Source organism: Colius striatus, chromosome 16 (genome assembly GCF_028858725.1).
Source record: "Colius striatus isolate bColStr4 chromosome 16, bColStr4.1.hap1, whole genome shotgun sequence".
NCBI lineage: Eukaryota > Metazoa > Chordata > Aves > Coliiformes > Coliidae > Colius > Colius striatus.
Genome location: NC_084774.1, coordinates 10,838,607 through 10,910,028, shown reverse-complemented (window position 1 = coordinate 10,910,028; position 71,422 = coordinate 10,838,607). Strand labels below are relative to the sequence as shown.

General features: G+C 48.1%; 1 protein-coding gene across 1 annotated transcript; it reads right to left on the bottom strand.

Annotated features, from left to right (window-relative positions):
* Positions 1-35,091: 35,091 nt before the first annotated feature.
* Positions 35,092-47,465, bottom strand: GATA5 (GATA binding protein 5). The gene is made up of 7 exons (XM_062008953.1): positions 47,156-47,465; positions 45,886-46,479; positions 43,657-43,823; positions 38,121-38,246; positions 37,220-37,307; positions 36,519-36,643; positions 35,092-35,971 (listed from the first exon to the last, which is right to left on the bottom strand). The coding sequence occupies exons 2-7, from the start codon at positions 46,403-46,405 to the stop codon at positions 35,816-35,818; spliced, it is 1,182 nt and encodes a 393-aa protein (XP_061864937.1). The 5' UTR covers positions 46,406-46,479; positions 47,156-47,465; the 3' UTR covers positions 35,092-35,815.
* Positions 47,466-71,422: the final 23,957 nt, after the last annotated feature.

Below are 71,422 nucleotides of genomic sequence, written 5' to 3'. Positions count from 1 at the left end.
GCTCCCCGTGCTGAAATGTGCTCAGGAACACAAGGTGTGTGAGAAGGAGGGGTTGCAAAGCCTGGTGTGCTGGGCAGGCTGGGTATCTGGGCACCACACCAGCTGGGTCCCTGCAAGCCAACACCACTGATCCCCCCAGGGTTTGCCTGAGAGATTTTCTCTTTGGGTACAGGAGACCTGGGAGCTGACACATACATGCACATTTCCTCTTTTGCCCCACAAAAGGGAGCGAAGTGCCCAGATTTTGGGGGGGTTATGTGTGTGTCCATCCAAGGTAGTCAGTTGGCAGCTCCGAGCACAGTCTCTGGCTTCATATTTTGGGGCAGGAGGGGGATGTTACAAATGAGGTGCTTCTGGAGCAAGGCTTGGCATCTCCCTGCAGAGAGCCAGCAGTGCTTGCCAGGACTGCAGATTGATGGGGCAGCCATGGGCAGAAGCATGGAAACAGCCAGGGCTCTGTGCACAGTGTCCTCTCTGCCAGCTGGCCTGAGGGCTGTTGGGCTTCCTCATAACAACAGCATGTGCCAGAGACCCTGGATCCATCCCCTGCTTGGGAACACACACACTGGGAGACATGGGTACATGCAGCCCTGGCACTGATGATGGTCTATTCTTTTTAAGCCCTGTTGTGCCTGTGCAGTGACACTCCCATCCTGTGGCCAGTGGGACTTTTAGAGCCATACAGCACCAACAGCATTTTCATTGCATGTTTCTGAGCTTAGCACAGTTTGCTTGTGTCTTTGCTAAGGGCACAGCATCCACAAGAAGGCTTGGATGGTTGCAAAGGGGATGCCATCCCTCAGTACACTCTGACAGCATGAACATGACCCACTCCAGCCACAGATGAGACTTCTTGCCATTCCCTTATACCTCAACACCCCTCCAGCAATCTCACCCCAGCTGAATTTTTCAGCTCTTGCAGCAAAGCAGCCCCTCAAGTTTTATCTATCTCACAAAAGATGGAAAGTGCTTTACAATTTTCCCCAGAGGTTATCTGATAACCCTGTCAGGCTTAATTGTGCCAATAATCAAGTTCCCTCTGGCAGGGGCAGGAGGAATCAGTCGTGAGCCAGCACTGCTGACAGACCCCACCAACATGAAAGGTGTGAGCTCACCAAGAATTCATTACAAATATGTGTGATGGAGAGGATTCGTTTTCATTTCCTAAAAAAACACCCCCAAAATGATGTCTTGGCAGCAAAGGAGAAAGGAAGAGAGGTGGGGAGAGGCATTCAAACTGCAATGAATCAGGGAGGGAGGACAGGTGGGGATGCAGGAGGACAGGCTATGCTGTCTCCACCATGGGCACTCAGCATGGTGTTGTGCTCAGGATCCTGGGGACCCTTTGGCCCTCAGGGGTGGCTGGAGGGAACGTGGCCATGCTGAGGGCTGGGCCAACTCCTCTGATACACAGGAAAGAGGACACTGGGTTTTTTCAGCTACTCCCTCTCCACCCAACAGTTCCTGAGTTTGGGCCATGGTGTCCTGCCTGCTCTCCCCAGTGCAGGGCTTTGCCTATACTTTTTCAGGATGGTTAATTATCTAAACAAAGTAGCTTCTTGACATGAAGTTCAGCACAAACATGCCTGGCTTGCTCCTATTTATCCAAGAGGAGCTGTCTCTGTTACCTTCAATGCACTGGATGATGGATCAGTGATGGAAACCTGTAACTACTCCCTGACTCTCTTTACTGGGATGCCCAGAACCCTTTTCCCCAGTCCAGAGGCATAAACCACCCATAAAGCCATCACAATCTGACCTCCTGGGGATCTGCTGTCAGGCAGACACATAGAGCTGGGGGAACCACGGGGCTGCTCCTTTCCAGGGATCACATTGTGCTCCAGAGACTTTGCTGTGATGCTGCCTGTGTGACCAGGATTACAGAGACTCAATTGGAAGTAAGATTTTAGAGCAGTATTGGTCTTGCCTGGGAAAATCCACAGCCTCTTGAATTTTCCAACAAAATAGACTACTCTCTCAAAAAAAAACCCTGATGAAATGACACATATGAACAGGATTTGAGTAATAAAAGTGATGTGTTTTGCATCCCTTGACTAACTTTTGATTGGCATCACTGGCAAGAGAAAAAGCACATGTGAAAACCTGAATTTTCCCTCCACCTGAGGCTGTTTTCCCTGGGGAGATTCAGGATCCTCCCCATGAATGTTCCACTCTCTACAAAACCAGATCTTGCTTCTCCTGAGTGACAACTCTCTGTGTCTTTGCTTACAGCCAGTCTGAGAGGTAATGCTGATCCTGAGCCAGCATCCAGCATCACTTGGATGATTCTTCCAGGGATGCAGATGCAGGTTCCCTGGGTAGGACCCATGGCTCACAATCTTTAGTTCTGGATTAGTTCTTCCTAATCTCCAGTCTAAACCTCCCTGGCACAATTCAAGGCTGTTTCCTCTTGTCCTGTAACTTGTTACTTGGGAGAAGAGACCAACACTCACCTCACTACAACCCCCTGTCAGGTAGTTGTAGAGATTGAACGTGTCTCCCCTCAGCCTCCTCTTATCCAGACCAAACAGCCTCAATTCCTTCAGTCATTCCTCATCAGAATTCTTCTCTCAGTTCCCTTGCCCATCTCTGGACACTCTGCAGCACCTCAATGTCTCTTTTGTGAGGGGCCAAAAACTGAACACAGCACTTGAGGTGCAGCCTCACCAGAGCTGAGAACAGAGGGACAATTGCTGCCCTGATCCTGCTGGCCACACTATTGCTGATACAAGCCAGTATGCCATTGGTTTTCTTGGCCACCTGGGCACACTGCTGGCTGCTGTGGATCCACACCCTCAAATCCTTTCACTCCAAACAGCTTTCCAGCTCCTCTTCCCCAGCCTGGAGCATTACCTAGGGTGGTTGTGCTTTCCAAGCCAACAAGGATTCCACAATTAACATCCCTACTAATCAACCTTCAAGGAACTGATTTCCAAAAGGAAAATAATAGATTATAAACAGATTTTTTAGTAGTCATCCTCAGCATGAACCAAAGCCACCAGCCACTCTCTACTCCCTCAGCCCATGATGATAACCATAATACCACCAGTGACCATAACAACACCAAGCCGAGGCTATTGTTTTCCCATACAACTATCACAGAAGGGCTGCCTGACTGACCTCATTTCCTATGAGGTGGGAGAGGCCTGCAGATGCAGCTGACATTAAATATGGGAAATGACTGCCACCTCCAGCCCTTGGCCTGCTACTGGAGCCAGCAGCTCCCAGCCCTCCTTGGGGAACCTCGAAACTTGTTTTACCGCTTGCTTGTCCTGAAGATATAAACAGTGGGGCTGGGAGAGCAGAAACACGAGATGGCAATTAGCCCAGAGCTATTAGCTGTGCCTGAATATCATATACTCCAAGCTTCCTTGATCCACTGGAATTTATATGACTGTTAATGGGGACTGTAAATTGCTGTCAGCAGGGATAAACTCCATCCATGTTTTTTTCTGAGAGGTGGGGGGATGGAGGGAGTGGGGAGGCAGAGGGGAAGGTGCCCTGAGATGGACATGAGAGGCTGTGCAACAGCTTTAAGGCACTGCTGTGTGCTGGCATATAACAGATAATAAAAATATGGTTTAATTTAGAATGTAAGGGTATGGTGTCAAAATAAAATGTCTCAAGGACAAGAAGGGAACATAAAAAAGTCACAGCCCATGCTGTGAGCATCAGCTGCACGTCATAAAGATACATTAATGGTATATTTCCTTAAAAGAAATTGTCATACTTGGGAGTTTTATGAGAAATAAGAGTTTAAAATATTAAAAGTAGAAATTTTATGATCAGAGTGGAAAAAAGATATTCAGATGAAGAACAGTCAGAGCACAGAAATAAAGTGCTGGTACCTTTGGTGACAGTGATCCTGCCATGCTGAGCCATGTCCCCATCAATCCAACATGTCAGATTCTGCTTCTACCCCTTCTGCATCCACAGATGACATTGAAAGTCTTTGTTAATAGGGAGCAGAATCAGGCCCAGAGGTCAGAGGTACAGGCACAAAGTAATGTCATATTTTAAAACAACAGGCAAGGAAAGCTTCTTAAACTAGATCCACTAGTTTGCCCATGGTCAAAAGTAAAGTCAATGAAAGAAATGAGGCTTTGCTGCCAAATTCAAATGTGAGAGACAAAAGCAATTAATGTGAGTGCAGATCATTCCTGTTTGATTCTGGGCTTGGAAAAACATCCTAGGAAGAGCTCCCAGCATCAGAAATCTTTGCAGAGCTGATGGCTTAAAGCCACAGAATAAACACCTCTGAGTCTGTGGCTGGTGTTCCGTGTTCATCTGGGCTCAGGAATAACAGACACTCATGAGTTCATTTGTATCAGGGGGGAAAAAAGGCATTTTAACCCAATGGTTAAAATATCCCTTCCTATTGTTCCACTTCTCTGTCAGCCACTGGGAAGAACAACCCAACATTTCCTTCCCCTGTCCCGCTGCTGACCTGCTGGTTTCACGGGAAAGCTCCCAAAAATGGGTATTTCTAGAGCCTGATTTCCCATACACAACCATCAGCTGCTGGTGGTCACTGCCTGCAGGGATATATCTCACTGACATTAACACTCCAGGAGTCCTAAATGGAATTGGGGTACTGGGATGCTCCTGAACATCCTTGTGATCATTTACTGATTTAATACTTGTCTTCCTAGATCTTTACCTGCAATTCTGATTCCTTAAAGGTGAAGAGATTTTGCTGCAGAGCAGTAGGGTTGAACAGGATGGGCATTGCCTGCACAGACTGTTTGGAGGATGCTGCATGTCCAGCCCCAGTTGCACACAAAGGAATATGTAAAGACAGTTTGGCAGCAAAGTCAGCTGCCATCTAGAGAAAGAAAGACTGAAATTTCATCCAAACCTATTAGGAAGACATCTTTTTCTCCCAAATATGAACCCTAATTTTCAGTATCTTGGACACCATGAGTATTAATGCAGAGTACAGTCTGCTGGTGTAGTGTAACTACTGTCACTCAGGGCACTCGGTGCCCATCAGCAAACTGTTGTGACTAGAAGAGATCCCTCTCTCCCTCCCTGGATACAAAACTTGTGCTCAATCCACTTGTGCAAAAAATTTAACTGTTGAGTATCACTCTATTAATTTTTAGGAAGAATGACCTCAAAATAAACCAGCCCCCTGGTCTCCTGATGCCACAGCAGCATCCCTAGAAACCGTTCTCATCTCTATGAGGTTGAAGGTGGCATCTCTCTTGCCCACGGTCCATAAACTGTGGCTACCATCCGTGGGCTGCTCAGAGCCTTGTGTGGTCCATTATATTTTATGCTGGTTTCCTAAACATTCACAGTTAAATAAACCATGATAACACTTCATAAACATTTTTCTAACATGGGGAATGTTTGACATGAATTTCAGCTATTTTAAAACTAATAAACAATTGTCAATTGGACGTTGGAGACTAAGCAGAAGCCACAACTGTTCTTATGGAACATCAAAGGCATCATAAATAGCTGATTTTCTCTTTTTGGGCTCTTTTTTTCAAGTGAGGCTTTTGTACTTTTGCATATGAGCCTCTGTCAGGGCATGGAGGGATGGCTGCTGGGGTTGTGTGTTATTGTCTGCCATGCTTCAGGTTTCAAGCCAGAAATAAAAGGTGTTACACTCCATAGGATCAGACTGCACCGAAGAAACCTCCTGGTATTTGGGAAAAAAAAAGCCAAGCAGACATCAGGCCCCTGCTCTGCCTGCTCCAGACTTTTCTCCCAGGTGAAAGGCACCTTGAAGAGCTGTTTGCAGCCTCTCTCCCCTTGCCAACCCTCCCGGGCTGAGTGTGTCCCACAGACCTGTCCTGTCCCCACTAGCATGAAGTCAGGCAGCCTGGGGCTGAGGAGCTGGTGGGACATGGCTCCCTGGGGAGCCATGCAGCAAGTCTGGCCCAATTTACAGGCAAGTGGTGGTGGCCCAAAGGGTGCAACCTCCTTCCTGCACCAGCTCCCCCACAGCACTGCAAAACAAAAGTAGGATAGGGGATCAATGACATGGAGATGGCCACACAACCCTCTCCCCAAAGAGCATCTCCAGAGGACTTTGCATTGCTCCAATATCAGAGCCTTTGGGGCTGTGCCCACAGGCAGAGATGGGAGCACAGGACCAGGGTCCCACGGCCACCCCGAGCACTTGCTGCTCGTCCCCAGCACAGGATCGGCTCTTTGATCGTGCCCTGCTGGGTGGGAAGGGGACACAGCTCAGAAAAACGTTTGTCAAGAGAAATACAATGCCAATGGAATATTATTTTTTTTGAGGAGTGCCCTGGGACAAAAAAAAAAAGCGGCTAATTTAGAACAACAGCTCATTTGGCAAAAGATAGTCTGTCTCCTTTAATCTATTGTTCATGACATCCCAATCGGTTAAAGCTTTCCCAGCCCGACAACAAGAGCTTGTGAGCTTTGGAGAGGAAACTACCACTGCTTAATATTTATCTCTGGGCACATACATCAGGAAGGAGTCACCAGCAGGAGCAAAGTTATCAGGCCCGTGCTCATCTCTCCCGTGCCATGAAGGATGTGCTATTCCAGGAGAGATGAAAGTTGTTCCTCTGTTTGGGATGACGAATGGTGGCTGGTGTAGGGGGAGGACTGCTGGGATAATCACACTTCTTTGTAAAACTAGAGACTTTTGGAAATGAATCGAAGGGAAAGTTGTAGAGTCTCAGGGCCAGATGCATGAAAAGCTCCAGGTTTTGTCATGACACAAGACAGAAGCACTGGGTAAGTTCTGTAAAGCCACCCATGAGGCTCACAGGGGTTTGGGATGCTCTTGCCAAGCTTTTATGGAGCCAGAAGTCCCCAGTGTTGGGCTGTTCCTGTGTCCTGAACAGCTCTGCCTTCCTGGAGTTCCTCTGCTCTTACAAACCCTCACTCAATAAAACCCCAGATGCCCATAAAATAAAAACCCAAGAGAGTATGAAGCTGTTGAGCAGATCCCTCCCCCTGCCTCAGCGCTTTCTGCAGGCTCCCAGGTGTGGTTCCTGGGGAAACCACAGCAAGGACCAGCCACAGCCTCGGCCAGATTGATACTGCTCTGCTCCACCCAGCAAAATCCTTTCTAAATTCACACCTCAGGCTTTGCTTTAGTCCCTTCTGTCCTGAGGTGTCACTTCTTGCCAGAACAGCCGTGCCTCTCACAGCCCTGCTGCTGTCATCCGCCTGCACTGGAGCTGCAGGACGGCTTCGGGCTGCCCCCTTCGCCCCTCCTGCCCCAGCTCCCTGGGATGGGGACAGCACCCAGTTTTTCCCACTGGCAGGAAAAGGCTGGTGAGCCCCACTGGAGCCAGTCTGGCTGCTTTTGGCTGTGCTGGGCGCTGGGGCAGATAAGTAAACACTTGCAGCTCTGGCATAAATTACTTTAGTCCTTGACAGCAGGACACTGACCAGGGTCGCCTGATAAGGGAGGGAAAGCCTTGCATGTCTCTCAGTCCCACTCAGATATTTCACAATAAATGTCACTGGGAAAGAATAGACACTTCTGTACCCATTAGGCAGCTGCATGTTCCTGTCACCTTGAGAAGAAGGGACGCATTGTCAGAGCTGTCGGAGCAGGCAGGAACCAGCTGTTAATCTGCTCTGACATCCTTTTTCACAGAGCAAGTGTGAACAGGGCGTTGCAAAAAGCCAGTGGAAAGGTGATTAAAAATAGGTCCTCAGTGAACACCCAACGGGGTCCATCCCTGCAGTGGGGAGTGTCAGCCAGAGGACCAGGATGCAGGTAACACCTCCTGGTTTCAGGTCTGTCCCTCTGCAGTCCCCTTCTGCCTGTGTCTCCCTTTCCCCTCTGCAGGGGTCACATCTGCTGGTGACTGAAGTACATCATGCTTTGAAAGGACTGTGGATAACCCAGGTTCTCCTTCAGGGCTGAGCATTTTGGACTAAGGCTGGTTGCAAAGTTGTCAAAAGAGGAGTGGGATGGACCAACACTGCTTCATCTGAATGGGTGCTGGCAGATGTACCAGCCATTGCCACCAGCTCCAAGTGGACACCTTGCTCCTCTGCTGGATATCATCCATAGAAACCTGCCTGTGCCTTCAGCATCAGTGCTCAGCTCCCTCCACCACCCTGGCTGAGGGGCTCCTGCTCCTTCCAGGCCCTCTTACACTGCAGCTCTCATTACAGGGGCTGCCCACACTGATGTAAGTGATGTGGTACAGAGATGCTGGTAAAGGGTAGTCAAAAGTGCCTGATGGACAGTTCCAAACTGGAGTTGCTGGTGTGTCCACCTAGGACAGGACCTGGGAATCACTGTGGCTCTGTTACAGGCAGGAGAGAGACCTGGAGCCTGTGCAGGCAGCAGTTTGCCTGCTCTTCCACAGATGCCCTGGAGAAAGTGGGATGTGGGGATGAGGATGCATTACATGCTCATTCTAGTCTCTGAATTATTTCACAACTGAAAGATCTCTACCTCCATACCCTCTCCTTTTCTTTCTGACATTATTGACCAATGTACAGATTTCTGTTGTGGGAATGGGTTTGATTTTGGTCTTGATGGGTCAGATCACTGCAGGCCCATTCCTGGTCTTTTAGCTTCCTGCTTACAGTGAGACTTTGCTGCCCAGCTTTCACTCCTTGTAAATCATCTGCATGCACTCCCTGCCAGATCCTTCATCTACTCTTGGATCTTTGTGTCCTGCAGATCTTCAGGGCTTAACTGCACAGTCTTTTAGCTATAGAACCCTTTTATTGTTTAAGATATTTGGAAATCTTGGGTGGAAGGCATCTGCATAGTGTCTCATGCATTTAGGATACTCATTAAAGCGATATCTCCCCCTCCTATCTCACGCTTGATCTCTGGAGCAGGATGATGGTTGCTGTGGCCTCAGGCTGCCACATCTTGCCAGGGCCCTGCTGTGGCACAGGCTGTGCACTCCAAGCCCCACACAGCCCTGGGGACCTGGTCTTGGCTCCTGCCTGGTAGGACAGGTCTGGCCAGCTCTGTGAGCTGAAAGCTCCCTTGCAGCCCTGTGTTCAAGATTTGATTTTGTTCTACTGTTTAGCCTTTTAATGTGGTTCTGCTTATTTTTACAGGTTTCCCAATCTGCCCCCTCCCCAGATTGTTTATATTTTTGGAAAGCCTTCTGTTTAGTGCCTGTAATACCCCTGACGTCCTTTAGCTGCAGCAGTCATCCTTTACCCGCTCCTCTGCTGAGCCTTAACTGGGATTTATTTCAATACTAATCTCTCAAACTGTTTATCAAACCACCTCCCCATTTATCTGCAAAAGATTTTTTCTTTAAGTTATAAAATTTCAATCAAAATTCCTTTGGGCATTTTGCATTTCCCCCTCTGGTGATCTCTAAATCCTATTTGTTCTCGGCGTGACCGCCCTGGCTCGCAGCCCAGGCTCAGCCAGCTCCTCCAATTGCCCCCCTGCCCCTGCAGCCTCCCACCTCCAGACAAGGAGACTTCTAGAGTTGCTCTGCTGAAACCATTTCTTTCCTTTTTGCCTTCAGACTCCAGACACTAGCAAGGCTTCCCCATCAACAGGGCTGAGTTTGCCTAGTTGTTTCATCCCCTCGCACCTAGTTCCAAGCCTGTAACATGCTAAATAATTCCTCTTCCACCTTGGTGTTTACATTCTTCAGATACTTTCCTCTGCTTTTCATGTCCCGACTCTTTTGGCCCTTTACTGGGTTATACCCAGCTCCTTTCATCTTTGCCCAGCAGAGCAGCCTCCTGTCCCTCTCTCCCTCCGGCCCACCCAGCTCAGCAGCAACAGCAGCACTAGCCAGGCTGCTCTCTTCCCCAAAAAAGACTCATCCACTCATTCCAGCCTTTCCAGGATGAGGTTGACCCACAGGATGAGCTTGTTCCCTGTGATCCAGCAGCTTTCCCAGACAGCTCACTCCTCTTGTTGTAAATCAGGTGTAGGCTGGACCAGGCAGCATTTTATACCCATTTCTCACTCCATAGGCAATACAACTGTCTAAAATCCTGATTTGAGCAGCCCATGAGTGCACATGACAAAGCTTCACTCTTCCAGACCTGACTGCTCTACTCTATTTCCCACATCACCACCACAGCTTTTCCCAGTGCCCAGGGCAGTTTATGGCCAGAGAAGAGGACAGAAAATGTTGCACCTCTGGAAAAAAAACCCCCAGAACAACCCCATCTGGCATTCAGCCCCTCAAACAGCTTTTGGACTTTATTTACAGGAGGAAGAAAACCCTTTAATGGTCTGCATCCCTGATAATGGCATGTCAGGGGTTCAAATCCTTCTGAAGTTTTTACTCTTGATGCCATTTGGTTATATATTTACTATAGCAGAGAAATGGCAAGTCAGTAATTGGAATAATACTGCTCCATGGAGGAGAAAACCACCTTATAAGTTTAATACAGACAATTTCCCCCAAAATACAGCTCCTGACTGAAGTTAGCCAAACAAAACAGTCCACCTTCTGTATGCAGAACACTTCAAAGAGAAAATTAAAAGGGACAAAAGCGATATGAGAGGATGAGGAATCCCAGAGGGTCCTTATCAGGCTCCTTTTCAGTGGATGTTCCCATGTTTTAGTGGGAAAAGAGGGGGGGAAAAAAGGCAACAACAACAAAAAAGACCCGGGAGTGTGAGTCTCTGTGGCTGATAGAGGATTTTCCTCTGGCTAGACATAGAGTCTTTAAAAAAGCTGCGGCAGAGTGTGGGATCATTAAACACCTTCAGATTCCTTCCCCGCTGCCAATCACGGCATCAGCAACCGCCCTCTCCGTGGCGTCTGCTGATCCCACTTTGAAAACCTCCCCATTTATCACTGCTGGGACAGATCCTGCTGAGACCGCTGGAGCCTGCTGCTTGTCAACAGGGCACCTTATCTTCTCCAAACATTTACTTAACCCTTTGTCTGGCAGGCCAGGAACAATGGGAGCCCGGCCGCGGCCCCACACCGGGGATCCCAATTCCAGCCCAGCCTCGGGCAGGCGCTGCCGGTCCCGGTGCTGGTCCCTGCCTGGTCACGGGCACCGGCGGGGGGCTGAGACGCGGGAGGATGCTGCAGACCACCACCAGCCTCCACCTCCATGTAAAAGGTCTCTTGCAACATGGTAGGGCAGGGAATTATTTTTTCAAGGGTTTTCTACCAGGAGTTTTTCTAGCTCTAAGCGGGCAATGAAATACATCATCAGTCATTCAGATAGTCCCCTAAAATCAACTACACCAGCCCTGAGTTGGTGCATCTCCACTGGAAGGAAGACCTTCACCATCAGAAGATGCAGCTCTTGCTGTGTCCTGCTCTAAAGATAACTTCAGTTTACTCTATAAGCATTCTCAGTGTAAGATGATTTCAGATGTGTCTTCCTTGAACAACTTATTCCAGAACAGGCTTTCTAACGAGAGCTGGCTTTTTGGAGAACTTTCCTATGATGTAGCATGTGAACCAGAGTTGTAGGTCCCCAGTGGAGATGGGTCAGATGCTTGCAACAGGAAAATGAGATCTTAATCTTTGATGCAACAGGAGAGAAACCCATGGGCCAGATCCTGGTCCCAGCAGCACAAAGCCTCTGATGTGCACCCATCTCTCCTGTGCCCAGCATTTAAAAGTCAAATGGCAGTGATGAGGTAGCCACTGCCAGGAGGGATGGCCATGAGGCCACAGCTGAGAAAGTCTGGCATTTTTGGTGTGAACAATCTCAGGAATACACATCCTTCATATCATCAGCTCCGCAGCAGCTGATGGTTGGTACAGAAGTACAGTAATACCTAAGGATAAAAACCCTTAAGGACACAGAGATGAGCTCTCACAGCCCAGCTCTCCCCTTGTGAGCAACCTGCAGCAGCCTGGCTCAGCAGCTGCCCTGAGGACAGTAACAAATGGCTGTGTGTCTGAAGCAGAGTGTTCAGTCTTTGTGTTGTGGTGTTAATGCTTTGTGCCGTTATCTGTGACAAGAGCGGGGAGTTCACATCTTTATCTAGGAATAAAGACTCACAGATCGTGGCAGTGTTTGATGCTATAACAGCCTTGGGAAATCTGGAATATCTTTAGCAACAAGCAGCCCTCCAGCACAACTGTAGTGGCAGACTGATGCTCCTTTCTTATTCCCAGTCTGGATTACTAGATTCTCTGAAGTGTTTTATTTAACTGTCCTTCATGCACTTGCTCAGGGAGTTGGGATTGAGCTTGCTAAACACTTAGGTGCTTCTTAATACTTCAGCAAGTCACACTATCCAAGTCGACTCCCTAAGCTGCTTAGAGTGAATATAAGAAGGGATAAAGAAGTCATATATATGTTATATTCATACTGTCATTCAGTTACATAATTAAGCCCTGGAGACAGTTTCTTGTGTTCTTAACTCATATGCAACCTGATGAAGCTTAGGACCCTTTCTAAGGGAGAGGTTATTTATTCTTCAGCAGTGAGTATTTATATGGAGTGTTATTGCTGGCCAATGACTCAGGCTGGGTTTGTGTGATGTTTGGCAGGCCAGCGTGGCCTTGTGGACACCACACTATTGTTACTGAGATGCAGGCAAGGACCTTCAGTAAAGGAAGGGATTCCTTCAAATATAGCTTAGGATGCATCTGTGAAATCTGCATTCTCCCAGCCTGTGGGAACAAGGGAAGAACAAAAGTTGACGTTACCAACCACTCCAGAGCAGAACTGAGCTCGAATACCTAAAGGTGTCCAGTCAGTAAGAACTGGCAACACAAACACAGTGTGCAGAAATCTTCAGGATTTGTGAGGGCACAAGCAGAAAGAGTTCTGATCTCCTTGAGGGCACCAGCACTTACTCTTCAAGCACTGATTACAACACAGCAGAGTCCTGGATGGAGTTTGACTGTGTCCTGCATTTAATCAAGTGCTTAGGTTAGTCTAAATTTCACTGAACTCAAGGAAAAGCCTGCAGTGGGAGTTAGATGGGAAAATATGCATTGACCTTCTTCCAGTGAGAATTAAGTTCCTCTGCATAAAGAGGATCTCTTTTCAGAGCTATGCAGTTACTCAGAAAGCTAAGTAGTTGGTCTTATATCCATAGGAGAGTTTAATGATGCTTCCATATTACTTTCCATCTGTTTTTTGGACCGTGGAACTTGCTCCAACCACTGGCTTATTTTTTCCAATGACCTATGACCAAGGGCTCTTTGTTTCTTCAGTGCCTCTCCATTTCACACCTCCTTGCCCCCATCCATAGGCTTGTATTGTGATTTTGGACAGGGAATGCACAAGCCTTCTACTGATAAATTAGAGACAAGATTCTCTTGCCTTATGTCATGTTTTTTAAAGGATTTTGTGACAGGGAGAGAAGTACATAGAAGTAGGTCAGATGAATGGTGCTATATTTGAAGTGATGTCTGAGAAACGAGCACCCATCTTTATTCATTTGCTAGAAAACCCCAAAGCAAAGCAGAAGAAATCCAGGATGTGAGTGGCTCAGGATTGGATCTAGAAGAAGCATTTGATGAAGAAGGAAAGCAGATTTTGTACATTGCTTGTACAACATTTATCCAAAAAAGAGCTACAGAAATGTGACATATATTTAACCAACGTGCCTTGAACTATAGAGGACACTGCTGTGTAACTCATGACTCCCACTTCCTCATGTTTTTGTTGAGAAAGACTCCCTGAAATTGCCAGACATCTGATCTATTTCACTGTGAGTGAAGATAGTTCTTCTGGCACGGAGCAAGCAACCTTTTGTTTTTACAGAGCGTTGCTGGACTGACTGGTGAAGTGGCTGTCACCCTGCAATGATGTGCCTTCCCCAAGTGAAGTGACATTCCTGTACCCTTGGCAGCAGAAGACACATTACCCCTGCAGTGGAAGCGTTGGGAAAAAAGCCCCCACATGCTTTGGCAAGGCCAGAGGGGCACCTGGCAAAGATCACTCAACACCACCTGCCCTTGCTCCGTCCCATATTGCCTCCACCAAGATAATGGGAGCCTGCAAGCATGCTTCTCTAATCCCCACAAGGAAAAATGGAATCACATCAATCTTAAGGGAAGAGAAAGACATCACTTTCCAGCTGAAAGAGTTACAGTATCTCCTGCCTGATTTAGGACAGAGTAGGTAAACCACAGTCCCAGAACAACAGCACAAACAGTGTTGTACAACCATGATGCACAAGTTTCAACATGAGCAGGAGGGATTAGACACATTGAAGACAATGAAGCTGCCATTACACATTGAGTTATCACACAGTGGTCCCATGGGTGCAAACAAGATTTTAACAGCAGCAGTTAAAGGTGGGGTTTTTGTTTCCCCAGCCCAGCACATCGTCTGCCAAATGCAGACATTTAGTGTACACCCAGACCTTTGCTACTGATCAGCAGATACTGCAGTAGCTTGTTTAGGTGTCATGATTCAGCCTCACATCTGAGGTAGTAGATAAGGAAAATCCCTTTGGGATCATGAGAAGTACTCACAGGATTTTTGGAGCGTGGGTGTCAAAGCTGTAGGTCCATGCTGAGCTCTCCTGACTTTCCCTGGAGCTGGCTCTGCTGGAGCAACCTGCCTGCACAGAGACCAAAATGTTACTGGGCATGTGGTGGCTGAAAGATAAACTTTTACTTCTCCAGAGGAGACATCGAGACAACTAGTCTGAAAATGCCTTCTTGTGTTCATCTTCCAGGCACTGAACAGAATAAGGTCTTTTTTCCCCCACCTGATCTATTCTTAACTTAAAAAAGAAAGATGACTATCAGGAGGAAAAAAATCATAGCAGTGAGGGGCTTTTTCTGCAGTTTATATCTCATCATTTCAAAGTATCTGTACCAAAACCACCCAACTCAAAACTGGGTTTGAGTCTCCCTCTTCAGACTCCTTTTGCCCCAGGATTACACAGAGCAGCAAACTGTTCTCATGGCACCAATGCCAGGTAAGAAGCCAAGTGTTGGATCCAAGACATTAATGGAGTTGAAGAAGAGACATTAAGCCTATGAAACATCAGTTGGGCACTGTGGGACTTTTCCAACCAGTAATTAACTGTCTGTCAAAGACCAGATGCATTAGGTTATACCCATGAGTGCTGGCTTCCTCATTATCTTCTACCTGGCCATTAACTAGACTTGGAGAACTGATGAGAGCCCTCTGATTAAGTTTTACCCACCAAAAAACTCCCACATTATGAACTTAATTTAATGGAAGGTGATTATGAAGCAAGAGGAAACAAAATGAGATACCTACAGCTGTCATCAGAAGCCATGGGAAGGGTTAGAATGGAAATAACCCCTTGAAAGTGTTCAGCTGTTACCACAACAAAGCTGGTTTTCAGATAATAAAGCAGCCAGGACTGGCTGCTTTGCCCCAGTAATCCCACATACAAAAAGCTGCAGGTGAAGCTGAGTAGATGGGCTACTCTGGCCATGTCCTGCCAAACTTGAGCAGAGAAACCCTGTAAGTGGCACGTCATCATCATCATCAGTTTGGGAACAGGAGCAGGGAGGTCTCAGACCCAATCCTCATTGGGGGAGGAAGAGGATTTCACACCTTTCCACTGATGGATGAAGCACCTCTGGCAGAATCCAGGATTCCTTCAGACCCTGAAGCTGCATCCCTGTACAATTTAACACAGATGGTGTCTGCAGGGGCCCCAGGAAGGAGCAGGTCCATGACCCTCCCTTCTCCTGAGCTTGCTTAGGCTTTGAGCCTTGGTTGCTGCAGACAAGAGCAGAAAGTACTCACAGGGGAGTAAAGGCTGCATCATCAAGGAGGAGGCTGCTGCTGACCTGAGACCAGCAGCACCTTCTTTCTCTACCAACACACAGAGCAACCCAATAACCTCCTTTATATAGCCCAGCCCCTCCAACCTCAGCTGCAGAACACCCTTCTTGCTCTTAAAGAGGTACTATCTGGATCTGTACCATTCTCATTGAAACAGGCTTTGTTAGAGGGAGATGATCACAAAGGAAAGCCTTGGGCAGTGGTTGCTGGATGTGCTACAGCTGGGAGTGGAGGGGGGGTAATTCCCACCTCCCATTTGAGCCACACGGCATTGTGTAACAGAGCTGCTTCTGCTCCATGTAGGGAAGCATGGAATGAATATTTTATGCACACTGAGTCATTTTTCCTTCATTGTCACTTCTATGAAGTGGCTCTGATCTGCAGAGAATTTACCTGGAAGAGGATAAGAAGATATTTCAAGTTCCCTCACTTTCATGTGTTTAACATTTTTCCAGGTACTCTTCCCAGTCCTTGCTCATGTTGTTCCTCTACCTGTCATAGCCTTCTTTTAGGCACAATGTTGTTATCTACTACTTTAATCCTAAACCAGTGAGGGAGTGCTACATGGAAAAAAAAATAATGGGAAATAGGCTTGGCAAATGGAGTTAAGGAGAGATAGGAAGGAGCCAGGGTCTGTCAGCTCCCTGGGGCCCTGTAGGATGCCTGCAAAGGACAGACAGCATTTCCCAAGTATCAGACCAGGCCAAACACATTTCTTGATAAACTAATTAAGCAAATGTGTTGAAACAATGTGAGTGTGCCTGAGTGCTTGCTCTTCTGTGTGAGCTGGCTGGGGCTGATCCCAGGGCAGGAGGCAGCCCTAGGTCTGGTTTGGAGGTGCAATGGGAGAGTAAAGCATCCTTCCAGGGAGAAAGGAGCAAATAAAGTGCAATTTGGGAGTGGGCTGTGACCATATTGCCCGTTGTCATTGCTCAGTGGGGGATCTCCAGTACCTGCTTGAGAGAAGCTCAGTGGATGCCCATCTCTGGGGTCATTGTCCCAGTGACTTTATGGGGTTTGCCAAAAATAATATGGGGATGCCCAGGGGGGCTGTGGTATGCCCCTGTCACTGTTAGCTGGGGTAGCACATGGGAACAGCTGTGTAGTGAGGGCTCAGCCCCAGGGCAATGCTCCCAACCCATGAGGGAGACAGGACATTTTGGGAGACCGGCAGCTGAATAAGGGTTGCCAGCCTCGATTAGCTGACCATTGCTACTGGGAGTACTGGGGGAGCTTTGGGCAATAGCTCTGAGTCAAGCCAGCTGCAGGAATTGCTTAGTTACAGAACTGGTCTGCTGGGTTTGCTGGTGAGAGTGAAGAGGAAGATGGTGCTGGTACCCTGGAGAGGAAGGAAGCCCAAGGCATCCATCATCTGCTTTATAGTGTGAGCTGGGAGGCAGCTGCCCTGGGGCACCCTGAGCTCATGCCTGTGCCCATCAGTTCAATGCCATGCATACAAGCCCTCCTTCTGAGCTCATGCTGGATCATGATGCATTTGTGCCTTTAGATCTTCCCTTTCTTCATCCACACAAGAAGCACCATGGAGTTCAGCATCATGTCCCAGACATTTTCCCTTTACATTTTTCCTGCAGCCAGAAATCAGGAGCAGATTCTCCAGAGAGTGGAGCCAGGGATGTGGAAGCAGCGGGTGCTCTCTGCCCAGCCTGGGGACTCCCTTCCTCCACCTCCCTGAGGCCAGACCCCTGGAAGCAGCAATAAGAAATCTTCCCATCCCACGTACTTGTTCACAGGGTGAAAGATTACATCCTACCCTTCCTTCTCCTCCCTCTCTGTCCTCCGCTGCTTGCCCAACGTGACGTCGGCCTGTGCGTATCCTGAGCAGCGTTTGCTGAGACACGACAACCTGGACTTGACCCCTGAGGTTCTGGCTCCACTGAGTCTTCCTGGCTGTTTCGGGCAGCAGGAACCTCTGTCAGCACTGGTGATGGATGGCTTCAGTGGGACAGAGGCCTACAGACAAAAAGTCTCACAAACACAGCGACAGGCAAAAACAAAATAGACCCCAAGCAGCAGCAGGAGCAGCTTGCTATGAGCAGAGCTCCTGGTTCACAGCCACAAAGAGCTGTCCATCCTCAGGGCTGCTTGTTTATCACCACCTTCTCCACAGCCCATGCTGTAGATGGGAATTTCTCTTGCCCAGGCATAGGTTGGCTTTCAGGTTTTCCCACTCTCCATCTTAACCATCAGCTGCAAATAAATCAACTAACAGAAAACATTTGTCTGGTGTGTCAAGAAACACCATGTGGGCTCTCCAGGTGGAGGGAGTGACATCAGAGACACAATAAATGCCTGAGGCCATGTCTCTATGCACAACTGAACTGCCAGGAAAGTAGATGGTCCACAATGGTATCTTTAACTAAATGTTGTCACCAGCCTGCATGGCCAGATGACTTCATTACATTATGTAGGGTCAGGACAATTTCTGGACCTTCGACACCTCCTCAGGACCATACTACCTGTAAGGTGTTACCAAACTAGAGCATCTCTGCCCAGCGCCCACCTCTCGTTGCTGCTGGTACCCTGGATTGGGGTGGGAGCTCACACTGTAGGAATCCCTGGAAAGATGCATCCTGGAGATTGAGCTCAGAGACATCAGCCTCTTGACTCTTCTGTGTTGTCTAGGCAGGCAGTGTGGCCAGAAGAGGAAATGAGGGCAGAGGAGAGAGGATCTGACCTCGTGTTTCTGCCTCCTTTTCCAGATTAAGCCATTTCCTTATAAGAGATACACGCCCTGCAGTCCAAATATTAGCTGAGTTTCCACTTCAGTCAATGCCATGATCAGTAAGTTTAATCCCAGCTTGCTTTTGCACCCACTCTCTATTTCATGACATTTTAACACTGAAACTCAATCCCATTTTAAGACTAGTCTTCCATTTGCATATCCAGCACAGAAGGCAAAGTCACTTGAAGGACCAGTGACCTGTGAGAGCTGGACTGGGGTGGACCTGCCTGGATATGTTCCTGTGTGACCTGATCTAGGTGAGACCTGCTTCTGCAGGGGGGTTGGACTGGATGAGCTCTAAAGGTCCCTTCCTTCCAACCCCCACCATTCTATGATTCTGTGATTCTATGATGCCAAACCAGAGGGACAAGTCACAGCAAGCCATTGCTGCTGTCCTGCCCCACGTGTGAGGACATGAACAAAGCAACACTGCTTCTAAGGGCAGCTCAATTTATATCCCTCCTTATTCCACCCCCCTGATTCCACAGGAGGTGCATTGTGCAAAGCTTTTCCTTCAAGCAGGGGATCGAAGCTGAGGACCAACCCTTTGGGAATACTGTCTCTTGCCAAGGAATAGGGGTTGCTGTAGGGCAGTGACTGTGTGTGCTTGGAACCCTTGCCCTTATTGCCCATGTCCCTCGTTCACCTGGTGCTTTATGATGGGTCATGTTAACTTACATGAAATTTAATTTCCGGTTATTAACCCCCAGCAAGGGATTGCTGTTTTCAGGCAAATCACATCGCTTCCAATTAGTGTTGCCCTTTGGTTTATGGTATGTTGTTTTTCTTGAAAACCTTTGAACCAGGCTGTGCACCAGCTGAAGGGCATGCTGGGGCTGTTAATAAAGGTTAACTCTTTTGAGCAAATACATGCTCTGATTCCTTTGTGAGGATTGTGTTGTGGCAAAGGAAGGGGATCTCGGGAAATGTTACATGGCTCCTTGCTTTCCCTTCCATTTTCTCCATCTATCTTTTAAAGCTTTCTTAAGTTCCTGGGCTCCCATTTTGCAGCCTTGCCAAAGGCAATGTCTTTCCTTCCATCTCCACAGCAGAACGGTCTCGAGTTGCCTTTGGAAGATGAGCATTTAGCACCTGCCCTGCTTCTGCCTGAGAAAGGCTTTGGGATGGCTTTGTCTCTCTTGCAGAGACAAGAGGAAACTGGGGACACCAACATGAGGGAAATGAGATTTATTGTCACTTAGAAACAGTGTCATACAGATCTATTTGATGTCTTGCTCAATCTTGACTCTCACTGCTTGTCTTTCTCCACGCTACCACAGAATTTTTTGGTTCTGAGTCAGCTTTAGTCTTTCTGCTTGTCTGGTGTAATCACTCACCCCCTTACCTTCAGACTCACAATGTACAGTACAAATACAAAGCCAAAAGTGTTCTCAGTGTATGTATTTTCACCCTGACTGTCTTTCAGCTTACTTGCATTACCACATTACACTTCTATCATGCTGCCAAAGGCTGGAGTCTCCCATGCTCATTTATTTTGTCCTTTTATTGGACCTTCCCCAGTCTAAATATTTCAAACCAAAGAAAAAAAAAGGAAACTTACCTTAGGAAATTTAGCTTTCATTCCTGACTTTCAGCCAAGCCCTTCTCTGGACTGTGCAGCTCCCACAGGAGAAAGGTGGTTTTGCAGTGTGGGTACTTGGGCTATACCTCTGCAAGGCAAGGTGATGAGGTTCTGTCTGAAAAGGATGACACTTCCAACTGTTTCAATTTTCCTTTAATGAGACTATTTGTATGATCAACACTTGAATTTTGTGCTTATTTAAACGAGGCACACAGCCTGTCCTGTTGTTCTGCACGTAACAACAGTGCATAGCTCTCACTTTTCTAGCGAGATCTCTTGAAGAGGAGATCATTAGTATTTCTGCGTAGTTGATGGAAACTTTTCTCTTAGGGCATGATACCAGTTGAAGAAGATGTCAAAGGTGATTCCACACCTAACAACTGTCACTGCTGCAACCTCTCAAAATGGTGCTGGTTGTTTATTAGCTCTTTACCACCCAGGCTATGACCTGATGCTAAGCAATATACAAGAGCTGGTGGATTTGAGCCACACACCAATGTGTCTTGCATCTAAACTCTTAGGATTACCCTGTCTCCATTTTTCCCCCTTTTCCCCCTCCTATTGTGTTTGAGTGGTGTGAGGTGTAATTTCACACTTATAGGTGCTTCCAGCATTGGTGCTGAGATCCTGATCCCTGTGTTACCCCATGGATGCACGAGTCCCCAGCCTGGAGTTTCAGGACAGACTGCAGCAATCCCACCTTCATTCTCGTGCTCCAAGGAGACACAGACGTGTCCCATCTCTGAAAACTTACTGCTGAGTTCTTGGAGTGCCAATGTGTAGATAAGTCCATTATCTTTAATTGCAGGCAAAGAAAGTGTGAATTAGCCTCGTTTGTGAACAAGTCTGGCAGTGTCTACATGGATTTCATCACCATTTGGGAGCATCTCATCCTTTTGCCAGATGCAAACCCAAGAGAAGATCCATGTGCCAGATAGAAATGGGTCAATATATTCCTTGGCTATACTCATTCCTTCTGAAAGCAGATGCTTCATTCTCCAGCTCTTTGAACAGGTTTGTTTAATCTACTGTCCTGGGCTAGTGCTTCTCCCGAAGACTGATCTATAAAGCAACGAGCCTAAGATCCTGGGTGGGAAATACATTGCACTTCTGTTTTCAGTATGGCTATATATCTACAAGGACATGTGGTGAGCAAAACGGCTGCAACCTTGGTAGGTCTGTGGACATTTATTGTGGAAAGCAGCTGGGGAACAATCAAAGTAATTGCTCTGGGCCAATGTATGTGTTTCTAATGAGTCTCGTTGCAGAGGGACTTATTCTGTGTGTCTGCATTATTTACACAGGACATCACTATCAGTAAAAGGCCTTATCTTCTCTGTATTTGTTTCTGTATCTTTTGGTTTAGCAACTCTCAAATTCAGTGTGGGTTTTTTTATTTTTATAGCTTGTTTCCTCTTTAGTGATATTATCATGGAGCCAATAAAAGTGCTTTCCTTCTACATCTGGTCAAGCAAAGATTTTGCTGGGTACACGAGTCATATTTCTGAAAATGCCTCCAAGTGAATATAAAAAGCTGTTGGAAGCAATTGAGTTTACTGTTGCCTTATGTACCATCATTAATTAGGAAATAAAGCAAACTGCATTTTATATCACTTGTAATCAAAATGTTACAGTCTTAATGTGAAGTCTTCCAAGTGCAGAGCCTGAAAACAGACTGTTCTTGTAGAGAGGAGCAGAGAGAAAAAATGATGTGGATCTTCTTTAAATATTGAAAGTCATGGTCCAGCTTTTGGGAGTGACAGTGTAAGAGAAGCTGTTGTGCAGCATGGCAAGCGGAGGGCAGCTGCCCCACGGGACAGGCAGGATAACTGCACATTGGAGCTGCCCACATACCCAGGTGGCCACTGTGACTTATTCCACCACTGCAGCATCACAGTAACTCTGGTAACTGGCTGAGCTGGAGCTAGTAGTCTGGCTTCCATTCTTGGATACAACAAGACATTGATCTTCAGCTATCACTCTTGCCTCTGCTTCAGATTAAAAAGACATTTTTGCCCCCTAATTCTGTTTTCACAGAGTTCAGCGTTTTCCTGATCCCCGTTACTGCCTCGCAGCTCAAAACACTGAGCAGGGTAAAATATAAATAATAAAAGAAATGCAAACAAAATCACTTTAAAAGGAAAAAGAAAAAAGAAAAGCATTTCATCAGCAACCCCTTTTTTTCCACAACCTTTAACATCAGGTGCCTTTGTCAAGTCCATTAGGACCATATCTGCACCTTCCGGAGTTTGAATGCTTTCATATATTTGGCTCCATATGAACAAACTGGTGGAGCAAACATATTAGTAGATCATTTGCCATGTACATGATTCAGATACTCAGACATGTACAAAACCCAGGCAGGGATTAACCAAGTCTGACAGAGCTGAAGTGACTCCAGTTCTGTGTATGTATAAGCGATAATGAACCAAAGGCCCTGTTTGCCTTCAAATAACACACAAAATGATTAATTAGATGGAGGGCATGAGTAATAATCACAATATTATATGCTCCACCATAATGGAACGCTGCTCTCTTCTTGCTTTGTTCCTCTAATCTCTGAGAGGCAAATATCCACAGGGTGTTACCAACAGAGCTGGAAGCAGATTGCAGTTGCTCACAGTTTATAAGCAGCACTTCTTTCCCATTGTGATTTTATACCCCTGGGACAGACAGAAAACCTCTTTAGAAAATACACATAGTTGCTAAAGGATTAAAGGGATCTGCAGGGGCGGGGGGGGGGAAGGCAAAGAGCTCTAGTTGCAGATTACAGACTTGAACACGTTTCCAATAAATTCAATGGCAAAGTTTTCTTTGATTCAAGGTTGGATCCTGACTGAATGTTTTATCATCAAGATATTCTTTGGTTAAAATCATATACTTTGTCACAGAAATACATTTAAAAACAAAGCAGTTGCTCAACACCCTATTTCCTGTTCTTTCATCTACTTCTGATGTAAATTGAAACTGCTCTTTCAAATATTTACCCAAAACATCTCATCTGGCAGGGGGGTTTCCACCCTCAGAGATGCTGTGGGGTTGTGCATTGGCACCAGCTGGGACACGGGCACAGGCACTAGCCCAGGGATGAGCCTCCTCTCAGCCAGAGTCAGCAGAGGGAGCAGCAGCCTTGACTTGTCCCTCTTGTCACTGTGAGGAGCAGCATAGAGAGCAGCTTTCCAGTGCAAACTGGAGAGCAAAAGGTGAAGTCAGGAGCTGCCTCACATGTTGATCCATGGCCAAGAGACCCATTGCCATGATCCCGCTTCCACACTGCCCCTGCAATCAGAGCCCCATCCTCCACCCCTCCCTCTGTTCAATTAAACAGCAAACAGGAGAAGGGGGTAAAATCCCCTCTGTGCTTTTACAATATGACCTGTGCTTGCCCCCAGTTTCCCAGGAAGCCTTCACACAACCCTGGGGCAAGTGCAGAAAGGTGCATTGCCCAACAAGGGTTATTGGTTTTGAAATTACAGCTACATCAAGCCAGCTATCCAGCTAAAAAGTCACACTTTTTGTTTTCCTATTTTAAGCAACAAACTCCAGTTTTCTGTGTTGGTTATATATAGCTTTGCCATGCTTCAAGTTTAAAAATATTATAGGCAAATTCCTGTCTTTCCTATTTTTAGTTGCTATTGTCCACTTTGACATTTTGGTGTACAGTATTGACTTGGATGCATATGGATCTGGCAGAGGTTTTGAAGAGGTTTTTCAGTAGGAAATGACCAGAGAACACAAGCTGGTGATGCATTTCTCCATTTTAATTCATCAATTCAAGCTCAGCCCAAGGGAAGCCAGTGCACTTCCTCAAGTACCACTTTATCTTCTCCCCCAGGGACCTTTGGGTTTGGAGGGAGTGAGTAGGTGATCACATAGTCTGTGTGGGAACCAGCCCTAGACAATGGAGTTTCCCAATGCATATTTGCTTTCTGAAACCATATTTTTCTCCTTCAAATGACTCCCACCTCTCCTTCCTCAAAGGTGACTTGGTTTGGGTGGCACACATTGCAAGCAAGCCTTGCTCAAGTGGAAGCAGCAGAAAGTTTTTCAGCTGCCAGGCTGTTTCTGTCTCTGCAACATCCATTCCTGATGGAAAATTTTGTCTAGGATTGCAAAAGGGCTCTCTGACTCGTTCAGCAACATAAGCTGCTTCCACCACGATGTCTTGGTCCATCTCTGCCTTTGGAGCTCCTCATGTTGGCCACTGGTGTAAATGTACTCTCACAGGCTGTGCCAAGCTCTTGCTTGTGTCAGAAGGACCTGAGCAAGTAGGACTGATAGTGTTCTTCTAGCTTGCTCTGGAAACTAGCTGGATGAGCTTGGAGAGACTGGTAACTATTCATGATTTAACTGTCCTTGCAATAACCTCTGAAACAGAGTTGGTGAGGCTGGTGAACACCAGAATTTCCTTCACTTCTTGACCCACAGCATCACACAGCTGCTCACCCAGCACCTTCCCTTCCCCACAGCCTCTGAAGCACTCTGTACCCCACAACTGTAGCCCTTGCCAGCTCTGACATTTACAAACACATTCCTCTGACCGATCTCGGCAAAGTTGGAGTCTGATGCAGAAGGGAAAATATTCCCTTCACTTGACATACCTACGTGTTAAAATGAAACAGGCTCATACAGGGGAAAAACCTCGCCCTTATCAGTGTGACATTGTGGAGTCTCACGATCATAATCCAATATTAGTGTGTGATAGGGATCCTACTGGTGGTGCAGCCTGTGCCAAGGGAAAGATTGGACCTTGCAAGTGACCTCTGCCCGGTTTGCTTTCACCTGCCACATAACCCACAGCATGTCCCTGCTCCAATACAGGTATTTCGGACTTTAGGAGAGAAGGAGATCTGAGACCTTTCCTCAAGAGTCCTTGGCTCAAAGGTTATTGTGTGAAGCAGAGCTTGGCCCATGGCCCTGAGGCTGGGCAGGGATGTGGGATAGAAGCAGGCAGCTTTTCAAGGCCACTCTCTTCTCTGAGTGTGGCATGACTTTGCTGAGAACTACAGAGCTGAAGGCCAGTAAGCTTCCACATCCAACTGGAACCCACAAGAGTAAACCTTGTCTCCTCATCTTGCAATCACATCCCAGCCAACAGGACTCAAAGGGACTCTGAAACCTTTCCTCATTTCATAAACAAGTGACAAATGTCAAAGCATTATACTTGGATATGAACCTGAGAAGCCCTGTGCCAGGTGATGAGCTTAGGAGCATTAAAGCCATGCGTTCTACAGGGTGAGCTAAAGCTGAGTCCTTCTGGCACCTGGGCACACACTGAGCATCTCATAAAGCCTGGCAAAGCCAAACCAGCCACAAGTGCCTTTTCATATTTGTTGTCCTACAGTCTCTCTGAGACAAGGAAGGACATTTATCATGCCAATCATATTCCCATTACTGTAGCCATTCATCAGTGTGGTGCAATGAGATCCTGGGAGAAACCCTCTTGAAGAGAAGGGAGAAAGGGAAGGCTGGAGGAGTCCGCAGGGTTATATCACTGAGGAATTGCTTTGTTTTATAATTCAAGGCAAATTCAATCATGCTTGCCAACTATTGTAAGGAAAAAACAATTACCTTGGGTGTCAGCACAGTGCAGAGACAAGCATAGCTAGGGATTGTCCTGAGTTATACTCCTAAACCTAAACCAGATTGAAGTTTTTCCAGATCAGGGGCAGGAGAAACAGGACAGCAACTGGCCCTGCTCAACCAGGCAGCCACATACTGCTTCCCCAGCTGTGAGACTGAACCCTAAAGCTAAAGCTTAGTATGACAGTGGTGAGGCAATGCTAGAAACACCCACTTGTAGCTCTGCCTGTACCAGAGAAGTACATCAAACCAGCAGCACAGGCAGCAGCCTGTTTCTTTGGAGCCCACGCCAGATCAAAGATGTGCACGTGAGCTCCTGAAAGCACAACATCTGTCCTTGCCCTGCCAGCAGCCCTGGGCCAGACTTCAGCCAGAGCCACGTGTGGCTGCTGAGCACATCCATTTGTAGCTGAGGCAATGGAGATCCTACTCAGCACTACGGAAAGGCTCTTGACGTCATAAATTACCTTTAAAGGCTCTTTCAAAAAGACAAGCAAATTTAAGAGGGCAGTTAGCTTCTGGCACTTAGATGCATAACTTTATTTGAGTATTCAATTTCCTCCTTCATTCATAAAGTAAACATCTGAGTTATCTGAAAGTGACTGTATACTTATGCAGTGTTTTCTTAAAAGAGTCAATAGGAGCAAGGCGACATAAAATGCTTCAGGGAGCATGACACAGGAAAACACAACCCTTTAAATGACACACATTCAGGAAACGGTTGAATTCAGCCTTTTAGACAGAAAGGTTGAAATGGTTGTGCTGAGTTGTATTAAATCTTTCACCAGTAAATCCTGTAGGAAGCAGAACATTTGAAGGAGCCTACTTATTCCCAGTGTCTAGGAAAGACTCCCAGAGTTTCAAAGGAAAAGGTCCATTAATCTCATTGGACAAGTGCAATCTAATAAAAGCTGTTGTTAAATTAAGACAACTTTGTTATTAAGTGTTTTCCAAATTTAGGCTATTTCCCCCCTCCAACAAAATCCCTTTTTGTTCTAAAATGGAGGACCTTTGTTGCCTTTCAGCCTAAAATGATCTGTTTTTAGGAAGACTATTGTACTGAGGACTGAAATCCACCTACTAGAGAACAGTTTTATTTACTACATATCCAGGATTTTTTTAACAGATAGATGAGGGTTTGGCTTGGGCATCACCTTGGTGGTATAAATATCCTGCTGACCTCTCTACAGCAAACAAAGCCCCTGTTGCTTTGGGAAGACAGCAAGGTGCTGGCAGGGATGGCCAGGGCTGCTGCACAGGATGTGGATGCAGATTTGGGATGAGTTTGCAAGCTTGGGTCCCTCAGCGGGACTATCCCGTGCCCACTGGCTGACCCCAGCAGTGGTTACATTTCTCAAACACAATCCAAACTTTGCTACAGAGATTGTTTTTACTCCAATTCCATGACAAAATCCAGAGTCAAGAAAACAAGGACATTCCTGCTGCTGACCTCTCGTTGGACCTTCAGCGAGTCAACTTTGCCTCGTTGCATCTCAGCTCCATCACTGACGAAGGGTGGATGCGACAGATGACCTCTTCCATGAAGAGGACACCAGAAAGTGCCCTCATCACTGCAGGGTTAAAGGTGGGGAACTCAGCTGGAAAGGCTGAGAGAGGTAAAACATTTTACCAATGTTTTACCAAAACTGTCTCTGGGGAAGGGAAGGAAATCAACTGACAACAGGACAGCACATGCACAGCCTCTCTCCAAATCAGAACTGAATTAATACTTGATTTCAGTGGAGGACTGAAAATGCATAGCTAGGTATTTTAGGCTGGAGAGCCTGAGGATCTGACACACTGAAACCTGTGAGCTTCTCCCTGGTCAGTTCAGACTTTGGCTGGGAAGGGAAATTCTCAGCTTTCTTACAAAACAAACTAAAAGCAAAACAAACCACTTTTCCTGGTGAGACTTTCATTCAATTCTGCAGACTCAGGAAGCTCATGAGATAAGCCTCCACTTCGAGGATACACACTGAGCTGGCTGCAGCAGAGACCCAAGCTGGCAGTTAACAGGAACTCAGTGTGTTTAATGAATTCACACATTTGGGCAGAATGACTCAGTATGGAAAAATAACTTCAACATGTTTGTGGTACTCTCTGCAGCCCAACTGTGCACTTCAAAAAGGGGCATCAGTGATAACAAAAAGCATGTTGTCATTCTCCCAGGAAACCTCCCAAGGAAGTCCCCAAATTTCCTGGTTCTAAGACTGAGAAATCAGGGATTTCTCCCTGACTTTTTAACTCCTAGTTTTCAGTCTCAGTGGGAAATTCAGAAGCACTCAAATGCCAAGTTAAAAAAGAGCTTATCAACCTCAAATCTGATTCTGGTTTTGCTTAGATTTAATTTCTGATGAAGAGATAAGTAGATTCCTATTCCACCCAAACCAATTTCCTACTAATTACAGACTGATCCCTAGCCTGGTTTTCATTGAAAAATCAAAACTGGATTTAATTACAAGAGGAGGCAGTTATTTTAACTGGAAAACATGGGTGCTATTGTGGTTTTTCCTTTTGGCTTTTGCCTGCTGCAAAATTAAGAGGGCTTGGTTGCCATTGATTCAGGCTGCCTTTAAAACACAAGAGGAACTCCCTCCCCAGTGACCTTGCTGAGTACAATCCAGATGTAACTGATTTTGTGGTTATGTTACAAGCCCCGTTGACACTGCTGTAACTAAGATGATTGGTGATGCACAAACCAAGCCAGAAAAGGGAAAGCCAGGAGATATCTTTGTTTCAGAGCAATCACAGGCTTCAAAAAGTTTAAGAAAACCAACCCTATGTGAGCACAGAGAACTTCTGAGACCTTGAGCTACTGAGAAGGAAAAGTGCCAGCACAAAAGTGGTGTCTCCAACTTGCCCTGGCTGTCATCCCTCACAATTGTATAACACAGTGCTTTTCCTGTCTGTGACACTGGTTTAGATATAGGTGCAAATCTCCAGGGTAGGAGACAAGGGCAGACCAAGAGCTCCCAGGGTGCTACTCATGCTCTCCCAAACATGGCAGCTTCAAGGTGATGAGGTAGATGTGGCTCTTCCCAGATGTATTACCATTAACTCTGCAAAGGTAACAACAGCTCTGCAATGGGGGTGCCCAGGGTACCCCACAGTGTTGGGGAAAGGAAGCAACGTGAAGACCAATTCGGCAACTTTGTTTAAATATAAGAGCAAACAGCAATGTCAAAGCCAATAACCTCAGAGCACAGCCTGTCCAAGAAGGAGCACTGGTATTAGAACTGGCTGCTCTGAAATGAACTATCCATTATTAATATTTTAAATGGTTAAATCCTTTCTAATCATGTTTTAATACGATCTAAAGCTGTATGATTTAAAAGCAAAGCTCAACTCACTGCCAATCATTTGTGAGAGTGTAGCAAAGGCTGTTGCAGGAATACTGATGAGACCAACTTTCCTTCTGGGACAGATAATCCTGGAGCAGCTTTGCTGGAGCCTCAGCCTCCTCCAGGAGAAGCTGTGCTGCCTTTCACGTTTTGGGACTTTCCTAGGAGTCACAGACACTGCAGGTGCATTTAGACATCACCTGGTTGCTGTTGATTGGGATGGACTTGGTTATGGAGGAATGGCAGTCTGTGTTTATCCCTTGTTCCTGTTAAAGGAAGGTGATGGTAGCATGGTCAGCTACATGAGTGCCAAGTCAATCCCAAATCTTGCCCTGTTATTGTACCTGCATTATTAAATGTAAAAATAACATACACATAATGTATCCATGCTGCCATAATGGATAAAATTAAATGGATTGAAAACATATTCCAGATGCTGTAGGACAGCAGGAAAACAAGCTTACACCCTTCCAAGGGAATCCCCACTAGTCCAGCTCAAACACCACCTGTATGCCTCCACATTCATCATTAGCCATCACCTTCTCTGCAAGCTCTATGCTCCTATTTGATGTTGAGGCATTATTAATCAGGGAAGGAAGATGTCAAGGTCAGGCTCAGGAGCAACAACCACCCTGCAGTCCCCATCCATGCTCACAGCCATGGCCCTGCCAGCAACACAGCATGGGAATGTGCTCCCACACAGCAAACAAAGGTGGATCTGAATAAACTGCCTTCCAAAAAGGCCACTTTATGATGCCCTTTGAGCAGCACCTTCCCCATTTAACATTTATGCTTGCAGATCCCTGTACACACACACAGAGTGTCTGTTACAGCCTCCATCACGCCTGTGGTAAATGATTAACGCCACAGATTCCACTTTGCCTCTCACCTTAGTCCTCCTGCTGGCACACAGAGGGGTGGTGTCTCCAGTACTATTTTTCTACCCCTCTTGCTGGGGCCATATCACTAAAAGCAGCTTAAACACCTCTCCAGTCAAATGTTAGAGCAGGCTCCTGCAGCTAAACACCCGTCATTTCCAGCCCTTCCAGGAGCCATTCTTCTTTATTATAAGCAGAGAGTGAACAGATGGGCAGAATGATACCGACACCTGAAATAACAGCACCATCAGAGCCCTGATCCACAGCCCCTCTGTGCCCAAATCTCCTTTCCTCCCATTCAATCCTCAGTGTAATCCCACGCCTTGCCCTGGAGCAGGGGAAATGTAAGTGCAGGTAAGACTGGAACAAGGGCTGGATGCTTCCATTAGTGTTTACTTCAAGCCATTTTCTCAGTTCAGAGAAAAAAATAGTAAGAGTTGCTTATTTTACTCTTTTCTATGGATCCTTTCCCCCATGCATGCTCTTATTTGCATCCATCCCTGAGATGAGGGCTCTCAAAGCTTTCACAGGCATGAAGCAGCTGATTTTGCACCCAAGGCAAGACAGATTCTCCTACTTGAATGACAAAATTTTCCCACTTTCTCTTGTTTTCTCCTGGATCATCAGGAAATGTAAATAGCATCCTGTTAATGAGGTTAAGTCTTTACATGGGAGACCAGTTTGGCACTCTCACCTTGCACCAGCTGAGGAACTGGTCCTGGAGGCAGCCCAGACTCCAACATTGGACTAGATGATCTCTGGAGGTCCCTTCCCATCCTACCATTCTGTGATTTTCAAACACCACAATAGTCAAAGGTGGCTCTTGGCCACATTTAACACAGCTGTGGAAACAGTGGTAGGAAAATCTTTCTTTAGTTCTAATACTAATGCATTTCTTACTGACAGCCTGAAAGGACAGGCCAAAAGCTGGCAAATGTTCACAGTCCCAGTGGCACTGAAGCACTGCAGATAAAACTGCTTTTTCCCAACTTGCACCACTTGTCCACCACTGCTCCTCTGCCCTCTCAGCACCTCCTGTGTCCATGGCATGTTACCTGTGCTGCTACTCTTGGGGAGAAGTTTTGCTGAAATATGCATCTGAGGTTTTCATAGATGATGACAGGACATGGGAATAAATTCCCTTTAACAAGAGCCTTTTTGATATGTGCTGCTTCTCACCAAACCTCCCTTTGAGGAGTTTCCTTGAGAGAAAACCACTTTGCAAAAGGTGTTACTGCTCCTCACTAAGTGTCTTTTGGGTTATTCAATGTAAATTTGATGCTGAAAGGGAGAGAGGTTCTTGAAGCCACCACCTTTACCAACCCCTGGCAACAAATGTTTCTCCAAGAAGGACCACCTGATGTGATGAAAGGAGCAGTGCTGATTGTTTTCTGCTCCTATGCATACAATGGTGAGATTGACTATTGCTCTCTGGTTTAGCTGCTGCACAAGTAAATAGCCTGGACCTTTAATTACTGCAGCACACAGACCTGGAAAGCAACATGACTGGTTTGCTTTGCTGGCACACAACCAACTGAGGAATAAAAAGCACTGGAGAGGAGCAGGGGACAAGGACTGGGAAGCAGCAGTGAGTTTGCACCACCAAGCACTTCCAGGGCCATCAAAGAAATCAGCAGCAGAGCCCCTAACCCACCCTCAGCCTCCACAGCACTGCTGTACCTGCCTCACAGCCTTGCTTCCACCTTCTTTCCAGAAGCCTCTTGGATTCACACAATACTTCCCCTTCTTGTCAAACACTAGGACTAAGAAAGAAGCTTCCTCAGTCCATCCTCTTATAACCAGAATGGGAATGTTCCTCAGCTGGCATAAATCAGTTTAACCAGTGACTTGGGTGCATGGCTTTACTCAGGGGTTGTGTATCCTCAAAGCCTGGGTAATGGAAGAGCTAAAGCTCTCTGCCAGCTGGATAGCATTTGCAGTTGGGGCAGAGCTTGGTCAGTAGCTGAGATGCCACACAAGTTGTGCTGAAGATTTCTGTGTGGAACACAGGAAAAAATGATGGCTCTTTGTGCTCCAACATGAAAGTGACACCCCATTAGAGAGTCTGGGGCTTCAGGGCTCCCAGCAAACACTGAACCACAATTTTCCAGAAATTAAAAAGAAACAAACCTTTTTTCCCCCTTCTTTTCTTTTTTAAAGCAACTGCTTGGGTGAGCAATGATTTTATTGTGCTATTAATATGGTCATAAACATGAACAACATGTGTTTATAGGCTCAAGTGCTTCATTACTCACTCGCTGACTTGGTAAAAATCATCGTGGCATCAGTATAAAGTGCAAAATGGAAAAAATCATTGTAGTCATGTCATAAAATCATCTGGGCAGGTGACCTTTGAACAAAGGCAATTGATAGCTCTGAGGCAGCTGTACAACAACAGTAAAGATAATAATTGTCCACAAGCCACTAGACCTGTAGGAGAGTAAATACACACCATATCTGGGAAAGGGAGAGAGCACCAAGGAGACTGAGGAAGGGTTTGGGAAAGAGGAGTAAAAGTCAGTCTCTGAGATGCTTCTGTGAATCAGCCTTGGTTGGGGATGGGGCAGGAAGGGGTGAGCGTGGCCTCAGAGGGTGATGTTAGCAGAGCTTGGGCAGGGTCTGACCCCAGGCAGCTCCTTGCCTACTGGCTGGAGCCAGGCAGAGATGAGCAGTGCCTGCTGCCTGGGAAGCCCATAACCTCCAGGTCAAGTGATAGGTTTGATTCTCCCAGCCTTTATTTTTCAGTCCAATCTCCTCTGTTTCTGCCACCCCCAACCATTCAGACTCCTGCGAGCACACAGGCTGAGCTGGGCTGTGCAAGCAGGTGGCTGTTGTATTGTGATTGAGGATGTAGCATGAGTTGGGAAGACCCAAAATTTCCCATGGTGTTTGTTCACAACCACTGAGACAAATACTCCTCTTTTCCATGTAATGAGTCATGCAAAGGGACATGGACCTCCTAGGGAAGGTCTTCAAAATGTCAGGTTTGGAATGCTGCAAGCCCTGGGGCTGTTTAGCCTGGAGAAGACTGAGAGGGGACCTTACCAATGTTTATCAATATCTAAAGAGTGGGTGTTGAGAGGATGGGGATAGTCTTTTTTTCTTTGGTGCCCAGTGACAGGACACAGGGCAACAGGCACAAGCTGGAACACAGGGAATTCCACTTGAATATGAGGAAAATATTTGCTGTTCAGGTGAGGGAGCTCTGGCCCAGGCTGCCCAGGGAAGGAGTGGAGGCTCCTGCTTGAGAGGTTTCCAAACCCAGCTGGACATGTGTCTGTGCCCCCGATGGAGGGGAACCTGCTTTAGCAGAGGTTTGGGCTGGAGGAGCTCGGGAGGTCCCTTCCAACCCTCACCATTCTGGGATTCTGTGGTTCATTCTATAACAACTGGAAGGAGTTTATGTTCCCCTGGATGTGGCTACTGAAAGGCTGAGACCTGCAGAGGATGAGGCTTCTGAGGTACTGGCTCCCATGAGGGTGCATGGTCCAGGAGGAAAGGCAGCCCCCCAGTCCCACAGAGCTGTGCAGATGAGGCTGCCTCTCCCATTAGGGCTGACGAGGAGCCAGAAGCCTGTGGGGACGGCTCCTGCCTTGGGGATGGGAGCAAAAGGTTGGAAGATACTCCTGAGTAATGTAAAACCAGCACTGTGGATGACGCCAACCAGTGAGTGCAGGGAGAGAGCAGGAAGGAAAAATTACACATGTCCTGGCTGTTTCACTTCTTGTCCCTCTGCCTTGTTTCGTCAGCCACCAGCCCCCGGAGCATCCCGACGCCCGGCCGACGGTTACCAACAGGCAATAAATAAAGCTGCTGGAGCCACTGGTGTCAACATCTTGGCATTGTTTAGGTCTTCTTGTTTGCCTTTAAAATAACTCTCCCCCTCGGGGTCACACAGAAGAAAAAGCGTGGACCCCCTGCCATCATCCACAGAAATCATCTTGCCACGACTTGGGTTGTGTTGCCTTTTTTTTTGCCTGCAAATCTTGGGGTTTGGGGAGCTGCCTGGGACTGTTACTCACACTACACCCAGGACTCCTATTGCCTTCTGCCTGCCCATGTCCCAGGTCTCTGAGACTGGGACACATCACCCATTTTCCTGACTCCAACAGACAAGGTTTGGTCTGGGTTTGCGGATATTGTCCCCCTGTGCTGAGGGGTTATCTGCTGCATGGCTGTGTCTGGCTCTGCTGTGGATCTTGGCAGACCAGAGAGTGGAAAAACAACTGGTGGAGATGTGGATCCACGGTGAGAATCTGCCCGTGCAAACATGGTGTGCCACTGCTGAGCCCAGTGCTAGAGGGATGTCCCTTCCTGACAGCCCCTGCCCTGGCACAGGAGCTTGGCATGATGCAAGCTGCTAATGAAGCTCTGGACACACAAGAAATACTCCTGCAAAAATAATTTCATTCATGGGGTTTGATAAAACTGTGGTTTGAGCCCCCCTGCACAGGGCTGCATTGAGGGAGCAGCACTGAGCTATGGCAGCACTGGAGGACACTGATGCTCCCCAGTGCCTGCAGCATCTCCTTTCCTCCAGCAAGGGCTGCATGGTGGAAAACATCACCCTCCATCTCAGCTGAGTCGTGACTTGTTGTCAGATTCACTCTCCCTGATCATCTTTAGCCTGTTGTTTATAATAAAAATCAAGTGATCCATCTCTTTTGACAAGAGGAAGAGTTGCTCCAGGAAGCCCTGGACAGGTCAACTTCTATATTAAGGAACTATTACTTGACGGCTTCCTGGCCATAAATAGCTGTCCAGCCTGGCTGGGGATTTCATTTAGAAACAACAAATAAAGCAAGCCATAGAAGTAACTTCATGACCTTGCTCCCTCTTCATTTCCCACTCATCTCTTCTCCTTGGTAAGGTCTTCTCCTGCACCCCCAGGAGCCTCACGTCCCTTTGCATGCCCCCAGCAGTGCCTGTCTCCCTGAAAAGGCATCTCTGAAAAGCTGTAGAAATGCACTGCTGCACACTTGTGGAAGTGTGATGGGACTTTTGCACCACAGAGGATCTTTCTCTACAGCTTAGCTCCAAGAAATTGTTTTCTACTTGGCTTTCATTAAAATAACTAAATAGGAATCTCTGCCCTTCATGGCTGAAAGCTGGAGATCCTCCATTCAAAACACCCCCAAAACTGGATGCAAACAAACACCTTTCCAACACACCCTTTATTTCTCAGTCCCTCCAACTTTTCTCTCCACTTCTAGAGGACTAACTTCTGATTTCCTGGTGCTCCAGGTTGGCAATAGCAAAACCAATCAGGCAATACAAAAGAAAAAGAGAAATTCAGTATTCTTTTATTATTGGGAGCTTTTGACCATTTTTTTTGTCATGTGGTTTGCCTGAAATAATAATAATAACAATAAAAAATCTTTGTTGGGAGCTGGAAAGGGAAGAGCAGCGTGTTTATTTCATGTATGACTCAGTGTTGATACGCCAAAGGCTTCAGAAGCTAACACTCTATAGAGATGATAGTTCTTAATATAAAACAGTATATGTTTAAAACAACTGTTGGGGGTTTTTTTTGTTGGTCTTTCTCTTTTCCTCCTGTTGTGGCCAATAAAACATAAGGGAGGCCACAGAGTTTACATTTTAATAACATTATTTGGTGCCACGTTATTACAGTCTTTATTGGAAAGTGGAATAAATTGCACACAGAGGAGTCATAGGAGAGAGAAATCACTGCGAATAAACATAGATTCTGGGATGCATTTATTTGCTGGTTTCATCTCAAAGGAGGAAGGCTTTCCCTAGGAAAATAAAGGCAGCCCCGAGGCTCTGGCTTCAGGGAGGAGGATGAGCTTCCTGGGGGGGACCCATTGTCACAGCAGAGCCATCCCAGCCCCATCCAGTCAGAGTTTCCCACACGCATCCTCTGAGAGAAACCTGTTGTGCAGCCGTGTCCCGACAGCCCTCAGTCCCGACGCACTGGGGCAGCCCCTCGTCCTGCCCGCCGGCTGTTCGTAGGGCCAGCCAAAAACGTTGCTCCCGAGGCTTTTTGCTGGAAGTTGGCAAGTGCCAACTTCTAGGCAAGTGCCAGGGCACACCAGGAGTCCTGCCGGAGCGGCACGCTCAGCCCTGGCTGGGGGGCCATGGTGCTGGGGGAGAAGGTGTAGTCCTCGGGCTCGAATTTGAACTCACCGTGGCTGCTGGCCAGTGCCTCGTCTGACTGGCTCTGTGCCTGCCCCAGGGAGGGAAGCAGAAAGTCATCAGAAAGCCTGTCATTAGCCAAGCAGTCACCCTCCCCTTTGTTGTAACGTTGTGGTATGACTGGGATGGATTATGAACAGCTTGGGTTATCCCTGATGCTACTGCTGCCCTTCAGAGGAGCCTGGAGCTGGGCAGGAAGGGTTCTGCATCCCCAGTAAGCACAGGGATGAGGCATCCCAGGGCCCATCTGCATTTATTTAATGACTAAACATGTCAAACCCACCCCTCTCCCATACAGCATGACTGGCACTGCACCAGGCACTCTGGTGCTGGAGCTGAGCTTCCCCTTCATGGACACACAACCAGCTTGGAGACAGTTTACACTCAGCATAAAGATAGTGCTGGGTCACAAAATACTGATGTGTGGGTTAATTCATGCTCTTCATAAGACTTGCTCTCCAGACCCTTCACCAATCCATTAGGCTGGTGGCCCTCAGTACTATGAACTAATCCCTCAGCCTCCAGGTTCCCCAGGTCAGCGAGTACCAAGGCAAGGGCTGTGGGCTCCTGTGCCTCACCTGGGACACCGACACGATGGTTTGTCCGGGATACTGTGAGGTCGTGCTGGGCTCTGACTTTAAAGTGACCGTGCTGTCTGAGTTCGTGATGGAAGAAGGGGAGTTAGTGGCCGAAGTTGTAGACCCTGGAAGACAATTGGTACAGGATGGTGAAGCAACACAGGTGAAAATCTGTTCTTAAAGACAGATATGTTTTCATGGCTACCATCACACCTCATGGCATGAGTCTACTCTTCTTCACCACATCTCTGTCAGGATAAAGCTTTGTATTTGGCTGTTAAGATGCTGATGGAGGAGAAGAAGGACCCTCTCATGGCCTGACAGGGATGGTCCTGGTACTGGCCACGTGGGCTAATGTTGAATGCATCATGATACCTTCCCTTCAACTCTTTCATACCTCATTCCCAGTCCTGCTTTTATCACATCACTCAGTTTAGCCCAGATCTCCTTGAACACAGTGTTGCTGGGCTGAAGCCACATGCCCATGGAGCAGAGGAGCTTCATGGGAATATGACAGCAGTGAGATCTCCCACCCACCATCCTACTTCCACATGAGGTCTATGTGTAAGCACAGGACCTACATCTAAAGCAAACATCAGGGGAAAACATCACAATACTATTTTCTAATGATCATAATTTCTTGCAGAAGACACATTGAATCGTGCACCAAGCCCCCATGATGGAACATAGCAGCACTGTACCTGTTGAGGTTTTGCCTTTGGTAATGTTTTTAGGCTTCCTTTTCCTCGTCTGGATGCTTTCCTTTTTCATGGCCAGAGGTCGTGGTACCTTGACATTCGTAAAGTTTGGAATCATTAATATTGTCTTTTATTTAGCTCCTTCCCACACACATGTTGCTCTCCTATTTATGTGCTGTAGCTCATGCAAAGCACCTAAAGTCCTTGTCCTTCACTAAGTGCTATTTTTCTCTGCAGCAGGCCTTGGCTGGAAGATGTAGAAGGCTAACAGCTAAGGCTTTCCCACAAATTCTGTTTTTTCCTTTATTTCCTATTTTCCTTTTCCTGATTTATTAGTGACCTTTATGACAGGGCCTCATTAAATTACACTGACAGACTGAAAGCCTGCGTGGCTCAGAGGGAATGGTCATGGGATAAGGAGACTTTAACCTTTGTGGCAGGAGTTTGAAGAGGCCTGTATGGAGGGATGAAGTCTCCTGTTTGGCTGCTGGACACATTAGCAACAGTTCCCATCCTCTGTACATAAATGTTGGGCTACTCAGTATCCTTCACACATTCTTAACTACCAGATCTAGAAGAGATATGCTCCTTTGCTCCAGTCTGGGTCTGGGGAGCTTCAGTCTCCAACTACTGGAGCCTGGTAAGCTTTCATTCTGGGGAATAACTTGGCAAACAAGCTAATTAAGAGCCATCCAGTGCCAGAAATCTCTCCTCTACACAGGTTTCTCCTGGGAGTGTTCCTGTACGCCCCCCAGCTTTGTTCTGGAGAACACCAGTGGTCTGAGCTTTCAACTGTCCAAGGAGATAAGGTTGGGTTACAGTTCTTTTGGTTCCAGCCTAGAAGCTGGTCCCTCCAGATCTGAACCTGCTGGGCAGTAATCCCAGTGCCCAAAGGGTCTCTCACCCCATGGAGCTTCATGTACAAGCCGCAGGCGTTGCAGACGGGTTCCCCTTCAGCGTTCCTTCTCCAGAGGGTGGTGTTGGTTGTGTGGCAGTTAGTGCAACATAGGCCAGCACGTCTAGATGAAGACTTGAAAACAAGGAAACACACACATAGGAATGATTAATTGGGAACTTTCCTTTCATATATAAAAAAATAGTAAACCGCCACTTGCCCCAATGTCCTGGAAAATGTGAAACACACACGAGCGCCAAATTCAGATCAAACAAATTACAGTCAAATGACATCACTCTAATTTGCAAGTGATTTTTTTTTACTGAGCTTGATAAGCCTGGCAACTAGCCTTGTAACTCATTTCAGAAACTTTCAACAAATCTGCTGAAAGTGACCAGGACTCAGAGAACTTTCCTCCAGGAGATTCACTCAGATGGAGAGAAGATGGAAAATGACAGAGTTTAAGCACATGATGAAAGCTCCTTATGCTTTAAGTGAACTCTTGTGTTTTTCTGTACTCTAAAAGTTAACAACATCCCAATTAATCTCTGGTTCAAGACAACTGGGAATCAATTGGCTGAACTGAGCAGAACCAAACTGAACTGGCCCATAATGAGACCAGGGAGATTACTCTTTGCGTGTCCCACAGATAGTCTGTTCTCTTACAGGCTGCAGATACACCATGCAAACTTAAATTAATGACTTATTTTGCAAGTGCAGTGACTGCTGGCTCTGAAATGTTAATTCCAAATGAAGAAGGAAAATATTCTGGCAGAAGCAGCAAACTAACTTCTGACAGCTGCACTCCAAGCTACTGGAAAATCCACAAGTCTCTCTATACAGCCTTGTCAGCTCAATAAGCATTTGATTTGAAAGACTCTTAACACTAGGTATTGAAACTATTTTACTAAAAGACTTCACTAAGTATAAGCTAGCAATAAGCAATGTGAGAGGCTTTCCACATTCAGGTGTTTAAAAATATATTCTTCAGTCTTGAGAAAAATCACTTTGATTTCCCTCAAAGGCAGATGATAGGTGATGCAGGCAATAAAGAACTCCCCATTTGTTTATTCTTCCATTATTACTTGATATCATGACTGAGCAATATAACAAATGAGCTGGGAAGAGCAGGAATAAAAATGAAATGTTTTTACAAGGTTAACAGTCAAATAAAGATCAGCTTTGAGTTTCAGGAGACACGAGTGACGTGCCCAAGCTTTGATTCACTCGTTGCTCAGCAGAGGTCTCGGCAACTGTTTGCAAATAATGATACTGCTTTGGAAATGGAAATTGCTCTCAAAAAATAACCAGGCAAAAATAACAACACACCGAGGTGTGAGCTGACAAGCCTGGCACAGAGGAGGGAATGGCAATCCTTGTCCCTAATTTGGGATGTGGTGCCACAGCAAGGTCCTGGAGCAGCTACTAAGCTTCCTTAAAGCCTTTCAGCTGCCAGGGATGTACTGTTCAGCCCTTTGACCAGGAGGGACCTCAGCCCTGATGGGAACAGAGGGAGATGCTGAGCACCAAATAGGTGCAAGGGCTCTGAGGTCCAGCTCCTGCTGTGGCTCTGAAGGGGAATTTGGAGGCACTCAGCCTTGGGTAACTGTGCCTGATATAAGCTGGTGAGATCTGTCATCACCTGCAGATGGAAGAAGGCCAACACAAAGCCTTTTGGGAAGCCCCGAGATTTCTGCACCATTGCAGGTCCCTGGGAGGGAGGGAGGGAGGGAGGGAGGGACACACTTTCCCTATTTCAAACAATGCTTTGTCCATGGCTTGTAGATGAGGTGGCGACAAGACCTGTAGTTCTGGTGGCCCAAGGGCAATGCCAGTCCTGCCAGAGCTCTGCCCAGCACTGTGTCACAACCTGCTCGTGAGCTTTCTGCTGGGGCTCTTGCACATCACTCTCTGGGCTGCATCCCACTCACACAGCCAGGAAAGAGCAGAAATCATCCTCAATGACCAAATATTACAAATTAAAGCCCAGAAACCCATGAGAACCTGGCCGTGCACCACAACCTGCCAGCTTAGCAAGAAAGAGACAGTCAAGGCTACAGTTGCTCACTGAAGGACGAGGGTACAATACGTTATTGCTGGTTTCCCAGCAGTTCCCTTAAAAAGAAAATGCATTTCTGCCTGCCTCCACCCAGCTGCCTTTGTACCATTCTGACCTTGTCTAGGAAGTTGTTGACTTCAACATTGTGCTCCAGTGTTTATTTATACAAATGCAGCATACACTCAAACAAAAACCCTTCATGGACCAGACTTGACAGCCAAGTGCTGCTGATAAGCTCAAGGAATGGCGAGTTGGTGCCTATCGAATGAACCATGTGTGACCGCTGCTTGGAGAGCCAGGACAATTCAGAGCTAGCAGGGTAAGTCCTTCTGAGCCCAAAGCCATCAGGGACTTTGCTTCACTCCCTTTTCAAAGATGAAAATGAAAGCACAGGGTTTCACAGGAAAAAAACAAGAGAAGCCTCTAAACCCCCTGATGTAACCAATACTTTTCTGTCCTCCCTGGCAGCACGATGGATGGGACCTGGTGTTGACAGGGAAAGATTTGCAGAAAGGTTACTGAGATACCTGAGCTCAGCTCCTGAAATCAGGCAGACACAAACCTCAGAGCCAAAGGTAGCAGCAGCCTCTGAGATTTGCTTTGGTAACCAAGGCTCTGGGCAAACCTGCACCTTGGAGGACAAGGGAGCAGAAGGAACTAACAGCCAGGAGAAAGCCAAGACACACACCATAACACTGCATAGCTCCAGAGTCCTACCAGATTGTCCCAGAGCTGCAAACAGTCCTATCCCCACCTTCCCCAAAAGTATCACCAAACCCACTCTGCATTGCAATCTGTAAAAACGGACAGGCTGAAAAAATATCCCCTGAATCAAGCCAGCAAAGCTCAACTCCAGGTGAGTCCTTCCCCTCAGAGCGGCATGGGAGCTGCTGAGCACAGGACAGTTGCTGCATTTGCTCCCTGGGCTGCACCACACTGTGCAGCTCAGCCCCTAACACGGGGGAATTGCACACACAAGGACAGAGCCATTCACCTCCATCAGCTGCTCCCAGATGGTAACAGTGATTTGGCTTTTAGGACTGAGTCTATGGTATCATCTCGTGACACAATACTGCTGCGTCTGTCCTCCTCAAAGACAAAGCCTTTCTGCTTCTGAAAGCCACTGTGCTTGGGCAATGCTGCAGCAAAATGGCTGTTGCTGCTGTGTAGGGGATGCTGTTATCTCCAAAAAAAAAAGAAACAAAAAATGAGCTGGAAACTACACTGCTGCTGCTCACCCTCTGCCACACACAAGCAGGCTGAGCGCTGCCGAGCTGCAGTGTTATCTGGGCCATGTTGTGTTCTCCAGGGCTTTCAGGGGAACTTTGCTTTGTGAAAACAGAAATCAGAATAACTCCCAGCCCAGCATCTACTTACAGAACAAAGGTCATAACGTAAAGGACAAAAGCCACCATTTTTTCCTTCCCGTGTCTGTATTTCACGGAGTTGTGAAACGGCCGATTTCATCCTTCCTACAGCAGCAGCACGTCACTGCCTCCAATGCTCTGCTCCAAACGGCCCATGGGAGTGAGATTGAGCAGGGAGAACATCCCCCACCACAGAAATCAGAGTAAGAACCATCCCAAGCCAAAGAAGTAGACCCTTGGTGGTGGACTTACACCCTCTTGTCAGTGGATCCCCTTTCCTCTGATGGGGCAGAACTTGTTGCAACATGACATTTCAAACCCTTGGGAAAATCTGAAGTTTTGAAATGTTTCATTCCAAAGTCAGGATGGGAAGTCAAAATTACAGCCCCTTTTCTAATCCATAAACCAAAACCCCTTCAAGTATTTAAACCTCTCTGAAATGTTCTCCCTGGGTAAGAACTGACTCTTCCATTTGGGCTTTATCATCATTGTCTCAATTACCAAAATTATGCTAAAATACATTGGAAGTACTTTGATAAGTACAATTCTGCAAAGCAGCCTTCTTCACCAGAAAACTCTGTTGAAATCATTGCTGAAAAATGCCTCATGGGTGCTATGTGTGGAGCTGTGCCAGCAATGAGAGACAAGCAGGAGGGGAGTGTGAGGCAGGGTGCCGAAATACAGTACAACAGCAGCCCGACCTCTCCAACTCCTTTTTGGAGAAAGGAATTGTTCAAACAAAAAAAAACCCCAACAACCTGGAAATTCATCCAGTGCCACATTTTGATGCCAGTCCAAAATCGAGGTTTGGATTTAAAGTGGTTTGTACCTGTCTCTCTCTGCACGGATGGTATTTGCTCAAAGGAATCAGCAGCGTGACTCTGAGGTTCACAGCACAGCAGCGACCAGAAGCCGCTGCCAGCGTGGAGATTTAAAGCCATTGCATTAAAAGAGACCAGGAGGGTTTTAGTGAGACAGGTAAATCCTGTCAGGTAACAGCGAGTGTTTCACAGAAATGCCTCTATTTTGATGTGATGAACACAACCAGGGCGATTTTCCATGGAGACGCTGCTCATTTGGTTTTGCAAATCCAGAGGCACATTTCCCGGATCGGAATCAAAACGAAACCTCTTGCTCAATCCCAGCTTTTTAAGGAAATGGTTTTCTTACACAGAAACTCCTAACTTTGGGGCTATTCCTCATAATCTGCTTCGCAATGCAATGCAAAAAAACCCACCCCAAACTGCGGGAATAAACCCTGAGTGAAAGCAAAAGGAGCTCCCAGCTGCTCCCCAGCTCAGCTCCAACAAACATCCTGTTTGCAACGAAGGCTTCTGATGACAGGCTCTGGAACCAAAACTGTTGCCACCAAATTTAAACATCCCCAAGCGACTCCACAAAAAATAAAAGGAGGTGCCTTTCCTCTCTCACGATGGGATCCCAATAGGAGGAAGCCCAATACCTCGTTGAGGAAGGGCAATTAATACTCTTAACTTGCAGAGAAACCAGGAACTACCCAACCTCAAATTTCCCACTTAGGTGGGTGGGTGAAGACAGCGCGGGAACTGGGCCCCATCCTGCTCCCATCGTGAGCAGCCGCAGACCTGCCCAGGACAGCTCAGGATCAGCCATGGCTCCTGTTCACCTCCCCTGCCCAGCCCATGTGCATCTTCACAATGAAATAGGATGTAATAATAATAATTATAGGATACAAAGCAATGCACTCACTGGGGGAATGGAGTTGGGAGAAGCCCACAGGACTCTGAACTGCAAGTGGGACAGATTAGCCCTGACTCTGCTGCAGTGCAGCCGCTCAGTGCATCACCGGGACCCCTCCGGTCCCTGCTGTCCTATCTGTGCCAGTTGTTCCAGGGCAACAATACCTCTGGCTTCACTCCACTCCTCCTGATGTGAGCCAGCTCTGTACTGCAACAAAGGGCTCCTGCCAGTGCTGATGGCATTTTGTTTGTGGGAGGATGGAGGATCAAACAGGCCCTAACAAAAGTACAGAGACTAATGGTGCAGGCACCATGACAGCTCCCTGGCTCCCACCCTCCAGACCCCCTGAGTGACACAGGGGATCACTAGGGAGACTTCCCTGGGAGTTTCCCCCTCTTACCAGCCTCTTCTGTGGCTTGAGTGGCCGGTTGATGCCATTCATCTTGTGGTAGAGCCCGCAGGCGTTGCACAGGTAGTGCCCGGTGCCATCCTTCCTCCAGAGCGGCGTGGACATGGCCCCACAGTTCACACACTCCCGGCCGTCCCCAGGGAACTCCTCCAAGTACTCTGGAAGAGACACCCAAATTGTGTGGGTCAGGAGCTGTGCCCATGGCACAGGGCATTCCGGGTCTATGGGAGGTCCCCAATCCTCTGTGCTCCACTGTTTCTCTCCCAAGGACAATCCCTGCATGGAGGGAGTTTACCTCCATCCTACGAAGTGTGGAACAAACCCTTTTATTTCCTCCACAGCCTAATCTTTCAGTATTTTGCTCCAATATAGCAGATTCCCTCATCTCTTCCCCAAAAGACCTCAAAGGGCTGAGTGAGGCCAGGGTCTCCCTGCGATGGGAAGGCACAGGGAGCCCGTCAGTGGGAGAGTGCAGAGCTAGCCCTGAAAAAATAAGTTGGAGGCAGCAAAATGGGGCGATTTTCCTCATTTTCATCAAGTCAGACTGTTTGCTGGCCGCTGGGGACAGACCGGCTGGGGAAGGGCCCGAGGGGCTGCACACGGAGCGATGCCCCCAGCCCGCCAGACTGGCAGCCGCGGGAAGCCCGGGGGTACCCGGGGGAGCATCACCCGCTGTCCCAAACGCCAGCTTAGCGAGGCTCTGCTCCACTTCCCTGCACCCCGCAAAGCCCCGAGATGAAGCCACGGAGCCGCTCGCTCCGAGCACCCTCCGTCCCCGGCCAGAACACGGCTCCGCGGCAAACGGGCAGCTCGGAGCAAACCCGAGGCACTCCTAGATTGAGAGTCGGGATCTTTTCTCCTGCTATTTTCCTCTCTCTCGCTCTCTCTCTTTTTTTTCCTCCGCCTGGAATGGTATTTTCTTCCAAAGAAAAATACTCTTCTATAGATATATATATTTCAATCTTCGATAGTATTAATAACAATCCAACAGAGGGAGGGGGAAAAAGGGAAAATAACAAAATTTTAAAAGGGAAAAAAAGAAAATTAAAGTGTAAAAAGTTTAAAAAAGGAAAAAGGTTGCAACAATTCATTAAGTGCGAAAACGAATAGTTTACTCTACTTAAGAGTCGTTTACACTATTCAAGAGCAAAAATAAACGACAGAAAGGACGGCGGCCACTATTCCGGATCCCAAACCACCGAATTGAAAACGCAGAAGGGATTTCCGCGCCATCATCTCTCTCGGCAGGACCGGAGCGATCCCTTCCCGCACAATGCAACGGATTTTCCCAGACAAAGAGAAAATCCTGGAAAGAAACTGTTCCCGAACGGCCCCGAGGAGGAGGGACAGGAGGGCTGGGGAGCAGCGAGGTGAGGAGGGGGCTGCTGCCTCGGCGAAACTTTGTTCTTGGGATAAAGATAATTCGGTTCACCGCAGTAAAGATGATAATGCGGCTGAGATCTTGAAGTGGCTTTTAAAAGACTTTGCAAACCACCGGCGAGGGAGGATGGTGAGATACCCCCGGGGTGATAAACCCCGCGCCGAGAGAGTCCTTTTAAACCAAACCCCGAGCAAATAAGGTTCGGGGATTGATTTGAGAGGACTCTCCGCTGTGGATGCAAACGAATTGAAGTGAGGTTTATTGTTCAACGCCTGAGTGCGTTTCGGTGTCTCTCCCAAGGCCACAGAGTGATGCAGCTGCGGACCTGTTTGGGCGAAGGCGAATGAGGAGCCCGAGAGTCTGTTCAAATATAAACTAATTTACTACAATAAATTACTTAAAAGGGAGGGAGCTATAAATCTGCCCCGCTAATTTAAACACAAGGGTAAGTATTGAAGCACAGGCACAAAGTCGATATTGTGGGAAGGAGATATCGGCGGGAGGGGGAGTGGGGGAGAGAGGGTTGAACGGCCTCTGCTCCTCTGTCCTCCGGGGGAATTGCTCTCCTTTGAAACGTGGTCTTTGCCCTTCATGTCACATTCCCCTCACACCCCCCACTTCTGTCCAGGGTCAGTCACGCATTCCCCGTGCCCGGACCATCTCTCCATCCCTGGATAAAATCACCCCTTTCGTTCCTGTCGGGGATGCCAACAGGGCAGCTCACCCCGAGGCAGGGACACCAACGCGCCAGGGGAGCGGGGCCAGGCTCAGACCCGAAGTCGACAGCCGGGAAACGACTCGACGCCCCGAGGCGACGGTGAAGGGCGACGGCAACCTACCGAAGGTGGACCTGCGGCCGGGTAAAGCCGCCTGCCTGGTCTGCAGGCTGTGCAGAACGCTGCTCTCAAAGTGTCCGGCCGTCCAGGAAGGCGGGATCTCGGGGGTCACGTAGGCGGGGTAGGGGCTGGAGTAAGACCCGTTAACGGAGCGCACCAAGGCGTTGCCGTACTGCTCCCGGCCCCCGCCGCCCAGCAGCAGGGGCCCCTGGTAGGCACCGTCGCGGCCCGGGGGGCTGCTGCCCGGGGGGCTGTGGGAGTAGGAGAAGCCTGACGGTGGGTGGGGGCTGCCGGCGTTGAAAGCGGCGGCCTCGCCGCTGCTCTGCCCCCAGCCCGGAGGGTTGGCGAGGTGGCTCTGGTGCGGCTCGCAGCTTTGCAGGTAGGGCAGCGTCTGGAGGACAGAGGGTACCCGGGTAGTGGGCACGTAGACGGGCGAGCCGGCCGACGAGTGGAGGAAGTTGCTGGAGTCGTGGGAATAAGCCGACTGGCCATGGTTAGGGGCGAGGGCCAGGCCCTGGTACATGTTCCGTCCTCGGCGGCTGCTCAGGGCCCGTCCGGCTGCTCCCCGACGTTACCGAGGGGCTCACTCAGAGCAACCTGGAGAGGAGAAACAAGAGCTGAGATCCTGGGAGACTCCGACCCGGAGCCCTTCCCGCAGCAAAAGTGCCTCTTCCCTGCCTCGAGTAGAGGCTGTAATTTGTAATTAATATATTTTTTTCCCTTTAAACTTTCCTCTGCTCAGCTCGTCCCGCGGGGGAAACCTGCGGAGCTGGGACGAGAGCAGCGGCCGAGCTGCTGCGAGAAATAACTTCCGTGCATCGGGCACCTTCCCAGCGCCCCGCCGCCCCCTTCCCAGAGCCCCATTGCCCCCTTCCCAGCGCCCCGGCGCCCACCCGGCCACGTCCAAGGGGTCGAAGAAAACAAGATATATTTTTCTTCTTCTTTTTTTTAATCCCCAAAAATAGTATTTCCCTTCCCGTCTCTTTTTTTTCCCCGAGCCCTGGGCCTGCAGCCTGCCTCAGGGCCTGGGCTGGAAGGAGGCGGCCGCGGAGCAGCCCCTCAGGCGTCCGGGTTGGACGAGAGCGGGGTCCCGGAGTCTCTGGGCAGCGGCCCCGGACCAGGAGCATCCCCGGAGTTCCCCATCCACCAGCGCTACCGCTTTCTTGTTAAAAAGAGAAATAATCCTCAGGCAGGCCTCTCCTTTCGGACGGAGGGCTCAAACCGCGGAGCACCCCAAGAGCATCCCAGCCCCCCTTCCCGCACAGGTACTCACATGGCAGCGGGCCGGGAGCGAAGCAGGGCATGGCCAGGTGGGCATGAAGCTGCGCTCAGACCATCCAGGGAAATCCCAGGGAAATAAAAATAATGATAATAATAAAAAAAAAAAGAATAAAGTTTACGGGAGAGGGAGGAGAAAAAACAATCCAAAACAACCGGGACCCCCTGGCAGAGAGGGGCTGCCCTCCCACGGTCCCTCCCCTCCCGTCTCCGCCGTCTCCCGTGGGTGCGTCCCGGGTTGCGCCCGGCGGGGAAGTGGAGGCGGCGGCGGCGGCGGCGGCTCTTTACGGCGGGTCCCGGTGCGGGCCGGGCCACGTGACGGCCGGCGGGGTAGCCCCGGTCCCGGCCAGGATTGGGCGCCTCGCGACGAGGAGGGGAAGGGGGGGCAGACGGAGTAAGTCCCGCCGGCTCCACTCCCGGCGGGGGGGGACGCGCCCGTCGGCTCCCCCCGGTGCGGAACCGGGCGGAGCAGGAGCAAGATGCGACCCCCGAAGTGTCCCGGACCCGCTGGATGCCCCCCCATCCCACCCCTCCCGCAAGGCTGGAGGTATCCGCCCGCCCCCCGGGGAGGGGTTGGGGCTGTCTCTCTCCTTTACGGGTCCCGCCGCGTTTCTGGGGGTCGGTCCGACGCCCCGGAGGGAGGCGATGTCCCCCCGGACCTCCCGTAGATGCGGAGGAACGCACTGAAACTTTCCGGCGGGGGTTTGGAGTAGCGGAGGACATGTCCGAAGGGGTTTTGCTCCGAGCGAGGGCTGGGGCTCTGCTTTGAAATAAACCCCATATTAACCGGGAATGGGGGGGCTGTCGTCCTGCCCCCCAGCCCACCCTCCCTTTCTCAAACAGCACACGGCCCCGCCGAGCCTGGAGCGAGCCTTGCAGCTTGCCTTGCAGTTGCTTGTTCAAAGCAGCTCTACCCGGCCGGGCCGCTCCAGAGAACAGCGCTCCGGCCCCTCACCGTCCCGTCGGGGCTGTTGGACCCCGGCCTACCCTGCTTGTAGGGGCACTGCTGTTCCCCAGTGAGGGGAGAGGAGAGGGTCCTCCCCTTGTAGCCCCTCGCCCGAGCGGCTCTGGCCTTGCGACGGGGACAAGAGCCCTTTCCCCGCTTTTCCCCGTCGGCGCGACCCCGGGAAGGGGTGGCAGGGAGGGGAGGAGCACGGGGTTCCCCCTGCTCGCTTAGCCCCTATAATTTGGCCGATTTATCTCTCCTCCGGTGCCGGACCAAGGAAATAATTTCATCGTTATCGGATTTTGCCTCCGGGGCGCGCGGGGGAATTTTTGCGCCTTTGCCCCAAGGCTCCGGTTTTCTCCTCAGAGGAGGAGGAGGAAAGGAAGAAAACAAGCCTCGGCGAGTCTCGCCCGCCTCTCGCCCCATCCTCGGACGGACAGAGCTTTGCCGCCCGCAGGCCTCTGCCGCCAGGATCGGGCCCTGCTCGGCCCCGGAGCCCTTCCGTAACCCAGCCGAGCGCTGCCCGGTTGCAGGGTCCCGGCGTCCGGGGGAGCCCGTCCAGTCACGACTCCTTCCAGCACTACGGGAAGGGTGGGAAATATCAGCTCCAAAATAAACTGGTGCAGGAATGCCAGCTATTTCCCTCGGAATAATGCAACGCAACTGGCTGGAGATGTATTTATTTGCTCGCGAAAGCGGCCGTTTAGGGCTCACGGGGTATCCCTGTGCCCGCGGAGGGGAAAAATAAAAGAAGAAATATATTTAAAAAAGATCTAAGATATATAATTTTTTTTTAAAGGAGGAAAAGTCATAAAAAAAGAAAAGAACACCCGGGGAGGCTCCTGTTTAGCCAGAAACACGGGCAGAAACGTCCCCGCGGAAATTCAACCTCATCCCCCCTGGGGCTGTGGCTGAGCTCCCGCCGGGGTTTCCTTCGTTTCGTTTCCGTGGTTAAAAGCGGGGTGAAGCCGTGGGGACGCGCGGGTTTCCCGGCTTCATAATTTCAAAGTGTTATTTAACTGTGATTTATTCTATTTGAATTTTCTTTTTGTTGTTGTTTTTCAAAGCGTGCGAATTGGCGGCTGCGATCGCTCCTGGAGTTCAAATCAATTTTGAAAACGTTGAAAGAAACGCGGCGCTGCCGCAATCCGGAGGGATTTACCCCGTGGGCACGTTCACGCCCGTGGAAAGCGCCGCGTGAGAAAACCCGCCCGTGGCTGTGTTGCGTGTCTGTGGCCAGACTCATCCAGTTGATTTGGTGGAATTTTTCTTTGTTCGTTTATGGGGTTTAAAATAGTTTTCCAACCGCTTTTTTTTCCCCGAGGTAGCATTGGCTCAGCTCTCGGAGGAGACCCGCGGCCGCGGTGAGGGGCGGCGGGTTCCACGGGAGCCGCCGCGCAAAACAGCGCCCGCGGGAGCGGAGCAGTGCTATGGGCAGGTGCTCTAACACCGGAGGGTTTCCAGCACCACCCGCACCGTTGCATTTGCCTCATATTCCGATCCAAATAGCGCACCGGTCCCGGCTGGTGCCACCCACCCGTGAGGCCTGCGTGAGGCTGCACCCGCTGCTCACAATGTACCTCCTTATAGCTGCGGTTTGGGTGTTTGCAGACATTTGGGCTGCGCTCGGTATAACCGGGGGATGCCGAAGGAAGAAACGGTGCAGGCGATGCTTTAGGTGCAGCACGGAGGAAAGGTGCCAGCGCGGCACTGCTGCCACCGAGGATGCCCCGTCCACAGCCCTGTCACTGCGGCAGGGTCCGGGTCGCGGGGAGCCTGGGCTGTGCGGGCATCCTCCTGCAGGGACAGACAGAGGATCTCTGACCCACCGAGAGCACCCCTGATGTGGCAGCCGGACATAAGGCTCTGAACACCTCGGCCCGTGACTCAGTTCACAGCGTCGGGCACAAAACCCCTAACAGAAACATCGGGGCAGGTGATCCCCGAACTACCCTCAGAGGAGACCACGGGGGGCAGGCAGGAAAGCTTCCCGGGAGAGCCCGCTGTCCCGCTGGGACTTTTGCCACGGGTACACGTCCCTTAGCGGGCTCCTGCTCCGTTACACGGGCTGCGTTGGCTCTGACTCTGCTTTTCCAGGGGGATACGGCGACTTTTTGGCAGGGGTTAGGAAGGGAATAACCGCTCCTCGTCCTCCCCACGGCGAGACAGAGCCTGGCTCCGGCTGGGTCCCAGCGGGGCCGGTGCGGCTCGGCACGACACGGCTCCCTCGGGAGTCTTGACCCCTCAGGTGAGGCTCCCTCGGGCCGGGACAGACTGCCCGGCGCCCCGGCCTCTCGGCCCTAATCCCACTCCGACTGATTTGTGAGTCCTGCGCAGGGGCGGACGCGTGGGAGCGTCTCACGCGGTCCCCGAGGGGGTCTTTTAGCTCCCTGCCTCAGCTCCAGGGAAAACCAAGGAGTAAAGAAGAAAAGGAAAGTGGAGGAAAGAAAGCAGAAACATCCCTGCTCCTGCTGCATCTGACGGGAGAAGCAAGGCGCACCCTGAGCAAGGAACCGCGGGTTCACGTTCCCCCTCCCTGCATCGGGAGATGTCAATTCATTAAACACGTCTCCTTTCCTGCCTCTGCCTCCCACGGGCTGCAGCATCCTCCCTCTGGGCTCAGAGGTGGCTCAGAGGCAGTCCCCTGCCCTCGGGGATGCTGGGGAGGACGAGCTCCGACAGCACTGGGCCACTTCCCGGCTCTGCCCTCGTCAAATGAAGGACGAGCTGCCCAGAGGTACAGCAAGCTCCTCAGGGGCAGCTTCCCCCAGCTGCAAACGACAGGGATTGATGAGAGAGGACTGGTGGGGATCTGCATCCCCTGGTCTGAATCCCCCGATCCACAACCATGGTCCCCAACCCCCTGTCTGCATCCCTCCCTTCCTCCATCCCCACCTCAGCCCCTTCCTACCCAGTCTCCAAGGAGTTGGTTGGCCTCTGCCCAGGGACTGAGCTCGTAGGGCAGCGCTGGAGAGAAGAGAGGAGTGATGGAGATGGTCAGGGCTGGAGGAGGCCCTAGCAAGTAAAGGGCAAGGATTGAGCTGCCCCAGCCCAGCCAGGCAGGGAGAGAGAGGTTTTTGTGCTTGGAGGAGTGAGGGGATGCCAGAGGGCTGTGTCTCAAAAGGGTTAAATAAACAGCGGGCTCTGCCAAAATATATTTCTCTCCTGTTCTTTGCATGTGGCAGTGGTGCTCAGGAAGGGGGGCTGTGACAGAGGGGAGGGGAAGTATTTAAAATCTTTTCCCCTCTTATTCTGACATCTTATTTTCTTCCTTAGCCCATAAGGATTTCACTGGCATGGAAAATAAAAAGAGGTTCCCTAGAGCTGCTGTCGCCTGCTGTCCCTTACTGACTCATTTCATGGGGGTGCTTCCTCCAGCTGCTCACAAGCCAACAGCAGCTACAAAAATGACCCCTTTTCCTTCAAAATATGGAGGGTTCAAAACAGGCTGCAGTGTATGTGTGTCCCCAAGGTGGGTAACTCAGTGTGTGCCTCCTAGAAGTGACCTTTGCTTGTGTGATTTTGGTCTCAATTGTTTAAAATTCATTTTCCTTCCAGACTGACTTTAACAGAAAGCTACAATTTTCATAGCACTGCTGAAAACCTCAGGCAGGGCCAGAGGGCACAGGCTGAGACTGCAGCACTCACTGCTGGGACTACTGCACGAGGGATAAACCTTTACAGGTTGGGCAAACTGGTCTCTAGATTTATTTGATGTGGGGTACTCCAAGGGCTCCAACTTTGCCCCATGCCCAAGGCACAAGGACATCCAGCCTGGGCAGGATATGCAGCCTCAGGAGGGGCTCAGCACCTTGCAGGGGTTGAGGATTTGACCCCTCCTGGGGAGTTCTCCAGGAGTTTTGCCATGGGCAGGAGCGTGAGGGAGCAGTGAGTGACTCAGGCTCTGGCCATGCTGGAGGACGCCCTGTGTATACAATCGCTTGTGCCTGTAACTGCTTGTGGGGTTGAAGCCTGAGGGCACAGTGAGCCACAGACTAGGCAAGGAGAGGTAAAAATCTTCTATACTGTGACATGGAAACTATTTCCCTGAATAAACTCGAGCCTGTGTGCGCTGAGCTGGTGGGATGATGCTGGCAATGCCAGCCCAATCCTGGCAGAGGCCAGTGAGCAAAGAGCTCTGATATGAAGCCACTTGCAGAGCGTTTCCAGCTCCGTGGGGTTTCCAGCATGCTCCACTGCCATTACAGGCAATACATGGGGGAAAGGGAAAAAAAACAAGAAAAGAAAGGCTATTTTGGTATATTAACCTTCCTGTGGCCAGGTGAAAGGTTAAATTCACATGATTCATTGGCGGCTGAGAGACAGCACTTTGTTGCTAGGATTTTGGGGAATGTGGAGGGCTCCAGCGAAGGAGTCTCGCTAATCTTTAAGGGAGGGAGCCAGGCTCCTGTCTGACGGCTGCAGGCCCAGCAGCTCTGTGTTTCATTTCAGACTGTCACTCTCCTATCTCTCAGCTCACTCCCAGCTCCAGCTTGCTGCCAGATCTTGGGAACTGTTAACTCAGACAAATTTATAGATGGAAAAAGAACAGTTAGCCATTGTTCCTGGGATGGGGGAGGAGGAAAGCGAGGGGCTTCGGCCACCAAAGTCATGATGTAACCTGCTTGTTGCTTGGTTGGAAGAAATGTGCAAGGGATCTTGGTCTTCCTTTGCCAGGGAGGAAACTGGAACCATTACTTTAGTGCTAAACGTTGTGAGATGGGATGTTGGTGCCCAAGTCAGTTGGAGATCTCTGTAGAGCGTTCCCACAAAGTGGAATCTCCCAGCTGGACACCTCAGGGGAATGAGCTCATTTTGGTTTTGGTTTCAAGTCCTGTGACACTGGGTGTTTTTCCTTAAAGCTTGAGGCTCTGGAATCATGAGATCTAATATCAACAACAGTGTTCTCATAAACAAAGCGCCTCGCTACGTGGGCTGCTGAGAAGAAACTGGAAACACCGAGATCTCAAGGATTAAACCAAGAAAAAAACCATCTGACAAACATGGAGGCCCTCAGATTCTTTACTCTTGAGGAGTGCCATGGCTTTCAGGAAGCATTACTGACTTCATACATCTGGAAGAGAAGTAGGAGACCAAGAAGTTGTCTGGCTGGTTGGATACTCTTCCAACCAGCTTCTTGGCAGAAAGACTTTTTTCAATACATTACAACCCATATCTGGAAAATGAGGGAACATTCACTCATGCTGGTGTTTGGTTTCCAACTTTGGATGGTCTATGGCTTCTGAACACAGATCTCTTTGGAAGGTATATCTTCCAAAATTACCCAAAGAATAGAGATAATTCCTTAAAAAAAGCAATAATAATATGTTAAGCACTTAGTAAATCCAACTACTTGCAAATCTGTCTGCATGGAACATGGTTTCTTCTTCCAAGGACTGAAGGGTTACAGAAGTCTGGGTTTGGAATCAGGAGACTGCATAGCCTGGATTCTGAAAGCCCAGAAAGCAACATGGTCCCAAAACATGACCCTCTCACCCCCCTATTTTACTTACTTGAATTTTATTTAACTCTGCAATAACACTCTTTCACATCCTAGACAATTTCTGCTTAAAGTCAGCTGCAATATTAATGCTTGTTATCTGCTCAATTTTGGTACCTATAACTAGAAACACTTCCTTTTCCCATTGCAGGCTTGCTGTGAATTTATTGACTCAAACCTCCAGCATTACACAAACGTGTGTTTGTAAATACAGGTCTGAGTTAATCTCTGGTGGTAGTTTTCCAGTGAATTAGCACAGATGTCCTAGGGATGAATTTGGGGCACCCTGCATTATAATTTTCATTTTACACTTCTCTCCTCATATATTTTATATGCCTAAAAATAATCTTCCATGAGGGACAAATGACACTATGACATCTCCTAAGAAAGGTACTGAAAGGATGTGAGAAATGAATGGTGCAGCTTTTTCTATCTACTAGAACTAAATTGAACATTCTCTGCTTTGCTTTTGCTTAATTTTAATACCCCTTTGCCCAATCTTTTTGCCATCTCCACTCACTGCATTTGCAGGCTGTGCTTTCCCTTCACAGCTTCTCTACCACATCTGGACTTCTTTGGTTTAGGTCAGCAAATCTTCTTCTCCACCTTAGGAAACTCCTCACTTCTCTCTGTCTCTTCAGCTGCATCTCTGACCTCCTCCAGCCTCATTTTTCACCTTCCCAGCAACCCCTCAGCCCTCACTGGCTGCATTTTTCATCATCTTTGGCATGAAAACATGGCTCCAATTAGTTGGAAAAGCAATGTTGAGAGGGAGAGATGGAGAGGCAGCTGGTTTGTCCAGAGTGGGAAGCAAAGCACTTCTTTCTCTCTCTGGGCACCCCAGTTCCCCAAGAAGTGTGGTGGCTTTCATGGTTGAATTCTCTGGAGGTGGGAAGAAGGAGGGGAGAGCTTCTTCCTGCTTCTCCAGCCTTGCAAATACAAAGTTAAGCCAGAAGCAATGGGCCACTTGCAATCTCCTGCTCACTCTTGAGATTTTGCAGAAACAAGCTGAGCAAAGCCATGTGTTACAAGGAACCACTGGAACTATTTTAAGGGAGCAGAGATACGCAGAAGCAGAAGTCCTGGCAAGCCTTTATTCATCTCCCCACAGAGGGGAAGAAAATTATGAGCATGTATATCCCATCTGACTGTACCCAGGCCAAACTCTAAGTAGGGTTTAACCATTGTCCAGCTTTTCCAAACCTTCAGCCCCACATCTGGTGAGCTGGCCCCTTCCCACAGGCAAATGTCGGGGTCTTCCTTTCAGGGGACGTTGGCCAATCTGCATACAATCGGAGCTGTGGGTTGAAGCTGAGGTCACCATTGAAATCCTCTGTTTCCAAGAGTTGTTTGATCAAACAGAATTTACAGACCAGGACAGTTATTGACAGGGCTGACAAAAGTGATGCTCCAATGATTTACAGTCCAGGTGTGTTGTCAGAGCAAGATATTTACCTGAGATCCCAAGAACTGTTAAAATTTAATCCCTGGAGACCTTCTCTGGCTTTTCTGTCATGTTTCGAAGGGTCACACCTCCTGGGCCATTGGAAGTCATCATGCAAATAGCCCTGAGTTTAGGAACTTCTAAGGGAAATTAGAGCAGATACAGTGATTAAAAATGTTTTTAATGGGTATAAAATTGGGGAGGTGAACTGATATAGGATGCCCTTTCCCATATCCCAAATGTGCAATTCTCCACAATAAACCTCTTTGGATATATATACATTAGTCAGGATTATCTCTGAATGTCTAGTGGGCTAAGAATATGGATCCTGGAGATGTCAGCAGGAGGATTCATTAGAGGAGATGGCAAGTGCTTGGAAATGGGAAATGTACTCTCTTATAAACACAGCCTGCACTGGGGCTGACCTTAAGTCTGAACAGAATTGGCTGGAGAGATGGGGAAGGCAGGGAAGGAAAACAATGTTCATAGGCAACTGTCTCCATTTTTTGTTAGAAACCTCATTATTGAGGTTTCTGTAACTTCTCTTCATGTTCCAAATGAAGGGAACTCTCACCCTGAAAACTGAGATCACTGAGAAGGGAATATCAAATCAGCCTAACTTACTCTTCTGTAGGTTTTGGGGGCACATGATGTGACTCTGGGAGGGATTCCCCCTCTTCTGATCTGCTGCAGCTTCCATGTGACCAAAGAATTACACATTTATTGTCCTACAAACCACATCATTATCTACTGTGTCTTAAATCTTACCAACTTATCTGAGTTGATGTATTTGGATGAATTCTTGTATTTGAAGTGCTGGGAAATGCTAAGGGTTTTCTGTGCATGAGCACACTTGTCTGTGGCTGGTTTTCTCTTTATTACCACCTCTCCTTGCACTCTCATTTGCTTACAGGGCAAAATGAAAGGAGCTAGCACGGAGTATGAAAGGAACTCAGTGAGCCAACGTTGACTCCTACCTCATATCTATTAGCTGTAAATTACTTTAACATGAGTGACATCACACTTGACTCTTGGTAAAACAGTGTTAAGTTAGTGGGTAATAAAACAGCTTGACACTAATGATGGGTTCTGTGTGATAAATTACTGTCAGTGATCAGATAAGGGTTCTTGAGACTAACCTTGAACTAAATCTGTTTTGTTGCTACATCTTGTGTGCAGTGTTCCACTTCTTACCGCCGGGATTAAAGGCTCAGAGCCCAATCCTGCTCTGTGCTTGGAGGCAAAAGGGCTGCTCATGTGCAGGAGCATTTCCAGAAGCCACTTCCAAGCATCAGGCTGCTCCCACGAGTGGAGCAAGAAGGGTTTGGCCCTAACCTTGAGAGCAGCTGTCCACTTACGCAGGACTCATGGCCAGTCTTTCACAGGCAGGAGCAGTTTCCAGCAGTGACTTAAGTATCCAGATCTCTGATATTTTTCATTACAGAAAAAAAAAGCAAAGCAAAGCATTACACAACCAAGGGGTGGGTCCTGAAATGCTGGGTTTTTTTCATGTATGTTTGATATGATGGATTTCTTTATTGAATAGTATTTTTTGGCCTGTGCATTATATCTCTGCTACAAAACAGAGATGTCAACGAGCTCAGAAAGAGCAGAGGATGCTGAGAAGCTGGCAGGATCAGGCCCTCATTCAAAAGACTTGTTTTGCTTGCAAAACTTTGGGAGAAAGCATTATACCATGGAACTGGGAGCTGGCCAAAGTCAATGTAATGCATGGGATTTTGAATATTTTTTGCATGTATTTTCTTTGGAATCTAACCAGGGTGCTGCTTAGAAAAGGCTTCCCAAATTGTTTTACATTGTTATTATTATTTGAGGCTGTGTTTCTATTTATCATTCAGGTAACATGCTTGTGAGTTATTTTTTTATGCTGATGTTTGTATAAAACATTGTATTAAAACATTTACCATCATTCAATTTCATGCCTAATCGCTGTTGTCCTGGACTGTTTATTACAACTGCTCTAATCCTGCATGCTTTTGCATTATAAATGGCTTCAACTAAGAGAAGTTTTCACTGTGTTCATCCAGTTACCTCATACATCTATGATTATGACAGATCTCATATTAAGATGCACTGGATTTAATGCAAGTCATAAGTAATTTATCATTCTGGAATGTCCATAGGGAGAGAAGAGCCCTTGAGAGGGCTGCAGTGGAACAGAGAGGAGTATGGGGAAAGTAGCCAGAGATGAGGGTGAGGGAGCAGTGGAACAGGCTGCCCAGAGGGGATGTGGAGGCTCCTTCCTTGGAGGTCTTCAAGACCTGCCTGGACATGTTCCCATGTGACCTGATCTAGGTGACCCTGCTTCTGCAAGGGGGTTGGACTGGATGATCTCTAAAGGTCCCTTCCAACCCCCACCAATCTATGATTCTATAATCTGGGTCTCCCAGGGAACGGGGATTAGTAAACCATGGGCACTACATCAGGGATGCAGTTAACCTGCTCCCACTGCCAGTTCCTTGCTAAGTTCTGTGTCAGTTCTTTCAGTGATGGGCTTGGCACTGTGAGGTTAGTGGTTGGACTTAATGATCTTAAAGGTCTTTTCCTACCAAAATGATTCTGTGATTCTGTGACTCTGTGAAAACACAGAATGCTCATTGGTGCTTCCAACTGAGCAATCAAATAATGAAGAGCACTGAGACACCATTTAAATAGAAATATCAGTCAGTTCCTATACTAATATAAAGTTAATGCACTCTTTATGGAGAGAGCATGGTTGGTTCTCCATGAAGGGTGATACCAAGGATGGAGATGAGGAATGAGGGCTGGCCTCTGGCCATTCCCATGATCCCTGTGTGTGGGGCAGATGGCACAGGAGTGGGGCTGCTGGAGGAGTCAGGCATTCCTGTAAAATATCTCCAGTGAAGCAAAGCCTGGTGTGTCACATTCATTTTTCCTATTAAATCTCATTTTTCTCTAAATCTTCTTGGCTGTTCAGTTCCATTTGATTGGAGTGGGCTGCCTTCTGCATTATTCAATTCCAAAAGCATTTCTCCTGGCTTTTTGTTTGTTCTTTTGTGTTTCTTCCTATCCTTTACCTAGATTGTAAGGGAAGAAAAGGAAAATAACACTTCTGTTTGAAAGAAAGGGAGGAGTCTGTGTGGGAGATGTCAAACAGAGCAGAAAATCCCTGGACTTTCTCCAGAAACCCCCATCCACTTGAGCTGTGGATACAATTCGTTTATCAAAACACCTTCTGGTGAATTGCTGGGAGAGAGCAGGGTCATCCCTCATTGGGGAAGGTTTTTAAATGGTCCTGTGTGTTTGTGTCACAGAGGTGAGATTGCAGTCCCTATATGCAAAGTAAAAGGTTACCAGAGGAGACAGAGAGGGGCTGACACCCCTTGACATGCCCTGATGGAGACAGGATAAGGCTTGGTTGTGGTGGCACTGGGGCCACTGGGGCTGCTTTGGAGGAACTCTGCATTCTGCAGGAGATGGAGCTCTGCACTCTCCTGCTGCCACTCAAACCCCCACTCACCCCAAAACTCACTCCTGATGATCCTTCCTCTCGTCTCCACTTTATGTGCTTCCTGGACAAATGCTTTAAGGGGGCAGATGCCTGGAGCTCTCCTGACTGGTGATGAATTCGCTCTCCTCAGTACTGAGGACTGACTTGCAGCCTTCCTGCCCTCTCATCACTCAGTGTCAACCCTGGCTTCCCACAGCGTGGATCTGGGGGACACTGGAGATGAAATCTGCAGCAGGAGCTGGTCTGCACCCCAGATTTCCCCACAGTTCCTCCAAGCCCTGCTGCCAGGAGGGGAAGCAGCACACTAACAACATTTGGGCAAGATCTGCAGGCGTAGCCAGAGCTGAGGAATTCCTCCTTTCTTCCACCCTTTGATTTGCTGAGCGTGACGGGGGGCACACATTTTACATCCCTGCTTCTGACAAACCAGCCCATGAATGTGTCACACATATGCTCCCAGACCTGTCCAGGCATAAATGCTTTTGTCTTCAACGTGCCCCTTCTTTTTATTTCCTTTTCTTTCCCTTCCTTCCCTTACCAGACATAACGTAGCCCAATCGACCAGAGACGCCGTGACTACCATGATGTAGGAGAGAAACAATCTCTGGCTGGAGCAGCAGGCTCTGAACAGCTTATCCAACAGATGCATGAGCAGGAAATGCAATATCATGTCCAATTTCTCATACCTTATTCATGACTGTTGCAATCGCAGAACACATGTAGCCCAGCGATATGAAGTGCAGAATGCTTTTGGTGTGAGGCTTTTCTCTTCTCTTGCTCCAAAACAGGCGCTTTTGCTGGGAAAGAAGAGGACTCCTGAGAGGTGCTGATTTGGCTGAGCTGAGAAATACCCATGGACTTATGTAAAACAGCCCAGGCACTGAGAATGGAAATGTGCCCACATTTGCTTTGCTAATTAACCTTCGCTTGGGCTCAGCGGGACTTGTTCTGGAGGGGTAAGTGAGATGAGATGGACCAGAGCCCAAACACTATTGCCTGCTCTGTGTAGCTGCCTCTGGGCCTCAGGGAAGTTTTTCTCTTATCCTTTTGGACCAGGATCTGGTATCTCCTTTCCCTAGAAACACTCTGAGTCCATCAAGCACTGAAAACACTTGATGTCATGACTTCCTCAGGCAGGAGCGGGACCTGCTGTCCCTGACATCCCAACCTCTCCTCAGCCAGCCTTATCCTATAACCAGAGCAAGGACGAGAGGCCAGATTCTCAGACAGCATCTCAGACAGCATCACAGCACTTCAGTGCTCTGAGACTTGTGCAAGGAAAATGTTATTTATCCTCATCTTGTGTGTGCTGGGAGCCTCAGCCAAAGTACCCAAGTTGCACCCTACACAAAGTGCTCCCTTGCTCTGCAGGAGAAGCACTTCAAAGAGTGATGAGAAAGTGATTTTTCTGGGGACTGTGATCTGGGTGCTGGCCTGGGCAGAGCAGGATGAGTCAACTCTTTAATGAAGGAATTGAGACCAGTTTCCACATTGGGATCCTGGAGTCAAGCACCCTTTGACATTAGCTCCATACCCCCCTCCAACATCCAGCTTCAGAAAATCCTTTTTAGTAATCCAATAGCTCTTTTTGGGGTTGTTTTTCCCTACTATATTGGTCCATAGGGGAGAAGATCGAGTGACAGGCTAATCCAAATAAAACTCCTCCAGCAGGGAGGGCAGGAGACTAAGGATTGTGCCACAAAACCCAGCCCTGTGTGAGCTTACAGTAATATAGTCATGGAGAACAGCAGGAAAGATGAGTTCCCACCTGGGTGTGTTTGTGTGGAAACACCTATTTTGCATGTCAGCATCACTTGCACAAGAAAAGAAACCCTGCCCACTTGCTTAAAACCCTAATTTCTGCAGTTTAACCCAAGAGGTGAGGTTTTGCTGAGCAGCAGTCATTGCACTGAAAAACATACCCACACATTTAATAATAACCATTGCAAAGTTTCTGCATTCTTGCCCAGATTCCAGGCTTTTCCTCTGGCCATACTGTAAAAGTTGGTAATAAATATCTGTCTTTGGTATAATAAAAGCAATGTTTATATTCTTGACAGAATGCATTTGTGAACTTACAGTCATTAGAGATGTAAACTGAAGGCAAGAAGATAACCCCTCTCTCAAAAGTTCTATTTATTTCTGTAAAGTAATTTGTATGATTTATCTTATAGACTAAGGTTTATGGTTCACTTTGAACTCCAGGTTCTTAACTCAGCAATTGCCTGTTTGGGCTGAAGCGTATAAGTGATGGCATGACCCAAAGTGCTAGATGAAAGGGAAAAAGACAAAAACAAGGCAGGCTTCTGGGATTTTAACCATCATTTCTATATTCCATTGACATCTCTGGGTTAAATATTTTCCTTTAGAGGCCAATATGACCATTCCATCTGTATGCCCTATCTCCCAGTGACAAGGCAAAGCACAGAACATGGGCATCTTCAATGAGGCATGCCAGGAGGTGTCCAAGGGGGAATGCCAGGAGGTCAAATGCTGGTTTTAGTCATAACTCCCAGTTTACACATCCTCATAAGCAAGACAGCATCTATTTCATGATTCATAGGAGAAGCATTTGATGCGGGTCTGCGTGTCACTGTTGCACTGGGCTGGAAAGCCCATGTGTTTTTTAAACAGGCTTCTAAGTCATGTTTGCAAGAGATAATATTTAATACTAAATAGATGCAGCCTTCCTGACACTGCAAAGAAACTCAGAGATGTGACCTGCCCCATTCATCCAACACCAACCAGCAAAAGCTGTTAATGTAGCAGGAAAGCTCCTACAATGGTTTGGGGCAGATGCTACCAGCAACATCACCAGGCCTCCCACACGGATCACTCAGCCCAACCCTGCTGAGGGGACAAGATCACTACATACACAGTATGGATGATGCTTTATTCCAAGCAATTGTTTACACCATCTGCTTTTATCTGCTAACACAAACACCTCCTTTCACTCCACCCTGTGCCCACCTCTTCTGTACCCTCCACCTCTTGCATTACAACCCGAGATCTTCCGGACACCCACAACAGTGATGTGCCTCAAATCCAGACCAGTGTTGGGGATCTGCAAAGCTCAGCACAGAGTAGTGCTGAATACTTGGGGTGATCCCAAGTTTATGGTTGGTTTTGCATTTTTATCACCTTTTGGGAAGTAATGTCCCATTCTGGCATCTTGTAGAAGATGATTGAAAGTGCTTTGCTAAAACATATTTAAGGTTGGTTTAACTCTGTCCACCCCTGAGTGTGTCTTTCTGCAAACAGGAACAACATTGGTAGGGAGAATTGCAGGAGACAGCAGAGGATCTGGTTCTCACCATGTTGTTGGTGTTGCTCAAGCAGAAATGCCTTCTTCCATTCAGCCCTGATTTCAGTGGATTCCTGATACAAGGATGCAGTTAAACACAGCTCATTTCTCAGCATCTCCACTAGTGCCATCAGAAAGGATGAATCAATGTTTTTTCATCACCTGGCTTGGAAAAACTGCAAAAGACTCAAATGTCTACTATGATATATATCAGTTGTCTTTGAATAAGTGAGAAAACCTGGAGCAGGAAGAAAATTCTCCCCTTTTCCCAGACCTGACTAGAAGGTGGAGTTTGTATTCTGTAGGATACTTGAAGTATTGAAACCATTTTTTATTCCAAATCAGTGTCAAAAAGTCACCTCCCTTCCAAAAACAGCTCATAAACTGGGAATTTGGAACATTTTCCATCGAGAAACATCTGAACAGGTCAATAATAGAAAAAATATATATCACACATACATATATATGAAATACATATCAGAATAACACCAGGAAAGTCCAGCTATTCCTTTTGTTGCATTCCTCCTGTGTGTTTTCAGAACAGTGGGCTATCTGCATGTTTTCAAGATGTTGAAGAACAAGCACAGGTGGTTTTAAGCAGATTTTTGTGCTTTGAAAAACAATTGTGTGAACTTTTAGTTGTTCTCAGCCTCTCTGACGTAGGACAGAGAGCTGCCCATAAATTTAGGAGCTATTTATAAAAGGTGTTGGCTTGGCATACCTGGTAAACACCCTGCTACACATCCAGGGTGCAGAGGCAGCATCATCCTCTCCAGACCTCTGCCATTAGGTTAATTTAGCACCAACATTTGTTTAATTATTTCATCTGGTGGCATAATTCAGGTTGGAAGCTGTCAGGGTCCCTGCAGAAATCCCTTCCAAAGGCTGCAGGATTTGGCCTCCAGCTCTCACCGAGATTAACAGGAAAAGATGCTCTTTGTTCTGGATAGGGAGCAGAGCTGGAAGTTAGTGAAGCTGTTTAATCTCCTGGCTAATCATTCTCATATGCAATTACCTGCCCTCCTGGGCACTTCTGCTATCTGCCCTGGCTGAATGCACTTTCTGAGAGCTAGGACGAGTTGTGTGCTAAGCACTGGTTATATTTTGGTGCATTTAGTTATCAATATGTGGAATTCTGTCCAGTCCTGGATGTGAAAAATCCCTATCTTATCTGGCCTCTGCCAGGTCAACATTACTCACAATTCAGACACCATTTACCCTGCAGGGCTGAGACCCGTGTGATGCCTGGCTCTGACCAGTACTATTATTCACTTACTCTTGAGAACACTATAATTAATCAGAAATACATGTTAACACCCTGTCTTCTCTCCCCTTCCTCCATCAAAAATCCCCACCAGCCACCCAGCTTCTGAAAAGCACTGGCTTAAGCCCTTACTGAAGTTAATGGGAAAAAAAGCCCAGCAGGAATTCATCATACTTGAGGTCAGCCTTCTGCTTTTCCTTGTCTATTAAGGTAGGCAGAGAGCCTGGAAAATGGGAGCAGGGTTAGGAGCTACCAGCTGTATGTGTCTGGTGTTTGCTGTGCTGGGTATGGCCACTGCTGGCTGGGGAGAAGTGAAAGAGAAACCACCCTGGAGCCGATTTAAGTGGAAACGGAGTTTGATACCAAAGCTGTTCTTGTGTCCATAAATTATTATGCAGTGCAAGGAAAATTGTGAAGGGAAGATGGTAACACACAACTTGGAAACATCTTCAGCAAGTGCATTTCTTTGCAAGTGTTTAAAACTGTCTTTTTTGTCATGGACATAACCCCTTGATATCAAACAACATATACTAAAGAGTTTTCTTACTGTTGTTGCACCTGAGATGTCACCCAGCAATTAATAGGGATGACAAAAAGGACACTAGTGGGCATTTCTCGACCTCCAGGATGCCTCTTCTTGCCCCAGGGATCTTCTTCATTCAATTTCTTTAGGTGATGCCAATGCATGGGGTGACTGAGTTGCTCCTCACCTCAGCAACACAAGCTGTCCTGCCCAAATTCCCCATTGCATTTAACCAGGAACATGGAAAATCAGAGGCAAGAGCTGGCCCCAGGGCCGTCTCCTTGAGAGCTGGTGCAAGCAGGAGCAGTGTGTACAATGGACCATCTGTTTCCCTCTATTTTCATTCCCAGATTTGGATCAGCCAGGCTAAAGAAAAACAGAGAGTGAGCTGGAGCAGCAGCGAGGGGCTGTGCACGAGGGGCACAGCCATCAGGGAGCTCCTGAAACCCCCAGCCCCTTCCAGCCACAGCAGGAATTGAGGCAGCTCACTGTTCCCCTTGGAGAATTAACAGGAGCACATCTGAAAAGTGAACATTACACCAGAAACCAGGAAAAAATGAGAAATCCTCCAAAGCAATGAGTGTTGCATCCAATTTTCAGACAGCTGCCTCACCCTGGCTCCGAGTGGTGCTGAGTTTTCTGTATTCCCTCGCCTGTGGGAGGGTTTGTAACTCAGAGGTGGGTTTGTTTCTCCTGAAGTTGTGTCCATTTTCCCCAAATATCTGTGAGCAGGGCCTGAGCTGGGCTGTGCTGAGGTCTCAGCTCTGTGACAGGCTCTGCATGGGAATAATTTCATCAATGTCAGGGGAACTACCAGTGGCCTTGCTGTTGAGCATGTGATTGAAGGTCCTTTAAACCTTAAATATATAAATAGACTCAGGTTGCAAGGTGCATGAGCATAAGTACCTTTGTGATTCAGAGCCTTGTTTAGGGTCATCCTATGCATCAGCAAACTTCAGTCTCTCCTGGGTCAGGCATGGAAATGTGCATCATTCTGGCTGGAAGAGCACCTTTTTTTTGAGCAAGGCAGGTACTTGCCATCACATAGTGTATCTTGGCTTTGTGTCAAGGCTGTAATGCAGGAGGTGGGCACTGAATGGGATTAATCTGCCTTGAAATCTTGTTCCCCCATCAGAGCAGCTCTTAGGTGGTAACCCAGGGGTGACCCTCCCAGGCTGTCCCTTTTCACTCTTCCCCCATCTCATGCCCACCCCACGAGTGTCCCTGCACCAGCTGAAAGCACTGATAAGCAGGGAGGTGATTGCTGTTTTCTTTCTTTGGGGCTGACCTGGGGCTGACCCTGCTCTTGACAGGTCACACTGTAGAAATGGCAGGGCATAGAGAGTCCCCACACTGACACTGGGGAGTATGTGAGGCAGGAGCACACTGAGGCTCAGGGGATGCCTCTTGAGTGGGTTAAATGTGTTTGCTGTATAATATGTGGGGATGCTTTGGAAAGCTGGGGCTGTCTGCTCCTGATATGTGTACCTTCTCCACCCATAGGCATGTGTTTTGGGCACTTTGTGACCTCTCCTAAGCAATCCCCTGGTCTCAGAGGGGTATATTAACCAAAAATAACCTCTGTTTCACAACATCCTGGCAGAACACACTGATTTTAGGTGTAAGTGTAGGCATCTCATCACATTCAGAGAGTATGGGTGGATCAGAGCCAGCCTGCAGGGCATGAGACTGGATCCCAATGGCCAAATCCTCCCCAGTTTGGAGGCAGGAGTCCCCCACATCACAGCAGACTCTCCTGGGATGATGGACAGTGGCCTCATGCCATGGTCCTGCCTCAGGACTTCTTGTTTCTCAGTACCTTTGAGTGTCTGAAACATCAGGGTTCCCCTTTTCAAGCTCTTCTTAGCAGCCATAAGGTATAAAAAATTCAAACAAATGAAAGCTGAGATAATTGTACAAAAGCACAACTCCAGGAGTAGTGGAAAGGAAAAAAAAGAAACCCTTGTTGTGAGATTTGGGGTGTTATCATCAGAGCTAGACTCGTTATCATTAAAAGTAAATATTGCACACCAGAAATATCTCTGTTATAAAGCCATATGGGAATTTTGCCCTAAATATAACCTGTGTTTCTCTTAGTTGCACTATGGGAGAACCTCTGGACCTTAGCTGTAAATGTGTTAGGAGCCCCGTAAACAAATAATATCTCCTTTGTGGTATTTATACCCTGCATAAATACAACAGGGAAGAAAAGCCTTTGCAAAAGAGGGTGAGGAAGTGTAAAGAGAATTTAAAACCTACAGAAGAGCTCACTAGGAGTGAGACCTTTTAGAGACACAGCCTATTTAAATCTGTATTTTTAAGGCAGTCAAGAAATACAAAGGCAAGGTAGAAAAGTGATTTTAAATGAATAACTTGAAAATACACTAACACTGAAAGCACAGCAAAAAGGTTTGTATGAAGGATGGTGCTGATGGCAGAGGTGCCTTTTGCACAACAGTGTATAGAACAGAAACACTAACACTTCTAAATAGCATGGAAAGGTTTGCAGGAATACTGCTTTGGGGCCATAAGGTTATTCATTTCAGAGCTTTGGATTGTCAAACTCCTTCAGATAAATGACACTCTCATTCAGCTCCTTTTCCAGTCAGGTCTGGTTCTGTTTCACAAAATCATCTCATTCATGTTTTCAGAAATGATTTTTTTTCCCTTTAAGTGCTGCAAATAAATTGTTACAAGGAACACCTCTTTTTGGCTCACATTGCTCTGATAAATCACTGGAACAACACTCTAAAATATTAGATTCAGTTGACTCAAGGAGTTTAACGTTTAGAATTGAGATAAGAACTGAAAAGTCACCGAAGGCAATGATGACTTTGAGTCCAAGAGCAAAACCAAGGAAAATCTGCAAAGGGAATTTGCAGTTAATGGGAACACCACTTGAGATATTTACCTTATTGCTTTACAGCATTTTCCCTACAGTTTTGACTTATGCCCAGATAAGAATATGCTCATTCTCCTCCAGCCCTGGACTAGCTCTGGATAGAGGAGAAGCCGTGTTGGGCAGCTGCTGGCAGTGTGGCTGCTCCACTTCTGCTGAGCCATCCCATGTGAGCCCCAGGTGGGCTGGATTTTGGCAGCTGAGCAGCTTGTCCCAGCCATATCCTTTCATGACCCCATTTCCAAAGTTTCTCCTGCACCCAGGAGCATGTGCATCCCTGCTTGGGGCTTGGGAGAAACCCATCTAGTTATTTAAACCAGATCGAGAGGGTGAGAGAGGATTAAGAGAGGATGTACAGAGGATGTACAGAGGCTATTCCTGCCAGGCTCTGGGCAGATTGTGGCTGTCTTTCATAAGGGATCCTATAGAAAATGCAAGAGCTGCTGCCTGTTCCTGCCTTTGAACCATTCAAAAAATCATTTTCCTGGAGGCATCTATGGGACCTCACAGCCCAAGGGTGGTGGGCACCCATCAGACCTTCTCCACTGTGATGGCCCTGAGAAAACCCAGCCCAGCATCATTTCCTGGCAGCTGGGAAGCCAGAACCCAGATCTACTCCTGCCCTCTGCTTCTTATAAATTAGATTCCAGCATCTCAGTGTGTTTTAAAAACTTTACAAACACTTTATTTATCTCTAGGATCATTCAGGCATAATCAATACTTTGAGCATCTGGTTCCTTTTGATTTCTTTTTGGGTTTTTTTTCCTTCCTAATCTGGAAACCTGCTGGAGAATCAGCAGGAGACACGTACAATACCGAGCGACTTCATTTGTACAGCTCCTTCAGTAAAAGCTGCCTTCCAAAGCATCCTGCTGCCAGAGACAACAGCTGAGCAGGGGGAGAGGGAGGAGGGAAGGATGCTAGACAAGGGAGAAACATTCATCAGAGATGGTGGGCTGAGAAGAGGGACAGATAAGGAGAAAGCCAGGAGAGCAAAGGGACCAGTGACTGAGGACAAGGGCAGTGCATGGGGAGGGAGCAGAAGAAAGGTGAGTGTGGGGCAGGGATACACAGGTACAGGAGTGGAGAGGAAATCTTTGGGTGATAAGAGATTTTTCTATTGCAATCCTGGTCCACATACTGTGAGGTGAAATGTTACTTACAAGCATTGGAGTGTCAATGGATTGGGCCAGGTCTCCTGTCCACAGCAAACACAAGTGTCATTGCTGGCTGAACTCAGGCAGTTCTTCTGCAGAAGTTGTACAGAAACAGCTTTATTGCGATGAGAGCAACTTTTTAAAGTTTAGTTGGTTTTACTTTGAAAGTGGATTAGGATAAGCCAGGAAAAAAAGCCATCCTGAACATGAAATGAGCATCCACATGGGATGTTATTTCAGATGGCAAATGCATCTTTGAACAGTTTTGTTTAGCGATGGGCTTGGGAGTGTCAGATCACTGGTTGGATTCAATGACCTCAAAGATCTTTTCCAACCATAATGATTCTGTGATTCAGCCCAGAGTTGATGCCAGTAGGATGTTAGAGAAAATACCCCTCTTGTGATTGTGAGCTGTAGTCTTTCCATTTTGAGATAGAAATAGCTCTTAAAATCTGGACCCAGCTGAGCTGCTGAGTATCTGACCCACAGTATTACCCCACCAGCAGTCACTGGTGTGCATAGGACATGAGGAAATGGGTTCAAGTTGTACCAGGGGAGGTTTAGATTGGACCTTAAGAAGAACTTTTTTTACTGAGAGGATTATTAAGCATTGGAACAGTCTGCCCAGGGAGGTGGTGGAGTCCTCATCCCTGGAGATATTGAAAAGATGCATAGCTGAGGTGCTGAGAGACATGGTTCAGTTTACTGATGGGCTTAGCAGTGTGAGGTGAGTGGTTGGACTCTGTGATCTTATAGGTCTTTTCCAGACACAATGATTCTATGATCCCAGGTGATGGAGCTGCCTTATATCCAGCCCTGTCCCAGAGATCCTCCTGCCTCTGTCCTGTTAATTTACCATAGCTGGGCAGGCTCCGTAAGTCCAATGTGTTTGAAGGTTAAAAAGCAAAAGTCCTACCCAGTCCCTCCCCCAGGGGCTTTCACCCCGTGTTCTTGGAACAGCCACCTCTGAGAGATGCTTCCCATCCACGGCACAGCCGTAAAATCAATGAATGCGTAAATGGACAGGGCACACTTCAGACTTTGAACCGCAGAGCCAGGGAGAGCAGAGCCGTGTTTTCACAAGCTCACCACTGAGCTCTAGCCCTTTGTAAACTTTTACTGGATTGCCATGGACGTGGCAGAAGCAAACAGCCTGCCTCAGCAATCACAAACACACGGGGAGGCTGCGGCGGCTGCGGCGGCGGCTGTGCATGGCACCGCCAGACACGGGGCTGGTGACTCACACCCTCCCCAGCCATAAACCCCAGGGACTGGGAGGAATCACAGCCTGGTGGGACTGGAAATGAGACCAGAGCCCTCGGAGTGGCTCCGCTGAGGGGGCATCTGGGCGTCGGTGCTGCTCCTCACGCTGCCTTATTGACCGCTTAAATCCTCCGCAGATCAAAGCACCTTCTGAGAGCGTCTTCCTAATGCTGCTTGAACTACACTGACCTCTTCCTCTGGAACCTCTGTTAACTCCTGCCCATTACTCATTGTAAACAAACGGGAGATCCAAAGGGTTTCCAATGGCCAAGATGGATGGGAAATGTTAGGAAGCTGGTGAAGGATGCTCAGGCAGATGACATGATTTAGGGACAGGCAGGAATTCAGGCCCGTGCGGGCTGGCAGCCCCAAAGCACGTCATAACACCTTTAACTGCAGCCACATCCCACGTAGAAATGCTTTAGAAAAGGGCAAGAGCTAAAACGCTGCAGCATCTCAAACGTGAACTTTAAAGCTCGGTCGTGGGTCAAACTGGAAAGCAATTGCCAGCCCTGCTGAGCATGTGCCAGTGCCATGTCACAGTTTGCAGCTATATCGGACAAAATCATCCCAGCAAGTTGGAGAGACCTTGAACTCTCAGGGAGCTCTGCTTGGAGCTTTGAACTTTGAGGCTCAGCTTGGCTTCCAACACAAACACTGTGTTGCCATATAGATATTCGGAATTGCATTCTATCCTCTCCTTTCATATCTTTTCCTCTTTGGGAAGTCCTCTGTTATACTCCACGTGCTCTTTGCACTGGAAAGACCATGTGTACACGCTTGAAATGACGTTCAACCCCATCATGGTCCATTACTCTTGTCGTAAAATTGCCTTTATTTATATAACACATCAGAAATGTCTGGTTAAACTCTGGGGATGTCTCTGTATGAGCTGCAGAGGGGAAAGAATAGCAATGCATCCTGCTCCTCAAACACGAGCTCATGCTTGTCCTGCAGCACAGAGGTGACAGTCACTGATGGACGGCAGCAACAGCCACCTCTGGGCTCTGACCTAAATTCTCCTCAGCCCTTCCTAGTGGTCAGGAAAGTGTTGGTAACCAAGAATGAGGTAGGGTTTGTGTGCAATGGCTTTGTGCTCAGGCACAGGAATATGACCTACATGACATTTCAGTTCTTCATGCTCTCCAGTGGATGGCTGTTGAACTGAGCCTGACAGGACACCCTCCTGACTGCTTTTCCTGCCTGCAGCTAAGGCCTTGATACAAGGGGACTGGGGATGTCTGCTGGAACAAGCATCCTGCTCCTCAACATCTCCAGCAGACCTGCATCCTGAGCTTGACTTAAACAGAGCTCATCTTTCCCTGACCCATTGCCTGCACCACTGCCTTTTATTTCCCTTTGGCTGGAAACAAAGGTGCAGGGTGCAACATGGTACCAGCAGTGCCAAATCTCAGTGTGGTGGCAAGTGATAACGTGGAGCTGCTCTCGTGGAGCGGACACATTGCCTCCCCTGGGCCCCTCCTGAGGGCAGGCCAGTTCATTTCTGACCTTTCCCTACTCCCTCCCTGCACAGCCTGGCCCTTGGCCCAGGAATTTTCCCCTGGCTGCCCATGGAGTGTGCTGTGAACACACAAGGAAGTGCTTGTGGAATATCTCTGCCCAGGCAGCCTCAGAGCCTGGGGAATATTTGTTATTAATTTGTGGGGATTTTGGTTTTTGGGGAGCTGTGGTTTGTGGTAGAGCTGGGGGAGAGAAACACCATTCACTGTGCAGAAGCTGGGCAGTTTGGTAACTTCCTTGTGTTGTGAGTTGTTTTTAATGAAGTGGCAAGAGTGAGATGAGGAAGAGGAGGGATAACTACCCACACCATGCTGCCCCAAAACAATGAGGTTTATTATTACTTCAGCACTCGAACTGCACCCTGTAAGCACTCATTTGCATGGACAGGCTAAAATCACTGCTACAGTTTCACCAAATCAAGAGCAAGACAGATGAAACACATGAACACAAAAAGCCAGGAGCCAGTTTTTCCCAGGGAAAGCTCTGCAGGGCATAGGAAGAGCTCAACCCTTCCCCAGGGGGTTGAGATTGCTTCTGCCGGGCACACAGTGACCTCTGCTGTTATGTCCCCAGCAAATCCCGGCAGAAGAAGGCTACTGGACATGCAGAATTTATGGGGAATATGAGCTGGGATTATTGGCTAGACAGTGCTGTATTAATCGCACGGCAAGTGCAGCGGCGGCCGCGATGCCGCACGCTCGCCCCAGCCATTCTTTAGTGCCATCTTCAGGCAAAGCTTAAATATTGCTGAGATCAAAGAGCTGAGCGTGGCACCAGCTCCTCATCCTGCCATGCCCAGCTCTGGGAAAGGCTCCAGCACTTGCTGAGGTCCATACGGGTGAGCGAGCTGATGAAGGTCAGCAGAGACTCTCCAAGGGCTGTGGTGATGGGCACAGAGCCTCTTGCATGAGATTAAGTGCTAAGAAGTTTTTCTAGGAGCTGCAGCAG

Bases quoted from the DNA above. Each gene is read 5' to 3' on its own strand.
- GATA5 (XM_062008953.1), bottom strand. From the start codon at position 46,405: ATGTACCAGGGCCTGGCCCTCGCCCCTAACCATGGCCAGTCGGCTTAT. The intron at 43,824-45,885 runs GTAGGTTGCCGT...TGTCTCTTCCAG, and splicing joins CGGCCGCAGGTCCACCTTCG to AGTACTTGGAGGAGTTCCCT. The intron at 35,972-36,518 runs GTGAGGCACAGG...TCCCTGGGGCAG, and splicing joins CCATCGTGTCGGTGTCCCAG to GCACAGAGCCAGTCAGACGA.